The sequence below is a fragment of the Sapajus apella genome, unplaced genomic scaffold (genome assembly GCF_009761245.1).
Source record: "Sapajus apella isolate SASKATOON/1434 unplaced genomic scaffold, GSC_monkey_1.0 scaffold39, whole genome shotgun sequence".
In the NCBI taxonomy this organism is placed as follows: Eukaryota; Metazoa; Chordata; class Mammalia; order Primates; family Cebidae; genus Sapajus; species Sapajus apella.
This window is the reverse complement of record NW_022436979.1, coordinates 20,366,903-20,438,991: the sequence shown is the minus strand read 5'-3', so window position 1 is coordinate 20,438,991 and position 72,089 is coordinate 20,366,903.

Below are 72,089 nucleotides of genomic sequence, written 5' to 3'. Positions count from 1 at the left end.
TATATATTGTAGATCTATACTCTATATGAATATTCATATTTATATTGCTATTCCTGTCCATCTGTTTGCTACATCATTTAAAGTTACTTACAGATGTCATGACACTTTCTCCTGAATTCTTCAATATGAAAAGAAGCGCTATCCCATGTGATGACCATGGCTTTATCATACCTACCCCACAAAATCACCAGGAATTCCCTAACATCGGATACGCAGGGCAAACTCAAATTTCCTCAAATGCTTGTTTTAACTCTTTTTTTCTAATCAGGACTTAGTCAAAAGCATTTAACACATTTTTTTTGTTATATCACTTGTCTTTCTAAGTCAAGTAGAGTTTCTACCTCCTTTTTTCTCCCCAAGCTATTAATTTTTAAAGACATCAGCCAGATATTGTGCGATGTCCTATTTCCTGTATTTATCTGGTTGTATTTTCATAATGTAATAGTTCATGGAGAAAACTGGTGTTTCTGGCTGCATTTCATTAACAGAATGTCTAAGTAGTCCCACTATTCAGTGGTAATACTGGGTTAATTTTACAGCCAGACTATTCCACTACAAATACATGTTTCCTCCTCTGAAAATACGAAGTGATCTGTGGAGAGATAGTAAAAATTGTGTGAATAGTTTGCTTCCCTACATTTTGTGAAAGATGTTACCATCACTAAGTTTCTTCCTTTGCTTATTTCATTATGATTAGCAAAATGATTTCTAATTCTGTTCCTGTTACATTTTTTAACTGGTATTCTACAAATAAAAGCTTTCTCTTTCAATTAGGATCACCTTTTTTTTTTAACCTTGAAACTAACATTCTTATTTAAAAAGCAGAATAAATATTTTGTTCTCATCTTTTAATTACCAGTTATCAAAGAATAGATCAAGAAAGCATACAAAGGATTGGCGTATTATTTATCTGTTTGATAACATTATTTTTAGCACTACCATTGACCAATGATATGTATGTATGTCACGGATTTCAATGAGTTATAGTTATTTTGTTATTGATGCTGGAATGATCCTCAATTGAACTACAGGGAGACCTGTCAGGCTGCCACTGTGTCCTTTTTACATAATCTCGTTAAGTCCTAGCCTTTCCTTTCTCATGGCATTGAAGGCACTCATGATGCAGAAGACTCAGTTGGCCCTACCCCCACCTCTGTCTCCCTACTTTTCCGTCAAGAATCACCTAGCTCCTACGGGGCCCTGGTTCCTTCAGCGTGGAATGATATTTTTAAAAACAAAATACAAGGCTGGGCACAGTGGCTCACGACTTTAATTTCAGTGCTTTGGAAGGATCACTTAAACCAGGAGTTTGAGACCAGCCTGGGCAACACAGTGAGACCCAGTCTCCACAAAATTTTATTAAAAATTAGCCAGGTGCAATATCGCGGCACCTGTAGTCCCAACCATTTTGGAGGCTGAGGTGGGTAGGTTGCTTGAGCCCAGGAGTTCCAGGCTGCAGTGAGCCATGATCATGTCACTTCACCTCACAATGTGGGACAGAGAGAGACCCTGTGTTTAAAAGAAACAACAACAAAACCCCAAACAAACAAAATGTTGGTGTGATAACGGCTGATTCCTACAAGACGCATTATTATTGATTCTGGGCTTTTTCAACACGGAGGGCTAGAACGTTTTCTTTGAAAATTATAATTTGGAATTGCATTTGAGAGATCAAAACAGACAACTATCCACTAAGACAGGCCCTAAGTTTAAGGACATAAAACTTACCTATGGGTCGAGGGTTCAGGGCTTGCCTGGCCTGGTAACTTCCTAAATTCCTACAGCTATAAACCACACTCTTACTCTCCTCCCCAACAAGAGGAGACATCAGGCACATTCCTAGCTCTGATTTATAACCCAGACCACCACAACACTGATTAGACAGAGGTCTGGCCTTACAACGTTCTTTTCTGAAAAACAACTGCAGATCTGAAGGCAGTTTCAGCCTCCGTCCTACAGTGCATCTTTCTAACATAAGAACCAAAGTCTATCTTATTTTAATGCGGAAACCCATCCCCAAAGTGAACGTGGGCTGTACGTCACAGATGCTTACCCGGCGTGCCTGGCTCCCCAGCTCCCTCATCGACATGCGTAGCTTATCCCCAAACCCACCGAATATCTCTGCCTCTATTGTGTGGCACAAACCCTGTGAGGCGTAAAACCCACCCTGCCCTTTCCCTCTTCAGACGGAGCACCCTGGGTCCATGCTGCAGACTGTCCCTTTTGAGCCAGTTTGAAGCTGGCTTCACCGATAAAACTCTCCTTTCCATTGCTTCAGCATCCTGATGGTCTTTTGGATGACAGTACTTTCAACTTCAATTAACATTACAGGATGTTAAGTTTTTTATTTTATACTTATATGTCTTTTTAAAAATTTCGCTGCAACTTTTAGCTCTTAAAACAATGATTACTATTAAAACAACTGAGATAATTTGAAAATTCTTCTGCCTTTTTAAACCTTGAATATATATTTCTAAGAATAAACAGAGTACTATGTTCTAGAGGCACTCCGATGCAAATATCTCTACTTTCACAGGCTTGTGAGTCCCACACATACTGAGCTCCTTCTCGGTAGGAGCAATGTCACATCCATTGTTTTTAATTACTCCCGTTGCCCTCACCTGCCTCCTGGCACACAGATGCTTTCCAATTATTTGTTGCATAAATACAAAGTTGGAAAATCCAAAAATGCTGAACCATCCTTGACTGTCAGTGATACCATCTCCCAGGCTTCTCGGTTTCTAGGTAAGGAGAAGAAAAATACCTCCATCTCCAGCTCCTGTAGGTTTTTCCTTTCTAAAGGTCTCTGAGATTCATCCCCTCCTCTGCATTTACACAGCTGTTGCCACAGCCTGAGCACCAAGCATTCCCTGCCTGCATCAGAGCAGTACTGTCAGTCTGTTCGTTCTTCCCACCATATCACCCTTTCCAATTCGTCTCGTAAAAATCATCAAAATGTAAAAAATAAAATAAAATAAAAAAATCATCTCCTTAATTCCTGTTCATTGTTTTAGTATAGATCTTCCAGTAGCTTCCAATTACCTGTAGTATGAAATCTAATTGAATTTGACTGTTTCAACCTTTTATTTGACTTGGTTACTTTTGTAATCTGTCACTAATTTTAAACCAAGACTTCCCGATCCAAAGAAAGAAAAGTTTCATTTGCCGACGCTCCATTCTCAGCGTCTGTTCTCTTGATTCCTTCCTGACTCTTCGGAACTAATCCAAAGACTTCCTGCAATGTTAACATGAGCTTCTCTGGCAGTGCCAGCAATTTTCTATTTTGAAAGATGCTTGATCATATTGTTATGCTGTTTGATGTATTTATCATGAATAGAGAAGGAGTCATTTTAAACCAATCACAACGTGACACTGAGATACGCAGAAAAAGTTTAGGTAGGTAGGTATTGGAAATAATTCATGGTTAATCTACAGATGGGAAAGCCTTGAGCTGAAAACATGATTCTGACAATTCAGAGGGAGAAAGGAACTTAAAGAATAGTACTATTGTGGAGGAAGTGAAGAGTTTGGCTGGAATTATGTAAATTGACGTCTATTTTGATCAAATCCTCAAAATAATTGCTGGGCTTTCTATGTCTTTCTACCTGACTCCGTGGACTTTCTTTTTTTTCCAATCTTTAGAGAGTTGTGAAAAATAATTTTAAAATACATTCCTGCCCATTATAAGATGTGTCATATTTTTCACCATGATTTCCAGTGTTTTCACTACAAAATAATTTTGACTTTTTCTCCAATATTTGACATTTACTTAATAGCTGATAGATTTCTCAGACAAGTAATTTGTGGAAATTTTTTTGAAGCAGAAACCTTGGGGTGCTTCAAATGAAATTCTGCCATTCTTTCCATAGACTTTACATATAGTCTTTCTTCATCCCTGTGACAAGTCTGAATTCAATTCTACCTAGTTTAAAGATTGTAACAAGAGAAAAATAATGTTGAAAATGATTTTTATTTACTTGAGAATGTCATCAAAGTATACTGGAAAACCAAAAGTCACATTTTCACAAAACGAAAACAGAATTGATTACATATATGAGAAATAATATTTAATGAAATTTGTATTTGTGTAGATCTTTCTGGACCTTGAAGAACATATTATAAAGTGTTAATTATTATACCCTAATTCATATTTGACTATATTCTGTTAAAACAGTTCAAAATATACACTTAAAAATATACACTTTAAATAGCAATGGCTCTCCGATGAAATAAGTAGTATCAACTCAGGGGAAAGTGAATTATAATAAAGGAAATATAAGCATGCAGAATTAAGTGCACAGAAAGTCTTAAATCCTACAAGTTTTCCAATGGATACCATTGTGTTTTGTCCTAGGAAATATTTCATTTTCTATGCACATTTGAAGGACATCTAATTTTAAAGAAAACAAAGAACATAAAGATGAACTGGCAGAAATATTTATTGTTTAATATTTTGAAGCCCAAATAATGACCTTAAAGAATTTATTGCTATTAATAATATTGAACGTGATGAGAATTCATTTGTGGGTACCTATTAGGAATACTGAAATATAGTGAATAAATTATGAAGCTCAAATTCATCCCTTAAAATCAGAAATTCATTTTATAAATAAACATTAACAGTAGAAAGGGGAACAACATAGAAGAGGCTGAAGATCATCTATTTTTGTGTGTTTGAGAAATCTGGACATTAAAAATACCCTGACACAAATAGGAGAAATGAATTAAATTCACGAAATATTATGATAATGTTCTTTAGCCACTGAAGAACATAAGCAATAATATTTCCAGCCATAGACATCCCAAATAAGAGCCTTTGGATCTGTGACAGCTGTGGCAGTCAGATAAGAAATGCTTCGTGAAACCGGAGAGGAGTAATTTTCCCTAACATATTTATAGTTGCCCGGGCTGTTAAGGTGGGGGCATGGCTGTGGGTGGTGTGAAAAATCAATCCCAGCTTTCAGGGGTAAAAACACAATACTTATTTTGTAAACACGACACATGGAAACAGTGATGCTGTTACCCTACTTCATTTCCCACACTTTTTAGATATAAATCAGCCCAGTGACTAAATCTCATTGGTGCCAAGAAGCATTTTTTGGGAGATGTCAAATGTTGTAAGACAGCTGTAAAGCTGCTAAGAGTCATTCAATTCTAGCAGATTCTAAGGACATTTGTGTTGACAGAATAATTTTCACAGTCTGCAGCCAGACCTGGTCAGCATCTCGTGGAGATCTGATAACCTTCTGGCCTAATGCGAATGCCTATTTTATCTCCCTAAAGAAGCCAAGGAGAGTTATTTGAAACAAGGACTGAGACCCACTGTCTCCTCTTCCTGAAATTTCCATTGGGCAGTGAGCCAAGGTATGGGTTCAGTTACAGAGCAGTGCCCACTTAGAATGGAAAAAATACACACACACACACACACACACACACACGTAACTATTGATTAGCAAATCATTGGTGCATCTTTAATTTCTTTCCCCTCCACAAGAACTCTAAGTCCAATTACAAGAGCAGGAAGAGGCGGAAAGAAGAGAAACATTTTTTTTTTTTTTTTTGAGATGGAGTCTCACTCGGTCACCAAGCTGAGTGCGGTGGCGTGATCTCGGCTCACTGCAGCCTCCACCTTCCAGGTTCAAGTGATTCTCCTGCTTCAGCCTCCCAAGCAGCTGGGACCACAGGTGCACTCCACCACACCCAGCTAATACTTGTGTTTTTAGTAGAGATGAGGTTTCACCATGTTGGCCAGGATGGTCTCGATCTCCTGACCTCGTGATCCGCCCGCCTCGGCCTCCCACAGTGCTGGGATTACAGACGTGCGCCACCGCGCTGGCCAAGAAACATCTTTTTATTTCTTTCTATAGGGAGAGGCTACAAAATCGTAGGGGGAAAAATGTTATGAAAACATACAGATATAATCTCCTAAAAGTACCCTGGATACCCCTTTAATCTGAATACTTCAACTGTGAAAATAATATCCTTTAAAAGCTGTAAAACGCATCTTTGAAGATTTATACTTTGAAAGTAGGTTAGTTATAACACAGGTTATTATCCCCACGGCAGCCCCAAGGGGATTAGCTTCCTTTCTCACAGAAGAAAATTCTGTGTAGTACAACTCGCAGAAAGAACTGAGCCTCCTCTTGAAATAGCCACATCGTGTTCCAAAAATGAGAAGTTTCTGACTACGGGGACCCCGGGGTCAAAACTCCAGCCAGCAGGGATCATAGTCACATGGCACCTTCTCCTTTGAGAGACGCTGGTGACTCTGATGCTGCTTCAAGCATAAGCAATAATATGGTTTTGTCCGAAGAGGTGACCCAGAGACCCTGCGGGTGGGGCACAACAAGGAGTTGTGTGAGTGGGTCGGCAGGAATGGAAAGAAGACAAAAGACAGTGAAGTGAAAGCCCATGGATTCTGGATCTCACAGGACCAAATACTCTCCAGAAAGATGGGAAAACCTAGTTTCCCTATAGCTATCACTGTGAAGCCAAAATATTTTCTTTTCACTAATTCCTTTTATTTTTTTGAGACAGGATCTCCCTCTGTCATTCAGGCTGGAGCACAGTAGCGATCATGGCTCCTTGCAACCTTGACCCCCTGGGCTCAGGCACTCCTCCCACCTCAGCCTCCTGTGTAGCTGGGATCACGTGTGCACGCCACCATGCTCAGCCAAATTTTTGTAGAGATGGAGTTTCACCATGATCACCGTGTTGCCCAGGCTGGTCTTGAACTCCTGGACCCATGCAATCCACCTGCCTCGGCCTCCCAAAGTTTGGAGATTACAGGCATGAGGGACTGTTAAAACCCTAAATTCCTAAAGACTTAGAAGTCTTCCTTTATCATTTATGTTTTCCCCGCTGTATATAGACAGAAAGCTTGGGATGTAAGTTAAGTAAAAATAAACTCAGTAAGGCTCAGCCTCCCTTGCCTGAGGCGTATGCAGTCTTTGCTCTGCTCACATGGCAGCTGTCACAGGCTGTTCTATGCTGATTTACAGATTTACTTGTGTCTCTCTTATCTCCCTTAAGAGAGCACATCACTCTTGAGCAGAAGAACTTTGATTTAACTTGTCTCCTTCCAAGTACAACAGATCCTTAAGGAGGACCAGATTTGGCGAGAGAAGCTGGGTCCACAAAAGCACAGCCAGCATAAACCAAAACTTTGTCACAGAGAAAAGCCCTTCATCTTCTCCTTTTCAGAAATTAGCGGCAAAATTAGTTTATAGAGAACCTTTAATGACTATTACAGAGAAAACATGAATACCGTGACAGAAGATCGAATGGAAGTAGCAAAAATAATGGATTCCACGATTAGAAAGACGCACATTTTACATTTTAATATAATTTTACTCTTTTGTCCCAAAATAGTGTATTTAACCTATGGGTAGCCGGATATCAACTTAACTACAATTATGCATATTTGCAAATAAAATGTTGTTTCTTTATATTCTGTACCAGGTCCTAATCTTCGCCTCATCCGACTAGGCAGTATAAGAAAAGCCTACTTTTCCTGGTACATTGTGATGGTTAATTTTAAGAGTCAACGTGATGGGGTTATGGGATGTCCAGATAACTGGAAAAACACTATTTCTGGATGTGTTTTTGAGGGTGTTTCTGGAAGAGATGAGCGTTCCATCTGAGAGACTGAGCAAAGAAGGCCCGCCTTCGTCAACATGGGTGGGCATCAGCCATTCATCGAGGGCCCGGATAGAATGAAAAAGGAAGAGCAAATTCTCTCTCCTCTGGAGCTGGGACAACTGACCCTCCTGCCCTGAGCCATGGCTGCTCCCGGCTTTCTTAGTCTAGCCTTTAGACTCAGACTAAATTACACTTTCCTGATTTCCAGGTCGGAGACAGCATGTTGGATTTCTCAGCCTCCGTAATTGCATGAGGTAATTCCCATAATAAATCCCCTCATACACCTCTCTCTGTATCCTACTGGTTCTCTTTCCCTGGAGAACTCTGACTACCATCTTCTAGTGTCTATTTATTTATTTATTGAGACGAAGTCTCCCTCTTTCACCAGGCTGGAGTGCAATGGCACAATATCGGCTCACTGCAACCTCCACCTCCTGGGTTCAAGTGATTCTCCTGCCTCAGCCTCCCGAGTGGCTGGAATGACAGGCGCCCACCACCATGTCTGGCTAATTTTTGTATTTTTAGTAGAGACTTGGTTTCACCATGTTGGCCAGGCTGGTCTCAAACTCTTGACCTCAGGTGATTCACCTGCCTCGGCCTCCCAAAGTGCTGGGATTACAGGTGTGAGCCACTGTGCCTGGCCTATTTTAACCTGTTTTTATCTGTGTTGTTTCATCAAGAATATTGTACATCCCCAGAGCATATAACCACATGATACTTTTGTGGCAATTATTATAATCTGATCAGATTCTGCTACGTAGATCTAAGGGATAAGATACAACTAGCATTCTGCAGCATGAAAAAACGAAGGAAAAAAAAGGTTCAAAGTCATTGCACTTTAATATAGAACCACCTTAAACAACAAGGTCTCGCTTTTCTCTGATGTTCTTTCCTACTCTTGAAGAATCAAGATTCAAAGAGCATCACTTTTGTAGTGTTCTAGCAACACATTTCTCCCTGTCCATGTGCAGAAATGATTACTCTCACATTTGTGCTGCCTCTGGGCCGGAATATACTTCACTTCTAAATATGTACTGCACAATTTTTAGTAGAGAATTGTTTAAGAATTTCTCCAAATGGAGTATAAATAACTTCAGGGTAGCAGTTCACCAATACTTAATATGATGTCTGGTATCTTTTCATATTGTTTATTTTCCTTGTAAAGATGAATGAAGTAGCTTATGTGTGTGTCTATATATATATATATACACATGCAGCATATATGTGTGTATTTATACATATATACATCAAGAAACATAAATAAAAGAAATATGGCTAAAAAAGAGAGAAGAAAAATATATGTAATGGTAAATTAACACATGAATTTGAAGGCCATAAAGAGAGGACCACTTCAGGAAGAAAGAAAAGAATGTGCCAAGTTCAAGTCCCTACAAGTAGCACAGATTTCAATGTGACACTAATATGAGGAGAAGGAGGGCGGGCGGGACAGGAAAGGACCGCAGCAGGGAGATGAATCCCGCAACTTCGCTTCACCTTACAGGTGACACAGCTTTACCTGTTTACACATTTTCTAACCTAAATTGCTCTAGAAACTAATTCTGGCAACTTAATTTCCTATCCTAAAAGGATTCAGCAGCGATTTCAGTAGGTCTGTTGGATGCACCCCCAGCAGTACCAGTACATGCAAATTTCATAGTGGAGAAGGTGAATCTAGACACCGAAAGGCAACCAAAGATGCTAGATGTGACTTTACCAGAACCAATATGGAAAAATACATGATAAGACACAAAACGCAAAAAAAAAAAAAAAAAAAGTGAATCTAGACACCAGAAGGCAACCAAAGATACTAGCTGTGACTTTACCAGAACCAATATTGAAAAATACATGAAAAGACACAAAACACAAAAATTTAAAAATAGTCTACTTTTAATTAGAGAATCCTGGGCAGACATGGGCACTGGAAGGGAAAGCGATGGCACATATGTTCTTCTTACCTTGGTAAAACCAGGCCAGACGCTACAGGAAAAGCTGCAGATGGCAACTGGGCGTGGGTCCGAGGAGTCTCCATCATCCAGGAAGACTTTTCCAGCTCCGATTGATCAAATTTTGCGAATATTGACAGATTTGTTTAAGGAAACACAACGATACAGGAAAGATGCTGGCGAACTTGCCAGTCAACAAAGCATGTCAATTTCTACGCCAAGTTATCTGGCCAATGCTATTAAAAATGAGGCCCATATTATTATTAAGTGATAATTAAAAGAAAAACAGATGCTCAATGCTGGCTTGATTTACTGGGGTATGGTAAATTTTGAAAGCTTTGCACGTCATAAATGTGTATTTTCTATTAGATAGTGAACTGACCCAGACTAATGTACATGATTCAATTGACTAAGAATGCTAACATATGCCTGATCAATTTCCAATTTTTCTTGCCATAAATTTAATCATGATTCATCACGAGTTATATAATAAAAACATTAAAACCTTTTAAAATTTGATCAGTATAAATTTGTGTTCTGAAAGAAAACTAAGTTGAGCTATGTCCTAACAGAGGAAGAAAAAGAATATATCTAGCCTTAAGAATGGTCTCTCTGAAAAGTTTAAACCTGACTGAAATAATTGTACAGAATTTTTTGAAATATAAAACTAATACCAATCTGCATAACAAATCTTCTCATAAACAAACATGGCTTGTGTATTTATGATAAACCCAGAGAATAATGTGAAAGCCATCAAATCAGGCCATCCTCTTGGGAAATATGTGACGCCTACGGTACTCATCATCAACCTATGCGCCATTTTGCTATATGTTGCCTTCCAACAGATGCTCAATACCATGATGCCTCTGTTCCTTAAGTTATTTGAACTCCGTGTCAAAGCCAAGCTTGCTGTAGCCATGAGGCCAGCTCTCACGATGGGATAAAAAGAACAGAGAGCTCAAATTTCTTTCCTTTAATTCCCAAAGCATGGTAGTAACTCCACAGCCAACATCACAGAGTGAAATGAAATGTTACTTTTTGTTCTGGTGGGCACTTGAACACAATCACAGAAAATCTCTGCTGTGTGGGGAAAAGTTGGAAGGCTGTGACCTGGTTTGTCCTAAAAAATTTCCCATTTCTAACATTTACACTGTGCTTTACAAATGAAAGCTTATTTTATGAAAAACAGTGCAGCTCTACTTGGGCTCGTGAAAGGGCTGCACATTTCACAGTGGCCAAAGAAATGTTGATGCAGAAATCAGAGCCCTGGGGTTGTTTGCCTGAACGGATCTGGAGAAACACAGAATGCTTTTATGGAAGTCTTTCTGAAGATCAGACTGCTGTGACTAGGATGTGAAAATTGAGGGGTTTGCTTTCTAACATTTCCCTTTGCACACTCCCTTCTGGGTTTTGACAATTAATTGGCCTGCTTGGGGCTGAATGCAGCCAGCTCCACAATAATTGCTAGAAACCTATCTTGGAGTCAAAATAACTCCTAGGGAATTTCACTTTTCAGTCAATGAGAGACTCCGGGACAAGCACTTAGTCTCTGTGTGCCATATTCTTCCTTGTGACCTTCACAAAATGACTAAAGGATCCACAAGTAGGAAGTGCTTTCTCAAAGCTCATGTGTGAAAATTTGTTGGCAGTCTGAAAGGTACATTATTAAATATTAGATGGGCAGAATCTTTTTAGAGCTGCAGTATTGAGTATTACCGACTTCCATCTTGTTTATCCAGGACTAAAATGATCTGTGTGGATTAAGGCAATAATTCAATCTGAATGTTTGCTTTGTATTTGAAAAACAAATGAAATGTTGAACAGTTGTCAGGTGTTAGCTTGATCTTTGCTGTAACTCTTTGCTAAGATTACAAGGATTATATTGAGCACTTGAGTAAGATTTTGGTAGTGACAAATACCAGGTTACCATGATCTGGTTTCAGCATCAATCAAGGAGGTATTAAATAATCAGATAATGTCTCCAGGTTCTCAAAAAATAAATCCCTTTATGCTAATCCGCACATGCTACTAATCATTTGGCAATCACAGGAACTACACACACACAAAAAACCAGTGTATGTGGTTCCATTCACAGATTCTGCACCCAACATAAATGAAGAATTAAGGTACTCTGTTCTGATTTAATCACATGCCACATAGCTTTAGGCAACAAACAGTGTCTGGGGGTTACAGTGCCTCTTCTGGCTTGGGAGGTTCAATGCTGATCTCCATGCTTGCTTATGCTGATTCCTTCAAAGCTTTTCCCTATCTTTGGACCAACTTTCAAAAATGGAAATGCATTATTTTAGAATCATGGCATTTTAGATCTCAATTAGACCTTCAAAGTGGTTTAATCTGATCCATTCTTATATCCAATCTATAGATAAGGAACTCGAGGCTATAGGAAATCATTCCTTTGTAGTAGAACTCAGAATTTCTGATTCACAGCTAAATTCTATTTTTATTATGCCAAGTTTATCTTTATCTTGTCTTCCTGCTCTCTAAATTATTATTGTTTATGATGAGAAAAGCACTTAGGATTTTTTCACCTACTCCTAGAACACTGCCTTCTAACTTCATGTGATGTAAAAAGTGCCTTTACAAACACGTCCCTTGAGCAGCCAGATTCTAAGTCTACCAGAAAGTCTACCTGTTCATTTCAGTGTGTGCCTGTTGTGACAACGATTGATTGACTCTGCCTCCCCTGCCTTCTGCCATCCCATCTCTCTCCTACACATGGAGACAACACTTCTTTGAACAGATGGTTTCTTCCTACTCACCATCCACTTTCCTCTGCAATTTGGTTTCCATCTTCCCCAAATTGACTGAAACCTGTGATCTTTTCTAGATCAAAGACAACAACACTTCTCCTGCCATCTGTACACTGTCCTAGACTGAATTTAATGACCCTCTTCCCTCCTGAAAGTTAGTCTTACTCTTTGCGATTCCTCCTTTAACTTCCTCTGTGTCTGTAGGTGTTTCCTAAGATTAGATCCTTGATTTCAAGTTTGTTGGTAAAAATTGAGGAACTTGACAACAATTTGAAGCACTGAGAGGTCTCACTATAATCTATAATAGATTCAAAGGGAATGACTTTACACTTCCGAGGGAAAAAATCGGTCAAATGACCATGTGGCTTTCCTTGCGGCTCCTGCACATTTTATAGCCACTCTTTCTGAAGCCATCAAAGCTGCATGATAGAAGTCTCTTTTCTCCTCTCCAACATTCTCCTATTCTATTCAATAAGCCCTTTGATACTGGATTGTTTGTCAATCTCCCACCTTAAAAATTCTGTTCACACCAAATCCTGGTCTCGCCACTGCCTCATCTCTCTGCTTCCTTTTAGAAGAAAATGGGTCAAAATGGTCTCTTCTTAGCCCATTCCAGTCAGCTTCTGCCCTCTCTGCACCATCAAAAGGACTCATGCCGTCGTCACCAATGACTTCCATGTTGCTGAATCCAATGCTCTTTTCTCTGTCCTGTTTCCAACTGCCCTCCAGTATTCAATGCAGCATGTTCTGCTTTTCTTTTGGAAATATCTTCTCCTCTTGCATTTTCTAACATAATCCTCTCCCAGGGCAAATGCTGTCTCAGGCCCTCTTTTTTGTCTTCTGTTCCTAAGCCTAACTAAGCCTAACTATCCCACCCATAACTAGGACTTTTAATGCCCAGATGTTTCCTTAGCCTGTGATTCCTTAGCCTTACCCTCTCTACTGATATTCCAGTGACACCTCTGTTTGGTCTCAATTCAAACTTGACCTGACCACCCATCTGCCACAGCCAACTTCCCCCGGACTTTTCACATCTCGGTAAATGGCACCCCTATCCACCTGGAAGCCCAGACCCAAATTCTAGAAGCATCATTGGTTATTTTCCTTTTCTCTCCACCTACTCCCAATCCATCGGCAAGCCCTTTGCGTTCTGCATCTGAAATACATCCAGAATCGACACTCCTCCCCCCTTTACTACTGCGTGCTGCGTCCAGGCCACTGCTCTCTTGTGTGTATGAATGCATCAGCCTCACAGTGGTCTCCGGGCTTCCATCTCAGCTTCACCTCCTTCAGGGCTTTCTCTACACAGCAACTAATGCAAAGCAGATTGTCATGGACAGATTAATAGTGTTTAATACTGTTCCCATACAAGTAAATGAGAATCCATGTTCTCTGCCAGCACGGCATGCCCCATATGATCCAGGCGTTGCCCCTTTTCCGACCACATCTTTCATTGTCTGGCTAATTTCCTACTTTTCAGGCACAACGGGCTCCTTTCTGTTCTTCACGAATGACTAAGCACTGCTATCCCAGCAACTGCGCTTTCCTCTTTCTTTCTTTTTTTTGAGACGGAGTCTCTCTCTGTCACCCAGGCTGGAGTGCGGTGGTGTAATCTCGGCTCAGTGCAACTCTGCCTCCTGGATTCAAGTGATTCTCCTGCCTCAGCCTCCGGAGTAGCTGGGATTACAGGCACGCACCACCACGCCTGGCTGATTTTTGTATTTTTAGTAGAGATGAGGTTTCGTCATATTGCCCAGGTTGGTCTTGAACTCATGACCTCGTGATCCACCCGACTCAGCCTCCCAAAGTGCTGGGATTACAGGCGTGAGCCGCCGTGCCCGGCTGCATCTGTGCTTCTCACTGCTGCTAACCTTTGCTTAACTTGCTCCTCCTGTCATTTGTGGTACAGCCCAAATGTGATGTAAAGTCTTATTCATTTGTTTTGCATATTTTCAAAATCCTTCACAAGAATGTAAGCCCATGAAAGCGGGTAGCTGCTTGTCAGGTGTTTTGTTTTTGTTTTTCATTGTTGTTTCTCCAGTGCCTGAAAGAACGTCTAGCACGCAGCAAATGATGGATAAGTGTGAGTTTTGTAAGTCACAGGTGAATCTCATGTGCAGCAGGTCCTCGAGTAACATTTCATTCCATGTTGTGTTATAAAATTGAGGAGAAAAAAATGAATTACCATTGGAGACCCTGTCTCTGTGGGTGTGCATGTTCTCATGTCTGCGTGGGTTTTCTCCATGCACTCCAGGGTCCTCCGGCATCCCAAAACTGTACCTGTGAGGTGACCTGGAGATTCTCCATGACCCCAGTGTGAGGAGGCAGGTACAGACAAGTGTGGGTGAGTGTGAGTGTGGGTGTGAGTGGGTGATGGTGAGGTGGGTGTAGACGGGTGAGTGGGAGTGCAGATGAGTGTGGGTGTGTGTGAGTGTGAATGGGTGAGTGAGGTGGGTGGAGGCAAGTGTGGGTGAGTGTGTCAGTGAGTGTGGATGAGTGTGGATGAGTGTGAGTGTGGTTGAGTGGGTGAGCAAGTGTGTGTGGATGTGAGTGTGGGTGGGCATGTGAGTTTGAGAGTGTGTGTGTGTGTGTGTGTGTTTGAGTGTGGGTGTGAGTGTGTGTGGGTGTGAGTGTGGGTGTACTTGAGTGTGCATGTGAATCACCCTGCAGCGGGAGGGTGTCCTGGCCAGGCTGGCACCTGCAGGGCACACTGAGCTACAGGGATGGACTCTGGCCACTCTAGACCCTGGACTAGAATTTTAAATTCTTTGCAAACACTTCTTTCTTGATTTTACCCACCACCACTAAGGCTGCCATCACTCACTGATTCACTAAAAGTTGGGGAAATAATTCTCTCTCTCTTTTTTTTAACTCTATCTTAATTGTACATCTAGCTCATATGTGTTTCAATGTTTAATATTAAAATTGCTTTAGTTTTATTCAGAAGCTTGGTGATGTTTTATGCCTAGAGGATATGCCGTAGGCATGCAGGGAAGGGAACACACTGGGCCTGTGGGGGTACGGGGGAGGGAGCGCACCAGGACAAATAGCTAACACATGCAGGGCTTAACACCTAGGTGATGGGTTGATGGGCGCAGCAAACCACCATGGCACGTGTTTACCTACGCAACAAACCTGCACGTTCTGCACATGTATCCCAGAGCTTAAAATTAAATTCAATTTTTTTAAAAATGAAAAAGAAATATGCCCTAGGAATTTAACTCTTCTTTATATAAGACTAAGAAAACCAACTATAACAATTGGTTTTCTTACAGTCGTTTCGGTTCATGTCACGATTTCCAGGAACCTATGGCTGAGATGAAGTGAGGACCTGGTATCCAGAGGATTTGAACATGTGGTTACTGAGAGCTGCTGTGTACGAGGCACTGGGTGAGATTCCATGGGGAGGGCAAAAATGGAACCAGAAAGAACTCTGTCCTCCAGGTATTTATGATGTAATATGGAAAATAAGACATACATAAATTAAGTACAAAGTCGTTTTTGTTTATTGTAGTAGAAGTAGTATAAATAAAACATTAACAGAAGGAATTTGAGAAAGCTTTTACCACAGTGTAAGACAAAAATTCCGTGTCACAAAATAACGTGAAAGGAGGTGGGATGGTGGAAATGAGTGTGGAACATTTTAAAAAACTGTGAATAATCAAATTTTAGAAGCATATAAGTAGGAAGAGGGAGAAAAAAACTGAAAAACAAGTTGGATGTAGATTTGAGAAGATAATAAGTTAGTTTAAAGAATTCAGATTTTATTTAGGAGAAATCAGAGTTTGTAGAAGTGATCTGGGCAGGCGATTATGCAATTGTGGAAATGCTATGAAATTTTTCATGTGCTCATACACGTTTCTAGACAAGAGTCAGATTGTTGCATTTCATCAGTGCTTAGTGGGCATTTTATCCTTTGGATTTCTAAGTGATTTCATAATTATCTGTCAATTTAGACTCTTGGCTTTACAGCTCCTATTCAATAAGTCATTCTAAATAGTTAAAACACATCATACATTTTTTTTTACTGTTTTCCAGTAATACATACACAATAAACAAATATGACTTTTTACTTAATTTGTTATGCCTCCTTCTCTCTATTACATTAAAAATAGCCAGAGGACAGAATTCTTTCCTTATTATTTTTGCCTTTCCTGTCAAATCTCATCCAGTTCTTTGTTTAGAGTAACTCTTGGTAACCACACATTCAAGTATGTCCTCTGCCCATACAGTAAGTCCTCACTTAACGTAGTAGGTAGGCTCTGACGCACACGTCAAAAAAGCATGCTAGTACAGAAGGACATACAGTTTTTAAAAACTATCCCATGATCTCAGTTCCCCAATTTCTTCTTCAGAGGCACTTCCCAATGCCAGATCCTCAGGTATATGTGTGTGTGCTTCAGTATGTTTTTATTCCAATGAGATACTACTATCTTCATTGCTCTGCACTGGTGTGTGTGTGTGTGTGTGTGTGTCTGTGTTGTTTTTGTTTCATTCATTATATTTTCATTTATATATATATACATATATGAGACCTCTCTATGTCCACATTTATAGTTTTATCACCTTTTAAGCAGTTGCATGTTTTTATCTGTAGGAATAGACTCTTCCATTTAAATAACAATTCCATAAATACCTTTATATATATGTCTATTATAGAATCAATTTCTACAAGTGGAATTGCTGAGTCAAAGAGTATGAGTCCTTCAAAATTCTCCTGAAAGATTCTAGGGCAATATTGTCACTCACCAATAGAGTATGAATACCTGATTAACCACGTTTTCTTACCTAGTAGTGTATACAACTTTTTTGACAATCTGATCAATAAAAATGATGTCTCTGTCTTGTTTTATGAAAGTAGATATAATTTTAAAGCATTTTCAGTAGTCATTTATCAATGAACTGCCTGTCCATATTCTTTACCATTTATATAATTGGTTTATATTGATTTCTATCAGGTTTTACATATTTAAAATGTGCTCACATGTCAAGAAATCCATAGCCTCAGAAGAAATCTGTAATTTCCTTATACATTACTGAAAATGACTTATAAAGAAATAGAAATCTTAATAGGTCAAGAATCATGAAAGATAATGATTTAATCAAATAAATAAATAATCAAATCTACCTAAAAATTACTGAATCTATATAATTTTATGGAAAGATTTATATTATTTCTAAAGTAACAACCAATTTTTTTTTTTTTTTTTTTTCTGAGACGGAGTTTCACTCTTGTTACCCAGGCTGGAGTGCAATGGCGCGATCTCGGCTCACCACAACCTCCGCCTCCTGGGTTCAGGCAATTCTCCTGCCTCAGCCTCCCGAGTAGCTGGGATTACAGTAACAACCAATTTTTACATTTTAAAAATGATTTCAGAAAATGGAAGAGGAGAAAGTACACTCCAGCTGTATTCAGGCTTGTACAGGCTTGTTATCCAAGCAGGGAATTTCAAATTCTAGGCATGACTCAGTACCTAGTGCTATATTTGTCACTCCACTACAAACAATTGTAATGCTGGGGGAAAAATGAAGCAACTCTTCCAAGCATTGGACAACAGGTAGTGTAGGATTTATGCTGAGAAAGGGAAACACAAGAGCCCAGTGCTTCCCCAAGCTTTTAGCGAGTAGTCACCTTCTCCACCGCAATGTGGGGAGCGCACACAGGGCGCGGTGGTTTTGCTGAGCAGAGTAAGCACAAACTGGAGTTCAGAGACACAGGAACGACTGTAGTCTATCAGGACTCAGAGAGGAGGCAGCTGCACACAGTGGAGTCTTAGATGTCTGAGAGGGGTTTCACATGGGTTCTTGTCTGATAACTAGGCTGTTAATCTCAGGTAAATCTCTATGAGGCCAGCAAAGAGTACTGCATGGAGCCAAGATTTGAATGAGGACACCACAGTGCTAGGAGATAAGACGTCCTATCCAGTCAGAGGGGAGAAACCTCATTGAGACCCTTGGCCATTCAGTTGAGACCTCAGAAACGCCACAGTTTAAGAGAAAGAGCTGCGTACAGCCCAGAGTAAGGCTGTAAGCTTATGCTATGATTTAGGACAAAAGAGGACCAGCTTTAAGAAATTATTAAGCTAAGCCCAACAGTATTAAGAGGATCTACCAGTACTTAACTGCCTAAGAGAGAAATTTTAATGCTCTTTAAAGAAGACAACGTTAGCCAGACTCTTTGCAATGTCATCTAAAATGTCTAATGTACAGACTCAAAAATAATTAGATAATTGAAAAAGGGAACAATATGCCTATTTTCTTGGTCCATTTTGCATCACTCTAAAGGAACACTTGGGGCTGGCTAATTTATAACGAAAAGGGATTCGTTTGGCTCAAAGTTCTGCAGGATATACGAGAAGTAAGGCACCAGCATTTGCTTTCAGTGAGGATCTCAGGAAGCTTCCAACGAAGGAGGAAGGTGAATAGGGAACAGACACATCACAAGGCAGGACAGGGAGCAAGAGAGAGATGGGAGGGGCCATCAGGCTCCTTTAAACAGCCAGCTCTAGGGTGAAGTAACACAGCAATAACTCACTCACGACTGCGGGGGCGGCACAGAGCCATGCAGGGTCCACCTCCACCACCCAACGCCTCCCCCTAGGTCCCGCCTCCCCATAGGTCCCACCTCCAACGTTGGGAATCACATTTCAACATGATATTTGGAGAGGACAAGCCTCCGAACCATATCACCCATTATCAGAAGAAAAAAATAAGTAGTAAAAACAGATTTTTACCTAGATATTAGCATTAGCAGCCAGTGATTTTAAAATCGCTATAAGAACATTCAAGAATGTAAAAAGAAAAGGCGACATAACAACTGAATAGATGAGAAATCTCAGCACAGTAATTAAACCTATTGTAAGATATCGAAAGAATGTCTAGAACTTGATGAAGACCATTCTTTCCATTGGGCATTCTTATGCCTCATTCTTTCCACTGTACCTTCTTTTTCTATCGGTATGTTTCATTTATTGCATATCATAAGTCGGAGCCATTTCTGACTTTTATGTTTTCTTGCTATTCTTCAGCTCCTACCCTTAGAAATGGACTAGAGCTTATTTGCAGAACGACACACACCTAAGTTTAATATTGCTCCCAATTTACCACCTTACTTTCAATTTTGGTTTGCATTAGTATCAACTGTCTTCTGATGGTTTTCTAACACTTTATACTTAGGCTAGATTCTAAAATGACAAACATCTGTAGAAATTGATAGAGAATGAATATGAATGTAAATATCTATATAAACATTATAGTCACAATGTGCTGCTGCTACATACCTATGCATCAGAAGGCCTAAAGGAAAAGACTGAGAATATCAAGTGTTAGCAAGGACATGGAGCATATATAACTGTCACATATTCCTGGTGAGTGTACAGATTGATAGAGGAGAGTGTAAATTGATATAAACTCTTTAGGGAAGAATTTGGTAGTATATATTAAAGCCAAACACAGTTGTTTGTTTGTTTTTTAAGTACACTCTCTAAAATAAACATCCATCAGAGCATTATAGCAGAATGGAGATTATATAAGAAAGGACAATGAAATTAAAGATATAATATTAGAAATTTCCCAATCCAAAGAAGAGAATCTGATACCTCCCCAAAAAACAAAAAACAAAAAAGTGCAGTCACCTGAAGGACATCAAGACATCTAACATACATAACATTTGCTGTGCCAGCACCAATGATCAGAAAGCTAATTGTAAAAGATGATCTCATTATCAACCCAGATCCAAAAATTGCAGCAAACCCAGGGCAAGATAAATGTAAAGATAGCCATATCTAGGCACAGCATAATCAAATTTCTGAAATTCAAAGGTAAGCAAAATAGCTTAAAAGCAGCCAGAAGTCAAGATACATTATAGACAGGGGAACAATGGTTTCAATGAGTACTGACTTCTAATGAAAAACAACGAAGTCCGGAAGACAATGAAATGGAATTACTAAGGTGTTTAAGAAAAGAACTACAAGCCAGAATTTCTATCTTCTATACGAATAGTATTATTTTTTAAGCAAAAATATTCTTTGAAATGTGAATAAAATAATAAGTTTCAGATAAACACAATCTGGGAGAATCCATTGCCAGTATACTAGCACTAAGAGAAATATAAAAAGAATTCTTTAGAGTGAAGGAAAATGATATCAAACAAAAATTTGGAAGTAATGACAAATACCTGCAATGATAAACGATATGGCTAGCCTTTTTGTCCCCACCCAAATCTCGTCTGGAATTGAAATCGCCATAATTCCCGTGTGTCAAGGAGAGACCAGACAGAGGTAATTGAATCATGGGGCAGTTTCCCCCATGATGTTCTCATGACAGTAAATGAATTCACATGAGATCTGACGGTTTTATAACAAGCTTTTCCACCTTCGCTAGGCACTTCTTCCTCCTGGTGCCCTGTGAAGAGATGCCTTCCTTCATGATTGTAAGTTCCCTGAGGCCTCCCCAGTCTTGTAGAGCTGTGAGTCAATTAAACCTGTTTTTTAAAAATACATTTCCAGTCTTGGATATTTCTTTATAGCAGTGTGAGAACGGACTAATAAAATAAATAAGTGGGTAAAACAAAAGATGTAAGGAATATTTGTATGCATATTTGGGGGCTCACTTCTGAGGTTTCCTCTATTTTTGTTCCTCAGTTTTCAATAACCTTTGCTACCTACCTTTGCTTCCATAGCTTGGAAAAACTCTTGATGTCTACTGGGGCTATTTCTCCATGCAGGGAATTGAGAAATGCTTTGAGGAAATAAACCGAGGTTACTCCGTGGTACTCTCTGTGGTGGTTGCTGCCCATCATATTCAAATGGTTATTTTCTTACTATTTTGTCAATATTTTGCTACAATTGTCAGCAAGAGGTAGGGTGTTTTAAAAGCTACTCCATCATGGCTGAAACAGTAAGTCAGCCAAGCATTCTTTAAGGAGAAAATTCAAAGCTGAGGAACTTAACTCTGGATTTCAAGACTTATTATAAAGTTATAGCAATGAAGACCATCTGGCTTGGTGTAAGGAAGAAAAATGCACAAATAGAATAGAAGAGAGTCAAGAATAGACACATGTAGATGGCTATATTTAAAGATGGTACTGCAAATCAAAGGAAAAAGGACACTCCTTTCAAAAACTGGCACAGAGGCTATTGGAAATATATATTTTGAAAAAAATCTCTACACCTACCTCATATGATACACAAAAAGTCAATTTCAGATGAATCATAGATCTAAATGTAAATTATAGAATGATAAAGCTTCTAGAAGTTAACATAAGAAAATATCTTAATGATCTTAGTCTAGGCAAAGACTGCTTAAGCAGAACATAAAAAAGCACCAAAGGAAAAAAAAATATTTTAAAATTAAACTTCATTAAAATTACAGACCTCTATTTAGCAAGCAAAGGCCAGCAAGAGAGTGAAAAGGCAAGCTACAGAGTGCAAATTATCTGTGTGTGTAGGGGGAGTGGTGTTCCTTTTTGTTTTTTGGGGGGGAGTTGCACACAGTAAGGATAGAATGGCATTAAATATCTGTCAGAATGGTAAAAGTTAAAAAGAACCACAATACCAATTGTTGGCAAGTTATGTAGTAACTGGAACTCTCATACATTTTTCAGTAAGAGGGTAAGTTGGTAACACAACTTTGAGGTACAGTGTAGGAGAATTTTTTAAAATTGACATTAGCAAAACATCAAAAATTCATCAATTCCACTTCTCATATATCCCTAACAAAAGTTTATTTATGTTTATTAAAGGATATATGCAAGAATGTTTACATTAGCATTATTTGTCATAGCCAACAATGTAAACAATACAAATGTACTTAAATAGCATAATAGATACATAAATTGACAGTCATGAAAAGGAATACCATACAACAGTGAAAATGAACAAAATAAAGCTATGCACTATAACACGGATGGGTCTCAGAAACATAACATCGAGCAAAAAGTGACAAATACAATAAAGTAGATATAGCATTTGTTCATGTTAAATGTTTGTAAAGATTTTAAAAGGCAAACATAATCAGTGATGTTGGAAGTCAGGCTAGTGATCATTTTGGGAGAAGATCAGAGACTGGGAAGGAGCATGATGGAAACTCCTAAGGTTATATGATTCTTTACTCAAATGAAGATTACATGGGAGTGTTTAACTTGTGAAAATCCTTCTAGCCCTACTTCAAGGTTTGTATATTTTCATACATGCATACTGTAATTTGATACAAGAAAAAGCTCGTTAAACAATGTAGTTTAGAGGAACACAGGGCTTTGGAAGAATGGTGATGGACAAGAGGGGGCAGTAACGGCCAGCTCAGAAAGAGATTTACTATTCAAGTAAATGAGTATGTGGAAGCCAAATATCTAAAGCACTTAGCATTCCTTCCGAAGTAGGGGCAGAATCGTACACACACGTATTTATGTACGCCCCTTAGGACACCTCTTCTTTCTGTCTCTTAATCTGCAGACATAAAGAACATCTGAGGTCTTTTCAAGGAGTCCTTAGGTCCCCAGGAAATAGCCATGCAAATCAACTAGATGACCTTTGTCCAGTCGTTCCATTATAATGTTATCTGAGTTTAGAGAGAGAAGCCTTGATCTCTATTCTCCGATTAGGAAACTGAGGCCCAGAGAGTAAATTGCCTAAAGCCACAGAAGGGCCAAGTGACAGAGCCAATTTTCTAATGGAGGCAACTCATCTCTAGGGTTATGCACTGAATCACTACACTACACGGCTTCTTCCTGATCACTGGGAGGGGTCCGCTTTAGGAGATACTGAGCCATCTCACGGAAGTGCAGTTCGGGGGGGGCTTGGTATTCGTAAACATAAAATATACATTCCATGTGGAGACTGAAGGCAGTGAGATGGATATGTGCCTCATCAAAATATATATTATTTGTGTGTTTAAAAATTTACTTAAAGTGCTTTATGTTTATTTTATATCAATGGAATTTTCTTTTAGTCATTCAACATAATACTTTTGAAATTTGTCAGTGTTGAAACATGGCTCTCAGTGAGTCACTTTAACCACTGCACAGAATTCCTCTCTGTGATAGAATATTCCACAGTCCTGTTATCTACTCCCTTATTAATGAGAATTTAAAACTGTTCTCACTTTTTTTTTTTTGCTATGACACAGTGCTCTAATAAACAGCCTTATGCATTTCACCTTGGACATGTGATACATCAAGAGTCACCCAACTGTTTTTCTAAAGGTCCAGACTGTAACTATTTTTGCCTTGGTGGGCTATAGGGTCTCTATAAGCAACTACTCAATCTGCCATCATATCTGAAAAGCAGCCATAGATGATGCATAAATGAATGAGGATGGCTGTGCTCCAGTGAAATTTTACTTATAGGCCAGGTGTGGTGGCTCATGCCTGTAATCCCAGCACTTCAGGAAGCCGTGGCAGGAGGGTCGCGTGAGCCCAGGAGTTTGAGACCAGCCTGGGCATTGACAAAAACAAATGATGGATAGCATCACATTTATTGTACAAAATCTGAATGCTTTCTCCATGAGTTTGGAAATAAGACTAAGATGTCCACTAACACCACAGCCATTCAGCATTGTAGCAGAAGTTACATTACAGTTTCTTAAGCAACAAAAATGAATGAAAGTAACAAAGTTTGAAAAGGAGGTAAATTTCAGTTATGACAGGATTGTGAGTGTAGAGAATCCAGAAGAATTACAAAGGATCCGTTCCAGTTATTAAGTTAACAATAAATTCTAGGATACAAAGTTAACATTAAAAAATCAATTATATTTCTAGATACCAGCAATTGATAAAAAGAAAATAATGTACTATCATTTGCAATAACTTAAAAAACAATAAAAATATTGAGAATAATTTAATGAAAAGTATTAATACCTCTAGAAATCTGCAGCATAAGGAGGACCTCAATAAAAGGAAGAGTCAATATTGATAAAATGTCAGTGTTCTATATATTCAGTGCAATGCTAATTAAAATCTCAGCAGGCTTTTTAAAAAGAAACATACAAGATGATTCTGATATGTATGTGGAAATACAACATCCAATGCAATACTGAAACAAAATTGGAGCGCACACACGTTAGGACATGTTAAAACTTACTAAAAAGCACTGTAAGTTTAAAATGGCGTGGTAGTGATACAAGGAAAGACAAATACACTATTGGAAAGTGTCTAAAAACATATCCTCACAAAAGTAATCTGATTTACAAGAAATGTTTGAGGGAAATACAGGTGGGGAAGCGCAGACAATTCTTTTTAATACACACTCGCATTAATATCGTACTAGAAAAAAAAGAACCTTGATCTCTACCTCTCACCATACACAAAAATTAATTTGACATGAATCATAGACCTGAATATGCAAGATAATTCATAAAGTTTCTGGAAGAAAATATAGGAGAATATTTTTATAAACTTAGGATTGTGCAGGACATAAAATGTCCTAACCATAAGAATAAGACTGATGAAATAAACCTCATTAAAATTTAGAACTCCTGGGCCGGGTGCAGTAGCTCACGCCTATAATCCCATGACTTTGTGAGGCTGAGGCAGGTAGATCACTTGAGGTCAGTTCAAGTCCAGCCTGGCCAACATGGTGAAACGCCATCTCTACTAAAAATATAAAAATTAGCCTAGCATGGTGGCAGACACCTGTAATCCCAGCTACTCAGGAGTCCGAGGCAGAAGAATTGCTTGAGCCCAGGAGGCTGCAGTGAGCAGAGATCATGCAACTGCACTGCAGCCTGGGTGACAGACACAGACCCTGTCTAAAATAAATAAATAAACAAAATAAAGTAAAATTTAGAACCACTGTTTATCAAAGCAACACTAGTAAGAAAGTTACAAAGATAAGCCATATGCTGGGAGAAGCTACTTGCAACATTAAATCTGACAAAGTACTTTTCCTTAGAATAGAAAAGAACTTCTTCAAATCAATGAAATTTTTTTTTTTTAATGAGCAGAAGACTTGAACAGAACCTTTACAAAAGAGTATATCCAATGGTCAATAAGCACATGCAAAAGTGCCCAAAATCATTAGTTATTGGAGAAAAGCAAGTTCACATCATAATGATATGCTACTGTACACCCATTGTATGGCTACAATTATAAAGACCAATTAACAAGTACTGGCAAGCATCTGGAGTGAATCTTACATATTTCTAGTGGGAGAGTAGACTGGTATAACCATTTCAAAAGCTGACAAATTCTGAAAAACGGTAACTTATACTTACTCTATTCTACTCCTAGGTATATACTAGAGACAATCTCAATGTTTATTAACAGTACAGCATGCATGTTAAATGTAATAAACTCACACAATGGAATACCACCCAACAACATAAATCAATGTAACTGCTATAGGCAACAACATATACTGCTATACACAATACAACAACAGTACAACTATGTACAACACATGAATAAAAACACCATGTTGAGACACTAAAGAGTATATTCTATATGATTCCGTTCATATGAAGTCCAAGGGCAAATGAAGGCATGCTATGGTCATAGCCATTGAAAGAGTAGGTACGTTTTGGAGTGTGTACCGGGAGGTGGGTGGTAGTGCACGGAAGGGGTGTTTTAAAACTAACATTATCGGGGCCGGGCGCGGTGGCTCACACCTGTAATCCCAGCACTTTGGGAGGCCTAGGCGGGTGGATCACGAGGTCAAGAGATCAAGACCATCCTGGTCAACACGGTGAAACCCCGTCTCTACTAAAAATACAAAAATTAGCTGGGCATGGTGGCACGTGCCTGTAATCCCAGCTACTCAGGAGGCTGAGGCAGGAGAATTGCTGAACCCAGGAGGCGGAGGTTGCGGTGAGCCGAGATGGCACCATTGCACTCCAGCCTGGGTAACAAGAGCGAAGCTCCATCTCAAAAAAAAAAAAAAAAAAAAAAACTAACATTATCTTGGTTATGTATAGTCTTTTGTACTTCCATGTAAATGTTGGAATCATTTTTTCAATTTCTACAAATTCTGCTATGATTTTGATGGAGATTACATTCAGTGAATACAATCAATTTCATCAGAATTGCCATCTTTATAATCTTCAATCTAAGAACTTTATGTTCAGAATCATTTTTAAATTTTTCAATGTTATATAATATTTAGCATACAGACTCTTCATATCTCTGATTCAATTTACTACTAGGTATTTGGTGTGTTTGACAGCGTTGCTTTTAAATGTTTATCTTTGTTTTCAAATACTCTTGCATACAAATTTTCTTTAAAAAAATTGGTTTTTAATTTTTGAAATTTTTTATAGAGACAGGGTTTTCCTATGTTGCCCAGGCTGGACTCAAACTCCTGGCCTCAGGTGTTCTCCTGTCTCAGCCTCCCAAAGTGCTGGGTATACAGGTGTGAGCCACTGTGTCTGGCCATACATACATATGTTCTCAAAACTACTTATTTTATGGCAGGTGAGGTTGCTTTTACTATTAATACTACAGCAAGATTCATGAAAGCTGATTTATGTTCACACAGTAGCTTAAGAACAATGTCAAGTATAGATTCTAATAAGGTGGTACCCAATCAAGTGTGGAAATTATCAGTGATCACAAAGAATGTGACGGAATAAATGGGAGACAGAGAAAGTGACGTAAGTCATCATCAACAACGCTAGGCTAAAATGCAAGCTTTTACCTCTATCTAGATTCCAGTCACAGGAAATATCTGCATTCCCTGGCTTCATCTTCCTACATATTCATATTTGGGATAAATCGAATCTGTTTTAGAATTCTTAACTATGGCTCATTACAAAAATATCCATATGAAGACAGAATAGGTTAGCTCTACAAACTCACTGACATCTGTTTATAATCATATTTATTGATGTTTGTTATATGCAAGGCACTATTTTAGGCACATTATTTTATATTAATTCATCATCACTATCATTCATGTTTTATTATTTCCATTTTACACAAGAAGAAATTAGGACTTAGAAGAATTAACTAAATTTCTCAATACAACAAAGCCGTAAGGGATGAGGAGATGCTTCAAAGGAAGGGCTGTCAAATTCCCCGGCCTATCATTTGACTCAGAAACCTATAATGTCTCTATTTTTAATCAAAGAACATAGCATTGGTTCATTGCAAATATTTTTTGAGAGAGATACACACATTGATTGAGAGCAAGATACAAAGGTCTAAGTGTAGGTGAGTTCTGAAGCAAAATTGGAAATACATATAACATTTCAATGTCCGAAATTATTACAATTTCAAATCTCTTTGTCAGATTTTTATACAGACTGTCTCTTTGAATGAATAAATTTCTTGGCATACAAACAATGCTACTACATAACTACTACCCAGTCAACATCTACCAAAATTAGTTTACCTGTGCTACTAATGAGTATTTAAGTTATCAAATGCTAAGTACACACTCAAGTACTTAGAGTTGACTTAGGTGGTTTCTTTCTGAAGCTTGGCTTTTCTCTTTTAGTCCTACTCTGGTTCTTATTCTCACATGATCAAGTAATAGAAATTAGGTGTGCATGTGTGCTTCCGGGAGCAATGGTTGTGGATGTGTGTGTGCATGCAGGGACATGTCCACGTGTCCTGCGTGTGAGCTGACCATGCCCCCAGGCTCCACCAGCCAGGACATTTCCAGGGCAGGGGAGTTGGAGCTTTAGCAGCTGGTAGCCCCTGGGAAAACCACCTTAGATACAGGAATTGATCCAGCGTGTTTTTTGGCTAAAGTCCAACTCCTTGGGAGGTCACGTTTGAAAAACGTGAGTTTTTAGTTTTATGTGTTTACTTATTTTTTTAGTTATATATGTTTACTTAAGTCACCACTGGGGATTGTGGGGACTTAAGCATTTACGATTTCTTAAATGTATTCTACTAGGGATATGTAGATATTCTCTTCCATGTACAACTTCAAATTCGATTCAGAAACCCCAGGCAAGGGTATTCTGTGTGTCCTAACCCTTGAAGTTAATGACTCCTAATAAACTCGGCAAGAAGCTAACGACTTGTAAGCACTTGCCAATTGATTCCGAGTTTTTACCTTGTAAGATGAGTCTGAGTGAACTGGGAAGGCTTTAGCAGAGAGAAGGCACAGGAGGGTCAGGTACTGAGAACTCACTCAAGATGAGTTCCGGGAGATATTTAGGGCACTGGAAAGCGTAGTTGCTGCCTTTTTACCATTCATTTTTAAACCTATGAATGGTTTTATAAATAAAGCTGCATGTTTCAGAGATTGTAAAACCAAAACACTGTGAAAACCGTTACCTAATAACTCTTCAGTGACCTTAGCGCTTATCACTTGCATCAATTCACCTACTAAAAGAGGAATAAGCACAGAAAATTATATACCAGATAATTGATCTGAGTAGATACTTCACTCACCGAGGTACACTTACTTTGCTTGATTAAAGTCGTGCCCTTAGAAGAGAGGAGAGCATACATGATTATGAATCAAACATTCATTGAGAGTCTGCGCTGGGACCAGCCTCGGGGCTATGCCGTGGGCATAGAAAGACTGTCTCAGCCCCGCTCCTGGAGTTGACAGCTTTTGGCTGAGTTTACACTGTCCCAGATTAACGAAGAGTCACTAGAGGAAGGAACTCTATGACAAAGAAACACTCAATCAGGACAGTACATTTGAAAATGCTTGGCCACTAGCCTGGCTGACATGGTGAAACCTTGTTTCTACCAAAACCACAACAAAATGAGCCAGTCCTGGTGGTGGGCGCCTGTGGTCCCAGCTACTTGGGAGGCTGAGGCAGGAGAATCGCTTGAACCCGGGAGGCGGAGGTTGCGGTGAGCCAAGATTGTGCCATTGCATTCCAGCTTGGGCAACAAGAGCAAAACTCCATCTCAAAAAATAACCATAATAAGTAAAAATTAAAATAAGAAAATGCTTGCATAGTCCTCTGGTGCCTTCCTACAAAGCACACAGACACTTCTTTACGCCTTAAAATTTGCCAGTTACACTGAAGTCCAGGAGGCTGACAAGGTACTCTCACTCTGAGGAAGATTGGGTGAACTACAGTGGTGGCTAAATTCACTTGAACCATAAGAAACGGTGAAGAGAATATTCAAAACAGTCTACAGTCTTCAACTATGGAATAAGATACTTAGTTTAAGACTAACATTATTCAAATTCTTACGCATTAAAAAGAATAACTGATGATTAACTATTATGGGTTATAGCAGAGTGATAAGCAACTGGAAAAACTGTCACTTTTAGTTACTGCACTTGAAGGTAAGAGGACTTAAAACAACTTACACACCCATGTTTCAATGTGCTATTACAAGAAGAATTTTGAAAAATATATTAAACAAAGCAAAAAAACCCTTTAATGCCTTAAACACTATCCCTTTTTTCTCCTTAGAAAATTGTTAAGGAGCAATCAGCCCTATAATTTTTTTCCAACAGAGAAACAAGAAGATGAGAGTTATCGGCAACACTGGGCGCTCAGTAAGCCATGGCCCTCTCTGCCTTTGAACGTCATCAGTAACTTCTTTCTCCTTGGCCTTGCAGCAGAATCACCCTCGGACCCTTTCATCGTGCCCGGCACTCCTCTTTTTCAGTGCCTGCCAAAGTATCCTACTTAACTGCCACGGCAAGAAAAAGTAATCAGATTAGGAGAGTAAAATAATAAGGCCCTTGTGTGTGCAGGGACCGTCCGCGTTGGTCTGTGATTTTCCCCAGGAGGAAGCACTGGACTGAATTGGCAGCCCAGAGTCGTGGCTGTGTCTCAGAAGAACTGCTGCCCTTCTGTGTGACTTTCGGAAAGCCTCTTCTCACCAATTTTCTCACTTCAGCCTGTTGTGCACGGGGTGCTTGTGCTGGAGTGTATGTGTAAGCCTCTGGGCATGGCTTATCAGACACATCATAGCCTCAAGTTTACTGAGGGACTATCACCTTAGTTTCGTTTGGTGGTATTAGTTGATTTCAGTAATTCTGATGAAAAATATATATGTATATAACATAAAATATATATGTATATGAATGTTTCCATAAAGAGATATATATATAATAGATTTATATGGCTATAAGATATATTCTAATAAGCCTTATAAAGCAATGGACAATTACATATAGGCAGCACATTGTTGTACACACAATATTATTGTATTGTACACACTATTGTGTCATCCAATATTGTGTTGTAAACACAATAGTTAATCATGTTACTCTTTTTAACGCATAATTATACACACAAGTCAACTAGAGAAGCACATTGCTGTACACACAATATTATTGTATTGTACACACAATAAAAATCATGTTACTCTGTTTAATGCATAACTGTTGTACACACAAGTCAATCTGAGAACCACTGGGATGGTAATCAGGAGGATTGTCTTTTCAGAATCCACCCATCTGATTGCCTCTAAAAACAGAAATTACGATGACAGCTCAGCATGGTAACACTGACATGTCAGAAAATAAGATAAATGCACTGATTTTCCTTACAAAACAAAACTGAGATATAACAGGTTTTTGTTCCTGCTTTAGACCAGAGGCCAGCATTTCTCCTGTTTTCTCTTATCCACAAGAGCCACTTTTTGCTCTTTTGCTCTCTGTATGATGGCTGTCCGTGCCACTAATCCCAAGGGGGCATCTAGTTTTGAAAATACAAGAAAGTCCAACCCGAACTCCTTACAGCAGTAAAACAACACGTTATCCTTACAGTAGAGAGAAGGGTCACCAATTGACTTTGCCTCCAGACTACACATTCCTCTGAGTAAAATTAACCAGAACAGGCACTATTATGCCCTATTGGTGTGGGTAAATGTTTATGGAAAGAACCCCTAGCAAAGCAGGAAATGCAAAATGGTAGCAAATCCCAGGAACAGATTCTTTGCCTTGCTGCTTCCTCTTCCTCTGTCTGGAGGTAATTTTCCAGGGTTTTAGCATAGTTTCTTGTTTCTCATTGTTGAGGGTTCAGCTCAAATGTCACCTACTGAGAGTGGCCACTCTTAACTATCCCGTCTGATGAAGTGCCCAGACTCCCTTTCCACATTCCCTTGTTCAGTTTCACAGCACTTTGATCTTTCTTTATTGTTCTCTTGTTAATTGGCTGTCTCTCCCATTAGCCTGTAAGCTTCCTGAGAGCTGAGAGCTTGCCTGCTTGATTCACCACAGTTATTTTCGGTGCTGGAATCATGCTTGGCTTACAGTAGGTTCTCATGAATATCTGATCAGTGAATGAATGAATAAATGATATGCTCATTTTCTCATTGCAAAGAAAAGGATTGCGTGGAAGGAAAAGGGTGACCAATTACAAGCCAAGCCCAAGACCAATTTCACATGGAAGGACTTATAGTTCACCAGACAATGCTTATTGCACACTTGGATTTTCAGACCTTAGCATATTACTCTCCGGAGATTATGAGCATAATGGCCATCTTAGATAAGCACAGAGAATATGCAAAAATAATGCATAAATAGCAATGGAAAATGGAAAGTATTGCAGCGAAGTAAAATCAACAAATCCAGGCTTCTTTAAATGCAAACCGACTTAAAGTTGAATTCCTACGTAATTGAATTAGAATCAAGTTACCCTTCCTTTATGAATTTGTGCATTGAGATATACTGACTCTATCAGCATTATAAACTCATGAAACATAGCAATTATGAATTAATCAAAGTAGATCATAGCAATAAAAATTCATAATCCAGTTCCTGCGTAGGTCTCTTATGGACCACCAACCAAATAATACAAACAAAACAATGGGACTTGTTTATTCCAGTATATGTTCTAACTGTGTTAAACGACACTCCTACACTATTCGATTTTGAATTTTCATGAAAAGAAACACCTTAAGTAACAAATGGCATTTGTTACTTAAAAGAAAGTAAAACTATGAGTTTTATGACTCTTGTATGTCATACATGTTATATGAATTTAAAAATTTGGAGACAACAGATGCTGGAGAGGATGTGGAGAAATAGGAACACTTTTACGCTGTTGGTGAGAGTGCAAATTAGCTCAACCATTGTGGAAGACAGTGTGGCGATTCCTCAAGGACCTAGAAATAGAAATTCCATTTGACCCAGCAATCCTGTTACTGGGTATATATCCAAAGGATTATAAATCGTTCTACTATAAGGAAACGTGCACACGAATGTTCATTGCAGCACTGTTTACAATAGCAAAGACCTGGAAGCAACCCAAATGCCCATCGATGATAGACTGGACAGGGAAAATGTGGCACATAGACACCATGGAATATTATGCAGCCATCAAAAACGATGAGTTTGTGTCCTTTGTAGGGACATGGATGAACCTGGAAACCATCATTCTCAGCAAACTGACACAAGAACAGAAAATCAAACACCACATGTTCTCACTCATAGATGGGTGTTGAACAATGGGAACACATGGACACAGGGAGGGGAGCATCACACACTGGGGTCTGTTGGGGGGAAATAGGGGAGGGACAGCAGGGGGTGGGGAGTTAGGGAGAGATAGCATGGGGAGAAATGCCAGGTATACGTAATGGGGAGGAAGGCAGAAAATCACACTGCCATGTGTGTACCTATGCAACAATCTTGCATGTTCTTCACATGTACCCCACAACCTAAAATGCAATAAAAAATAATAATAATATCATCAAAGGAAATGAGTGAAATTATTTTGATCAAATCATGTTTCAAGAATACTTGTCCAAAACATTTTCTTTTTCCCCTATTTTAATTGTGTAATATTTTGTAAAGTGGAATTATAGGAGTAGCTTTAAATGAGAAAAATTCAGTTGCAGACTTACAGTAGGCATTCTTGCTATATTTAGGGAAGAGCAAAACCCTCTGAATTTATAGAGATGTAGAATAAAAGTAATGTTTAAATTTTATACCTTTCCTTGGTTTTGCCATTTGGGAACATTTTTATTTCATGCTAAACTCCAGTGAATAAGATATGTGTAATTAATTCCATTTTCTGTACCCCCAAAATGAAAATTAGATAAAAATATAATAAGGAAATTTCAGAATCAGGATTTGTTTTACTGTGGAGCATAGATGTATATGGGAAAATGTAGATTGGTTAAACTCAATTATCTTTGTTCCTTAAGGGTAATCCAGGGTCTCTTTTCTTAATGTAATATTTTTTAAGACAGATCTCCAAGAAAAAGTGATTCTGAAAATGAAACATACCTGTGCTGGAATTCCATGCAATTACACTGAAGATTTACCATCAGAGCATGTCTTTTCATAGCTGAAGCTTTGGGGAAATATTAAACTTGATCAGAGAATAGATGTCAATCCATTAAAATCAATGACAAATTGTGAACTCATAGAAAGACTCATCATAAAACATGGAGACTGGATGTATACCCAGTACAAGTGGACTGAGGCACCTCATGAGTATTCAGTAATCACCATGCACAGGTAATTCTAAAATATTTGTAAATCATCAGTTAGAATAATCTCTGAGCCTCTTCCTTGCTGCCTTGAAAACATGTTTGCTCGTTAACCCAGAGATACTTGCAAACCACTAATATCCCGGAAGATGACCAATAAATGCTGACAGTTGATTTGCTGACATTTGAGATGTGTCAGGTAAATACCTCAGGCCTGAACAGAAGAGCTTCTAAGTCACAGGTGCCTTCTTGCCAGGTGAAGATTAGAACATGGAAATGTTCGCCCTCTTGCCATGCTCTGGATTTTTGCGTAATTAATACAATCTGTATCAGTTCTGAGAAACATGCAGAAAACAGACAAGGTTGCAGCCAAATTCGATACATAATGTGCAGGAGAATATTATTCAGTGGTTTTTTAACTGAAAGTCTCATTAATTGTGTAGTTTTATTTTTACATTAAGTGTTTTTGGGTTTTAAGTTCAGGGGCACAAGTGCAGGTTCGTTACACAGGTAAACTGTGTCATGGGATTTGTTGTACAGATTATTTCTTCACCTAGGTATTAAGCCTAGTACCCATTAGTAATTTTTCATGATTATTTCCCTTCTTCCACCCTTTACCCTCTACCCTCTGAAAGGCCCAGTGTGTGTTGTTCCCCTGTATGTGTTCATGAGTTCTCATCATTTAGCTTCCATTTATAAGTCAGAACATGCACTATTTGGTTTTCTGTTTCTGTATTAGTTTACTAAGGACAATGTTTTCCTGCTCTACCCAGGTCCCTACAGAGGACATGATCTTGTTCTTTTCATGGCTGCATAGTATTCCATGGTGTATATGTACCACATTTTCTTTATCCAAGTGATGGGCATTTGTGTTGATTCCATGTCTTTGCTATTGTGAATAGTGCTGCAATAAACATACATGTGCATATGTCTTTATAATAGAATGATTTATATTTCTTTGGGTATATATCCAGTAATGGGATTGCTGGGTCGAATAGTACTTCTGTCTTCAGGTCTCTGAGGAATCACCACACTGTCTTCCACAATGGCTGAACTGACTTACACTATTTATATTTCCTGAGTTCTCCTGGTTTTCTTTCCCACGATCATTGTTGAATATAACTTTGCTATTCTTTTCATGGAATCACTGTTAAGGACATTGTCATTTGAACATGATTTGCTTCTTTAAAATTAAGTCCGGAGATTATATTGTAATATCACCTTCTCATGGCATCCTGGTCATAATCCTGAGGAAATATTGACAAAGTTGTTATTTTTAGATTTAAGTACTAGTAATAATATGTGTGAAAATCAGGCTAAATAGCATATTAAACCCTGTCCCATTGAGAAGGTCAGGAAAAATTAGTTCAAGAAAAACAATGTTAACATCTTAGATTAATTTTGTAAATTTCCTATCTGTCAAGTTATATCCAGGCTCAATCTTCCCTCCCTCTTCTATTTTTTTAATGTATTTTTAGAGATTCTGATGACATAAAAATGAATGAATAATAGCTCAAAATAGAGTTCAATCTTCAGTTTACTGGGGGAGAGAGACATGGAAGTAATAACTCAAATATGAGCTAGGCTGTAGAAATTACAATCTTCACGCATTGCTAGTAGAAACGTAAAACAGTGCAGCCAGTTTGGAAAAGAATTTGGTAGTTCCTCCAAATGTTGAGCATAGAATTATTACATCTTCCAACAATTTCACCCCAGGTATTAACCCAAGAGAAATAAGAACATATGTCCACGCAAAAACTCACACAGGAATGTTCGTAGTGATTTTATTTAGAAATGCTAAAGCTGGAAACTACCCAAGTACATCTACTCATAAGTAGATAAACCAAATGAGGTCTGTCCATACAATGGAACTCCACTCAGCGATAAAGAGGAATGAAGTGCTGATACATACTACAACATGGATAAAGCCCGAAAACATTCTAAGTGAAAGAAACCAGTCACAAAAGACCGTGTATTACATTTATCCATTTGTATGGAATGTGCAGAATAGGCAGAAATAGAGAAAGAAGATAGATTAGCGGTTCCCTAGAGTTGAGGACAGAGAGGTCGGTAAAGATGAGGAGAAGGCATGGGGAGCCGCTGGTAAGAAGTACTGTAGTTCTGAAGCGACAAAATGGTCTGAAATTAGATGATATGGTTGTACAACTTTGTGGATATACTAAAAATGATTGAGTTATACCTTTCAATAGGTTAGCCTTATGGCTTATAGATTGTATATCAATAGAGCCATTAATATACAAAGTAGTATGTGGCAATATAAAAATAAAAAGCAGCCAGATGCGGTGGCTTACGCATGTAAGCCCAACATTTTGGGAGGCGAAGGGGGGTGGATCACCAGGTCAGGAGTTCAAGACCAGCCTGGCCAATATGGTGAAACCTGGTCTCTACTAAAACTACAAAAAATTAGCCTGGCATGGTGGCATACACCTATAGTCCCAGCTACTCAGGAGGTTGAGGCAGAAGAATCGCTTGAGTCTGGGAGGTTGCGGTGAGCTGAGATCACGCCACTGCACTCCAGCCTGAACGACAGAGCGAGACTCTGTCTCAAAAATAAATAAATAAATAAAATTAAATAAAAGTAAAAAAGAAAATGCTCCTGAAGAATAGAAAATAGAGTAGATAATTCTTTGTGTGGTAGGGTGAGGGAGGGGGTGGACTGTTAAATGTTTCCTAGAAAAGAAAACTTGTAAGCTGGACCTTGAAGAAGAAGTAGACGTTCTCTAAATTGAGAATGTAAGTTAAGCAGGGGGGCAAAATCATGAAGACAGGAAGGACTGACGGACTAGTGAAGGACAGACTTTACAGCAGGAATGGTAGCGGGGCAGCGTAGAGGATGCCAATAAGACAAAAGACAGGTAGAAAATAAAACCTGGAAAACAACGCAGGCCACACCAAGGAATTATACATTACCTGGCAGATGACAGAAAACCACTTAAAACTGTAAAAAATAAAATTGGCACAATTTTTGTTTTTATAAATAAACTCCAGTAAAATTAATAGCTCCCATCTAAATTGTCTGCAGAACCTCAGAATTAATGAGGCACCTGTTGGTTCTGACTACCCACAATCCTTTCCTCTTTCTTTTTTCTTTCGGTTGATAAACAGGACTGCGCCGTTTTCTGGGAAATACTGCTCTATAACGCTGTGCTTCCAGAAGCAGCTGGTATAGTCTTAGAACATGCCTCCCTGGCCACAGGGATAGCCTGGGGTCGAGTCAGGCTAAGTGTGGAGCACTCAACATTGTTCAAAGTCACTGACCCTTTGTCATCATTCATTTTTGTAAATGGGCCTAAGAAATGGGACCCCCTTTCTGCTTGCCAGTGAAATAAAAAATAGGAGATAACTCCAAAGCTGCTAGTACCTTTGAAGCCCGCCTCATTAAGCAAAGAATCAAAAACTGTAGTGAGAAACAGAGGATATCCAGATGGTATTCCAGCCCATGATTCTAACAGCCAGGCCACACGCCTGCACCTCTAGCCACGTGTCACATGAGTCGTTAATTTCTTCTTCTGCTTAAAGATGGTCAAAGTAAGATTTCTGGTTGAAGTCACTGATAGGAAAATCTTTCTAACAGTAAGTAGTAGAGCTGGCCGGTTTAACCGGGCGCTAGCTGCGTATTGCTGGCTTATTTGATACACCTGAGTTGATCACCTGCTAACCATGACCTCTGGTTTAGCTGGAACCCAGATACTCAGCTCAGAAGCAAGAATACACTGTAGGTGCTGCTGAAGGGAGAACTAGGAAGAGAAGAAATGAGAACGTGCCATTCAGTTTTGACATCAGCGCCTGTCTACCAGATGATGTGATATTGTAAATGGACGCATTTACTTTTAGTAAGCCATCTGCAGCTAATAATGCGGGAACCAAATATCTAGCGTATGTGCACAACTCTACGTCCATGCTTCTGGCAGCCATGGTGCACTGACACAGAACGCTTTCAATGAACCTGGATATGCCCTGGAATTCTTGAGCAGCCCTCTAGGAAACCACTGACAATGAAGTGCAGTTTGCACGCAAGATAAAAATCTGCTTGCCAGCACTGGGTATGGGTCATGAGAATTATCTTAAATAATAAAATCATTCTGACCCCTTTTTCTCTCTTTTATATAAAGTCCTACCACCACCAGTTTAAGACTGAAACCCAGCTCTCAGGACGTCTATCATTCATGATGCCACAGGTCCAGCTTAAGCAAGCATACCTTTCCCAGTGTATGTGCCTTGTAATCCTTGACTGTAAACATTGGATGAGAGCATTTCCTTTTGGTGATAAAGAATTCCAGGCATCTGAGAGCAAATGGAAGAGTTTATTTCAGGAAGACTTTTTCCCAGAACCCCCGTGAAAGCCCACAATGTCTTTGGGGCTAATCCACCTTTTACAGGAGTCACGCCACCTGTATTTCACTCAAAGACCTGCTCTAGACAAAGAGAATTTGAGAGAAAGTCTGATCTGATCCATTAAAGTATGATACATAAAGGCAAAGACTGCGCACAGTTCATTTTATGGATCACTTCAGAAGTCTATCAAATCTTAACTATCCCTCAATATTCTGTGAGCCTAAAGTTAAAAATGATATATATATATTATCACCTAGTAGATTGTTTCATTTCTCCATTTTGATGGAGAAAAATCAATCAGCTGTTTCCACAATCTAAGCTCCTGAATCCTTTTAGCGACTGTCAGAAGCCTCTTCTCTTATAAACGCACTCACACATGCTTAGGAGATTATGACAATCTAAGGAAATCATACTAACTTCATTTAATGCTCATACACACTTTTATGCAAGGGCAGAAATTCACAGTGTCTGAAGGGAAAACCTGTCTCCTTCTCTTTCCCCTCCTCTTAAGGGGCCCCATTGTTCTTTGTTTCATACCATGATAATGTCAAGAACAATGAAGAGTCTGAGATTTTTATCCTACTTGGAAGCTAGTAAGTTAGCCTGGCACAGTCTCATGGATTCTGTCAAAAGTCATGGGACTCATAGGTCAGAGGCAAAAGACTTTATTACTCAAGAACCGTCAGTAGCCAGAGTATCAGCATTTTCTTGTTTCATTTCTGCCCGTAATTCCTAAAGGGCAACTTAAAGAGAATTAGATGACCTCTGTACCTGCAGCGGCAATAAGTTGTACTAAAGGAAAGGAACTCTGCCTTTAGGTTCCCCAAATATTTTATAATGAGCAGTCAGCCTACCTGCCCATTTCTTCTAGAGGAAGATGCTCTTATTATTATTTACGCAAACCTACACTTTCCCTGGAGAGAGACACCTATTTTTATCTTCCAAGCATCTGCTATTATAAACATCCTTGAAAACAATAGCACAAAAGAGCAGCAGTTAGCATGTCTGCTCCCAAGACATGCCAAAATGCAAAAGACACAGAGAGGATTGTCTCCCAACAGAGATCTACAATGAATTCTTATTTGCTAGTAAATACAGTTTAGTTCCTACTAAGAGCAACATAAGCCCAATTAAACTAATAGTGATCGATAGTTTTCCAGATAATGTTTATGAATTGATTGATAGTATTTTCCTCACAATTACACGACAGTAATTTAATCAATCAATTACTGTCATGTAACTGTGGGGAAAAATGCTGTCAACATATAAATTCAGAAAATATCATATTTCAGAAGGAAATTGTTGCCATTTATCCTTTTCTTACTCCAAAAGGGGTAAATACATTGAAAACAGTCAAGGGAAAGTTTTATAATCAGAGAATTAGCTTCACCCATATAAAATCAATCATTTAAACATAAGACAGCACACACTAGTCACTGATTTGTTTGTGAAAATTTGTAAAAAATACCTAAATTAATTTTGTGTGACCCAGAAAATCAGTTTTTTAAAAGATAAACGATGTAATTGACTACAATAAACCTGATATATTTATGCTATAAAATGACAACTCACTTCAGATTTTATAATCAAAATCTATAATCAAGTAATAGTTTCAAAGGATAGTATTGCTAACTAGAAATACAATTTGACATATAATACTCCGTGATAGTTAACAAAGTGACTGAAGTAACACCAGTATTTTGGCTGTAAATTTGACAGATTTGTAAACTGCCATCACCCATTCACGCGGCTGACGCAGAAGGTTTGCTCACTGTTCAGCACAAGCTGCAATTTCACTTCCAAGCTTATTTCTGCTGATGAAGAATGCTCATCTCTTACTTTGGGCAGGTGAGCCCTGCTGCACTCAGGGTTGACACCTCACAGAGAAGACACCAAAGAAGTAGGACATTTTCAGGAGTTGCCCCAGAATGAATATAAATCTTTTGACTTGTATATCCATCATCATTCCAGCACCAGCTTGATCCAAGACCGCACCTAGTGAGTTCCAGACTGAATTGAATACCTCGGGCCACCCGAGCTCCATGCTGTTGTTTGTGAAAGTATCCATGGTTTGAAGCCTTTAAATACATCACATTCTAATAGTTTCCTTTGGCTCTTGTGCTTTCAAATTGTCAATTTCTTTCTAAACATTAAGCTTAAGGGACCATCTATCAAGTTATCATAATTCAATCGAAGACCTTTGAAGAGGCAATGTTTGCCCCTTTGGAGTTAGCCTACATATGCAGATATCCAAATATTTTCTCCACATGCCCCTTGTTCGTATATTGCACTCAATTTCAGCTCACATTAATGGCTCGCTTGGCATTGGGCTGATTTGTGTCTTGAGCTGGCACGCCCCTCATTATTCCATCACCCTGTCCACCTTAGCCATTTCAAGTAATTGTCTCCAGGTGCGGCTTACTGATCACAAGTTGCTGCCTCTGCCCTAGCGTGGGAGAAAACCAGTGTCCCTTCCAGCCTTTAGTGACAGTTGGCTCCATGGGATTTTTAACCTTTTGAGCACACAGCTACATCATGCAGAATAATGACGACTTCTGCTTTTTCTCTACTTTGTGCCTGTCTGAGAAGCAGAGGTGTAAGGCTAAATGAACCCAGTGAACAAGGCTCAGATTTGTCTTCTGTGCCATAATTAGTCTGTTTTTTCTTATAAAATGTAAACTGATCAAGATGGATTCAAGTGACTGCTTCAAGTAATTGTGTAAGTAAGACGTGTGCACACTGCTGAGTCCACAATTTTCAGTACATTCTCTTCAACGATGACTACTAGGTAGTAAACAATGTTTTAACGTTTAAAATTTCAATGAGCATTTGTATTTTTTCTTTATCATGCTTAGGCTTTATTAACGTATTGGCATACAAATTTTTCTGTTTATATTTAAAGTTTTAGTTGGCATAGAAATACTCTAGAAAGGTTTATGACTAAGTCTAAAATCTGAATTACCTAAAGAGCACTTGTTAAAAATTGCTTCAGTGCACTTACTAAAACTAATAGTCAACAGCTTGGATTTTATGTACTTCCTCCGCCTAAGAGCTTGCTATGAATTACGTCTGCATGGCCTCACAATAACATTATTCGAACATTCAAAATTAATTACATTGCTATGAATATTCTTCAGGAAACTACATAAATCAAAGCGAAATTCTAAAGGAAACAAGAGACCTATTTGCTTCATAATATACCTAATTTCTAAAAATTATAGCTTTGAGATTTTTGAAATTAGCTATCATTCCATCCAAGTTTGCCTTACACTGCTACCTAGCTATAATCAATCAGGGATGAATAGAGAATGTGTTCATTCAACATTCATAATTTCCATTTAATAATTTATAGCTAATGAACCAGAACATATTTTAACCGGTATTATAATTATTTGTGTACGTGTTTATATTACCTCTGGTCTCTTACTGTCTTCAGCCAAAGCGCCTAGTGCAGCACCTTGAACACATGTACACACATTTGCGGGAGAAGGAGGGAAAAGAGAGAGAGAGAATAAGCTGGTGGAGTACTTGATTAATTATTTTGACATTTGAAGAAGTTAAATATACACTTAATTGTAATTAGGCAAGGTTACCATGAAAAGATTCCAATCAACACAACACTTAAATTTTTGTAGACAGATTATTAACGCCATTTTTAAACTTCTGAGTAAAATTTGCTTTTAGAATGAGTTGGAACTATGAAGAAAAATGTGTTAACCTCTGGGATAAGTTAAGTTCATAGATCTGTTTTCTGGTTTTAGTTTTCTAATATTTTACAAGGGCATTTGATGTATTCTAAATTAAGTATATTTAAATATATTTTACAAACAATATTTTCCCCCAATGTGAAATCCTTCCATATTTATTTTCAAATGATTTATTTAACTATGACTTTTAAAAAGTGGTATTTTTACTAAAGGTAATCAAGTTACTTAATAATTATAAATTTTCACAAGAAGAGATTTTTTTTTTTTTTGCTTTTGTCTCGTAAGATTTTGGATTATTGAAATAAGAAACATTTTCTTTCTTTCTCTTAATTTTGAGGCTTCTCATTTTTCTCTTATAACTCCAACATCATACAGTGTCAAAGTCAGCATTTTTCCAGTAGCCTCAACCTGAATTACCTTTATGTTGACCATTCCTAAATGTTAATATCAAACACTGTGGTCCACCCTCTAAATATCTCCAATTGCCTAATCACCATGACGATTCATAAGTAGTGTTATTTTTACCTAACGTTAAACTCAAACCCTGTCATACTTTTTCTTCCTCACTTTCCTTTTTGCACCAGTGCAACTATATCCCCAGTGACACACACCTAAAATAATTCTTCATACTGCTGTCCTTCCCAAGGTGACAACCATCTTGTTCTCTGAATTATGCTAGCAATTGACTTTGGTTGGGAAAGGGCTGGAATCACAGACTGGCAGGCTTGTGATGCTTGAAGTTGTGGAAGTGTTCACCAGAGTCCTGCTTTATGGTTGTTAGATGCACTTTCAGCAAGAAGCAGCTTTTTACTTAAAAACACAGCTCAAGAGAGAACAGCATCAGCAAGATAGTCGATAGGAGTTTTCTGCCTTCATCCCTCCCCAGAAACATCCATTTGAACAATTATCCACAAATAAAAATACCTTCCCAAGAGCCAAGAGCTCCAGATGAGAGGTTACAGCACTTGGGTAAAGCACAGAAACAAGAAAAGACACAATGAAGAGGGTAGGAGAGTTCCATATTACTCTTGACACTGCTCCCCCAAGCCCGCTGCCTCCTGGGCAGTGCGCTGTACTGATAGGTGCCTTCCACAAAGGTGAAAGAGAGGAAAAGGAGAAGCTGACTTTGCCACAGACCCCACCACCAGGCCCACCCTACTGAACCCGGGCGTCGGGCCAGCCTCTGTAGACACAGGCTCCAGGTCAAAGGCAGCAAACTTGAACAACGGTAAAGACCATGTGGACCTAACGGGTATGTATATGACACTCCATCCAACAGCAGCAGAATGCACATTCTTTTCAGGTACACAGGGAACATTGTCCAGGATAGATCATATGTCAGGTCACAAAACAAGCCTTAACAAATTGAAGAAGATTAAAATCATATCAAGTATCTTTTCTAACCACAATACTATAAAAGTAGAAATCAATGACAGGAGAAATTTTGGAAAATTCCCAAATATGTAGAAATTAAATGTGCTCCTGAACAACCATTGTGTCAAAGAAGGAATTTAAAAGAAAATTTAAAAACATTTGAGACCTAAAAATGAACAGGCAATATGCCAAAACATATGCGATACAACAAAAACATTTCTAATAGATTTACAGCAATAAGCACCCATATCACAAAAGGAAGAAATCTCAAACAACTTAATGTTACACCTCCAAGAATTAAATAAGAACAAAGTAAGCCCAAAGATAGTAGAAGAAAGGAAATAATAAATACAAGAACAAAAATAAATAATATAGAGACCAGAACAACAATAAAAATATTAACCAAATCGAGTTGATTTTTAAAAAGATAAACAAAATTGAGAAACCTTTAGCGAGGCTAAGAAAAAAATAAGATACAAAATAAAATCATAAATTAAAGAGATGACCTTACAACTGATACCACAGAAGTGCTAAAGGTATGCCAACAATCTGGATAATCTAGAAGAAATAGATACATTCGGCATACAACTTACCAAGTTGCACTTCCACTCGGCATATAAGAAAGGAAATAATGTGGTTTAAGGTTTAAGTTCATAAATTGTTTAAACATACATTGTATTTTCTAAAACCTCAGAGGTTTGTAAATCTATTAAAGAACAAACTATAGAACAAGTTTTACTCTAGCATTTAAAAGATGGATTCTATTTGGCGGGACAGGGGGAGAGCCTGTCTTAGTAATTAAGTGAAAGCCTAAATGTTTTGGTTTTATGCATATTCAGCCACGGCTGTGTAGAGCTGACCTCATTTGATCACTGGTAAAATTTAGTCTCAACTGGCATTCCATCTGTCACATGGCATCTTTAAGCAGAAATTGCCTAAGACCTTTAATTTGACTTTCAAGCAACAGTGTAGAAAATCCTACAATGGCAAAAAATGTTGGCACAGAGAATGGAAAAGTGAGCTTTGTCAAAATGAATGGGCATACTTCTGAAAACAGTTAGACACTCTTCAAAAACTTTTCTCAAAATTAAAGCATGTACTAGCTGCATAGAAACTCCACACCAACCATTTCTATTAGAAGGTTAAAATTACACCAATTCAATGCCAGAGCTTTTAGTGCAGTACTGATACTGAAGTGTGATTTTGAATTCAATGGGATAGAATTCTCCAGTATACTTCAACCCAAAGCTATGGTTAATGTAAAATCTGAAAAGGACACTTGGAGATCTAAGTGTTGTGACTCAGAGCATATTTTTGTACATTTCAAGGTTTTGAGATGTTCAGAAATAAACTGATAACTAATTTGCTCACTAAAAACAAAACCACCACCAACAACAAAAAAAGGCAGACAGGGAAGAAGGGAGGAAGGAAGGGAAGGAGGAAGAAGGAATAGAGGGAAGAAATAAAGGAGAAAGAAGACTGCCAACAGCAAGAAGATTAGGAGAAACCTCTAACGTCTGTCGATAACTTTTGTTTTTCTTTGTCATCTATAATCAAGAGCTTGAAAACGTGCTCATTCAGCGACTTACCAGAAACAATTACATGAAAATAAAAAGTCAACCGCATGTGTCTAGCCTAGACCAGAAATCCAAGGAATTTTTAGTTGTCTAACACCAAATCATCCATTCAGAAACAACTTCTAGGAAAAAATCAAAATGAGTCAGACTCTAATGCCAGCAGGTCCAACCCCTGAGTCTCATGAAGCTGTAAGACAGCCCTTGCCAGCTGAGTGCATGGTAACCATGGCCAGCATCTAGCCCACCAAGGCTATTGGGCAAGTGAAGACGGTCTAGAAAACCACAGGTCTGCATGGTGGTTTTCTACCTATGCTTTCTACTTATGCTTCTGGGGATGTCAGGTATTATTTGACCACCACTGTGAAATTCAAATGCACATGTCCTTTCCTCTATCTTCACGTTACCCATTTATGTATACCCATGCTGTGCACATAGTCTGTTACCGTTCATGCAGTACCTATAGTCAGTCTGGTTATGAACACTTTTACTAATTGTTTAATAATAGTTATTATTAATCTACTTCATAATACAACAGAAACTAAAATCCTTGTTTTTTAGGTGAAAAAAAATGGAAGCTTAGCTTGTTCCGTTAAATTGCTCAAGGCCATTTACACAGCTAGTAAGTGTCAAAATTAGAAATTGAACATATGTCTTACTTAATTCAGGGCCCATGCTCAAAATCCCATTGCTCTTCATCTTTTCCCCCACGAGCTGACCTCTCATTCTCGATGCTTCCCTAGCCCAGCCTGTCAGAAGAAAAGTGCTCTCATAAATCAGTACTTACTAGGATAGTTGCCTGAACATTTTGGTCAACTTCCACTGCTCATCTAATGGGTCGCATTTTTAAAGAGGCTACCTAAGTATCTACAAGAGCAATGCTTGATTCTATCAGATGGCTTTCTATCTGGATGAATGGAGGGTGTAGGGGCAGGTGAAATAATGAGAACTAAATTTCATCTCTTATCATCTTTTTTTTTTTTGAGACGGAGTTTCACTCTTGTTACCCAGGCTGGAGTGCAATGGCGTGATCTTGGCTCACCACAACCTCCACCTCCTGGGTTCAAGCAATTCTCCTGCCTCAGCCTCCCGAGTAGCTGGGATTACAGGCACGCGCCACCATGCCCAGCTAGTTTTTGTATTTTTAGTAGAGACGGGGTTTCACCATGTTGACCAGGATGGTCTTGATCTCTTGACCTCGCGATCCACCCGCCTCAGCCTCCCAAATTGCTGGGGTTATAGGCGTGAGCCACCGCGCCCGGCCTCATCTCTTACCATCTTATGCAAACAACTCCTAACTCGTCAAAGTGGAAGCAAAGGCCTTGTGGGTTCCTTCCCGGCTTTGGACTGCAACTTGCACAAAAATATATACCCTTGGAAGAGTATGATGACAATGACAGCAAGGCTGAATATAAAACTGTTTCTGCATAATTTTCGAAGTTATTTTTTATTTAAAATTCCTACTAGAATGTAAAATACAACTGAATTCTTTAAGAATATAAAATAGCATATATGCCTTAGGCCTGATAATCTCTTCTATTAATAAATTTGATTTCCAGGAATCAAGCCATCTTACTTAGAACATCAACAAAAATCCAGTGGTCCTGCCCCAGCCGATTCATGAGCTTTTGTGCACACATGAACTGGCATCCTTAAAATTTTTATAAATGTTTTCTACAATATGTGTTTTAGTCAAGTCATTTTTTTCTTACGACCTCAAATAACCTAAGGGCCCGACGGTCTTTCTTTATACAACACTGACGGCTCTTCTGTCCAGATCAGTCCTTTTCCCTGTGATTTTTTTGTGTAGCTTTCCTCTGATGACCAAAATCCCCAGGCTCCAGGAACATGAGTGAGACTTCTACCTCAAGTTGCCATTTCTAATAACGCACACTTTCGACTTATCTGTTATTTAATTTTCCACCTTTCAGTAACCTACCACCTGCCATTCATCTGGTATCCACGAGGTTGCCGCATTGTAGATGCCATCTTAAAAGACTCCATATTCTGAGCCTCCCCTGTGGACTAACTCTCCTCTTTGAGAAACGCTGTGGCCTCCTGGTGCTGGCTCTGCATGTCACTTGCAGCTGACACTCACCACAGTCGAAGGAGTCGAGTCGAGGCTGACAGAGAAGGTGATTTCATTCAGGGTGGGACAGCATCACAGCAGTAATGTGTGGTGTTGATGATTGTACACAACACTTATTGAGCACTTGTTGCATGCCAGTGTGCTCAGCTCTGTTCTCCCCTACGGTAACCCAATGGGGATGTATTATTACTACTCTTAGATAAATTTCAGAAGCAAGGAAAGAAAGCACAGAGAATCTAAGTTATCTGCCCAACTTTCCACACAGCAAGCGGGGGGTGGATATTTAACCTAGGCAGTGTGGTTCAAGAGCCCGCTCTGCTAGTAATCTTGCAGAGTGCCCATGACGGTGGGTGGTGGACGTACTGATGTGGCAAAGTGGTGGGCAGCCAGGCAAATGAGGATGGATGAGGCACGAGGAATGAACAGAGTTCTGGGAATCCCAGATCCTACAGCTGTTTGATAGGGATAAAAGTCAGTGTGAAGGGGCCATCAAGGATGAGCACTTTCAAAATTATAAACTTATTTTACTCAGTCTTGGTGCAGAAATATACAGATGGCTGCATAATTTATGCTGGTCTATGTACATGACCAGCAAAATAGCTGGAGCCCTGCGCCTTTGGGAAAATTGCCAATGTGATTCCAGATGCTTAGATGTGCTCTGTAGACTAAGCCAGGCAGAGGCCCTCAGGTGAATTAGTACCGTTTTCTGAATCATGTCTCAAACATGTAGGCTATATCCTGTGTTCTTATTTATTAAGCAACCATGAAAGACAAAGCTGCAGAGAATTCCCAAAGCACCGAAGAACAATGGAAGAACGCCCAACTGTTTCGTTCACGTTTCAGTTTTCCCACATACCCCTCTTCTCAAAATGCAAAATTGCTCTTCGTCCCCATGTTGACTTCAGCGGAATGAAGCAATCTGCAGAGATCATTGTCTTCTAGGAGCAAATAGTAATGAAGCTTGCTATTTAAATATTTTTTCCGTGGATACACTTGAGTATTTAAATTGCGCAGTTAAAAGTAATGAGCACTTAGCACAGTTTCCGTCTGCATCTAACTGCTCTCTCTCATTATCTAAAAGAAAGCATTGAATTCCGAGCTCCTCAAATGAAATAAGAGAATTTTTACCTGCTTTCTTTTTGATTCTCATAATTCCTTGGTTCTCCCAAGCCTTGGCCCAACTGTTTTTTGTTGCTTCCATGCTTTTTAAAAATGACAAACAGCTCCTCTAAGCTGCCTCAGCAAGAATGCCTTCTGCCTGCTTTTAAGAGCTGTCACAATTAGTAAACTCACAACATATGTGTTTCCCCTACATACTTCCTCCAAATCAGTGATACTAATTTTTTCTGCTGTGAAATTCTTTACAAAACAGTCAAGCTACGATTAGTGTATTTCACTTGTCGCTCAATGTGTGACTTGCCATTCTGCCAAGTCAATGATTTCCAGTCGGAGGTGTCATTGTAAAAAAACATGATGATTTAAAAATAAACTTGCTGACGCTCAGTGACCCAGGCTTTGCAGAGCAGGCTGCATGTAACTATGAGCTCTCCTTTTTAACAAGGATTCACCCTTGGAAATCTCAATGTAGACACCACGCCTGTTTCTCAATTAGATGGTCCTTTTTTCCCCCTTCTTGGGCTGGAGCGAGTGAAACACAAAGCAGTCAAATGGCCTGTTCAAACGGTGCCCTGAGTCAACAGTAAGTGTCTACTGAACAGTGTCCATCTGGCTGACGGTCTGCTTGCCATTCTGCTCTGCTCCTGGGTCTCCCTAAGCTGGTTCTCCTCACTGCTGCCAGGAGCAACGAGCAGCAGCACAGGTCACAGACTTCCTCTGTGCAGAACAAGGATCTCCCCAAGGACCCAGATCTGCGGCACCCGAGGAAGGCCAGCCACCCCCTCACCACCCACCCCCACCTGTTCTAATGACTCTATGTTAAATTATGATTTTTTCTTAATTAGAAGATTTTTTAAAAGGAAAATCAAGTGTATATGCTAGAGTAAATCACTGTTTTTTTAAACTAAACAGGTTTATAAAAATTAAAATAAGACATCACAGAAAATAGAAGGCTTTTTTTTTTAACAACAAGCAATTAAGGAAGCATGAAACACTGTTGAAAACCATTTTTAAATAGTTAAACCAAAACTGCATGAATCTACATTTGACATCTTAAATATAGATGAGATGATACTTTTAGACACAGAGAGGAGAAACTCTCCTAGCTCTCTTTTTACAAATTGCCCAAAAAGGAATTCACATTCTTCATTAATTTTTTCATCAAATTATTTCATATTGTTGTTTTAAAATATATGTCAAATACATATAACAGATAATATGTAAGAGTGAAAAAAAGACTACAACCCATTTAGCCACCATTATATATTATCAATACCTTTGCTATTTTATTACGCTGAATTTACCAATATTTACATGAAAATATTAATATTCCTAAACAATATTTTATTTAGTTTTGCCTAATTTTAACTTTTATAATAATAAATCCTACCAAAGATATATGTGTATTTGTGGGGATGTGATTTTCTCTTACTGTTCAGTATTAAGTTTTTGAGATGCATACATGTTTAAATGTGTAACTTTCATTTATTTATTCTGGTTTTAGAAAACACCAAATTGTTTCCAAGTTTTGCTTTTGTGAAAATGCAGCAACAAACATTACTGTATATATCTCTCGGTGCATATAGGCAGGAGCTTCTTTAGATTATATGTCAGGGAATGGAATGTCTGTGTTTATAGGTAATGTATGTGTTTATCGTTACTAGTTAAAGCCCCAAAGACCACTGATTAATGGGAGTCCAAATATTCTGAACATTTATGAGTTAAATTTATTTTCCCAGTCTGTTGGTGTCAAATAGCAACTAATTGTGATTTTTACCTTCATCCCCATGATTTCTAGTGGGATTTGACAACAGGTTTTTTTCATAGATGTATTAGTCATTTGTGATTCCACTTTTGTAAGCTACCTGTTCATATTTTCGCACGTTTTTCTGTCGAGCTGTTTGTTTCTATATATTTTCAACTTTACATGTTCTGTACACTGACTTTGATCAGTAATACGTGCTGTTGGTATTGTGTCATAGTTGGCTTGTTTTCTCACTCTTTTTATGATGTTTTATGATGAACATAAAGTCTTAATTTTAAAATGATAAAATTTGGCCATATTTCCTTATATGGCTAGTGTATTTTGTTCTTACTTGACAATCATTTTGCCACCAAGTAATAAATATATTATCATATATGGTCTTTAAAATTTCTTAGTGTTTCTTAGCATATAATTTTTAGATCAATCTGGAATGGATTTTTAGCTAACTGCTCCAAAACCAATCCACTGATCTACAATTTCATTTCTGTCATGCATCTGTATTTTTATATACATATGTCTTTGCTTCTAGATTCTTTATTTATCGCATTCAATTATTTGGCCTTTATTTAATTAATATCCACTATCTAACAACCGCAGCTTTTTAGCAAGAATTGTCTTTAGTAGGGGAAGTCTTCTTGACCTAATCTTCTTCTTTAGGTGTGACTAGACATGCATGCCCTTTGCTTTTCTATATATATTTTTTAATCTGCTTATTTTGATGAAAATCTTTTTTGAAATTTTTCTTGAAAATATCAATAATCTCTGGATCAATATTGAGAAAACTGACAAATGTATGATACTGAGTTCTCCCTGCCAATGAAATGGTATAACTTTCTACTTATGTAAATCTTCTCTGATATCTTTCAGCTAATGTTTTATAATATTCTGAAATAGAAACTGCATACATAGCATACTATTTACAATGGCAGCAAAAATATGTGGCATCGCTTTTAGATTTATTCCTATGCCACATATTTTTGCTGCCATTGTAAACAGTATATTTTGTGTGCAATTTCTAAGCATTATCCAGCAAACTTGTTAAACCACCTTGTCAATCCCTGTATTAGTCTGTTTTCACACAGCTGACATTCCCAAGACTGGGAAGGAAAACAGGTTTAATTGGACTTACAGTTCCACATGGCTGGGGAAGCCTCAGAATCATGACGGGAGGTGAGAGGTACTTCTTATATGGCAGCAGCAAGAGACAATGAGCAAGAAGCAAAAGTGGAAACCCCTGATAAATTCATCAGGTCTTGTGAGACTTACTCACTATCATGATAATAGCATGGGAAAGACCAGCCCCCATGATTCAATGACCTACCCCTGGTCCCCCATCCCAACAACATGAGGGAATTCTGGGAGATACAATTCAACTTGAGATTTGGGTGGGGACACAGCCAAACCATATCAATCCCAATGCTGTGTAGATGGTTTTGGGTTTTGCCATTGCTTTAAGGTAAAGAGAGTGTAGAAGTGTTTTAGAAAAGGCTGGAGGAAGTGCCCAAGCACTTTAGAGCTGAGACACACATGATAAGCTGTTTAACACAGATACAGAGAAGAACGAGAGCAGTGCAAAAGCCACTGAGGTACCTTTGCATGTAGAAGATGTCTGGGTGAATTTCTTCCAAATTGTCCATTTATTGCTTGAGTTTAAACCAAACTATCGTTTTCCTAATTTCTGCTTTCTTCTGATTCAAAAATTAACTTGCTGATAATTTATTAATAACAATTTTTAGCTTTTAAAAGAGTAAATATCATACAGCATTAAACTAAAACCAAAATATTATGAAGTATGCAAAACAACAGAGTTTTAAAAGAATGTGTAGTGTTTTGAAAGTATCCTTACATTTAAATTCAATTTTTTATGGCAAATATTCATTGAGAGCCTTGTATATGCAAGGCACTAACCCCATAGGAAGAGTGTTTGGTCACTTATGCGCTAGCGAAATTAAGAAGACAGCAAGTTTAACAAATTTAAGCAATCAGTCTTAGACACAGAAACAGCCCTCACCCCATCTTTGCTTTGTAATAGGTTTTTCACCCTGATTTATTGTGTATAATTGCTTAATCCATCTTGCATATGTAGACAAGCCTTTGTCAACCTGAAATACTTAAATACCTTTGAAATAAAACTCCAACTAGCTAATCATTATGTTGTAATGTATTACCTTTGGTCATCACTTAACACTTCACAGAAAAAAGTTATCTGAAGAAAATACAAAAATTATTTTTTTATTAAAATTTCTATTTTTTTTTAACTTGCATTGGAACACTATTATATTTATCCAGACCTGACCCAAATAGTTTTAGAGATACAGAGATACAATTCCTGGCTCTACTCTTACAAAAAGCAAATCTTTACAAGTATAAGTAACTCCTGAACATGTAGATCTTCAATAATTTTTATCTTCTCACTTGCCCTCTTATTTCCTCCATGTGGAGGAAAAAATATCTTTCTGAGAAGGGAACACTTGAAGACTCATTTAAATGTTAGCTACTTAAAAATTTAAATTTTAGTTGCTATTCCATTTAGTTCTTTATTTACTTTGAGTTACTCAAGCTTTTTCTATTTGCCACACCTGCTGGTAACATGGGAATATATTGTTATGTAACAAATGCACACCATACTGAGGTATTTTGGGTGAAAGTATGAATCGCCCACTGTCGTCACCTATTCTCATTTCATTCTTAGGAATGAAAACAATGTGCTTTGTTAGTTTTAGAACATTTCTCTATGCATTTACGTAGATACATAATTGAATAAAAAGGTAGAACATACACATTGTTTTAATATAAATGGGATAATGAGATATAAAAATTTTTGCAAAATTATCTTCTCATAATAATATCATAAAAATATTTCCATGTTTTTATATTCAGATCTTTTCATTCAATTGCCATACAGTGGTTCTTTCCATTGCTTGGGATATCATCTAACTATTTGATTATTAATGACAATGTGTAATATTTATACCAATGTGTGTTATATTTTGAACATCCTAGAGTGAATACTCATACATGACACTTTTTACATGAGTGGACAAGCATCCGTGAAGATACTTGGAGATTCTGTTTTCCCAAAGGAAAATTTAAATCCACCAAGACTTCTCCACCTACACATTCCTGCATTAGCAGAATCAGAGACTCAGTGTCCCAGAAGTCACTCACCTTCTCCCTCACCCTATAGCACGCATTCAGAAGACTCCTTTAAATTCATTTATGTGTTTCTCAATGTGCACCCCATTACATTTTCATCTCTAAATATTTCACATTTTTCATATTCAATCACCTCTATCAGATTCTGCAAGATTCGTTCTTCAGGTTAGCTATCATTTCTGCGATTCAAGATACATGGTAGAAAAATTATTGCTTAAATTTTACTGAACATAGGTCAGCTGAAAACTGCTATTCAACCCAAAAATTTGCTCAAAATTAATATGTATTAAGAATTGTGTTAAAAATGAATGTCAGTAGGAACTGATTTTTCAAGTATTCTTTTGTTGTATATTTCGCAACCCCACATTAACTTTTTAAATATTTATACAGACTCATTTCTAAAATGCAAAGTGTGCATATTATACATTATATAAATAATTGTGTCTTATTTATGAGAAAATAGATCATGACATAATTTTGTAATCTATCGTTATTTAAACTATTTTGTTGCATATTGTAGAAAACTTGAATATTTCCACCCATTAGAATTTTTTAGATAGACTGTCAAATTTTTTTTTTTTTTTTTGAGACAGGATCTTGCTCTGTAACACAGGCTGGAAGGTAGCGGCCTGTTATGGGCTCACTGCAACCTCCGCCTCCCAGGTTCAAGCGCTTCTCCTGCCTCAACCTCCTGAGTAGCCAGGATTACAGGCGTGTGCCACCACATCCAGCTAATTTTTGCATTTCTTAGTAGAGATGGGTTTTTGCCATGTTGGCCAGGCTGGTCTCAAACTCCTGACCTCAGGTAATCCGCCCACCTCAGCCTCCCGAAGTGCTAGGATTACAGGCATGGGCCACTGCGCCTGGTCAGATTGTCTAATTTTTAATGCCAGTTATCAGCTGATTATTCCCATATTACCTGTTTATTTCTCTATATTTTACCAGTATTTCTAATTCATTTTTATCTAATTATGGCTACTCTTTCACATTTGTAATGGGGAAGCATTAGAATGACCCAAAACTCTAACAAAGTTGAGTAAGTGTTTTCTTAAAAGCTGCTTTATTTTGTCCCCTTGTACAAAGTTGGAAACACAGCCAAATAAATAGAATAGGTATGATTTTTTAATTAATGTTCTTAAAGTACAAAACTCCCATTCTTCAAAATTTTGTCTCTTAAATTAATAATCCAATTTATGATTTATTTCTCTTTCTATTTTTCCATATGAAAAGTCAAATGTATGTTTTTTAATAGAAAAATAAAATTAGAAAAAATGAGAGTATAAAAAATAATGGGATTTGCCAGGCATGCGTGCAATCCTAACACTGTAGGAGGACAAAGTGGGAGGCGTGCCTAAAGCTAGGAGTACAAGATCAGCCTGGGAAACAGCGTGTCTACAATAAATAAAAATAAAAATTAGCCAAGCTTAGTGTGTGCACCTGTAGTCCTAGCTACTCAGGAAGCTGAGCTGGGAGGCTCACTTCAGTCCATGAGTTTGAGGCTGCATTGAGCTATGATTGTGCCAGTACACTTCAGCCTTGGTGACAGAGTGCGACCCCATCTCTAGAATAAATAAATAAATAATAAAATCTTGCTCATCCAAATCATCCATTAACCTTTTAATTATCTATAGAAATCTATTTCTAAAATATAAAGTTATTATTTATTTTACAAATATTTATGTCAGCCAAAATAGGATCATATTTTGTAACCTACCACAATTTATTTAGGCAATTTCCCAAATGTTTTATTCCATAATCCTCTTATGTTAAGCAGAGTAGCACGGAAATAATTTTAATCTGAATTATAAATGTAAAAACAAAAAGGTAGCAAAATAATGAGAAATTATTGGTCAAACGCAATAAAGTATGTCTGAAACATATTAATATTAAAAGGAAAAAAGTAGAAAAATACCGTAAAATTGAGGAAAAAATAGATAATCATGTATGAAGTTTTGCTGTGTCCCCAAGGTGCACCAAATATAGTAGGATAGGAAGCTAGTGTCTAGGTATTTTCATTTAGAATCCATCATCACTTCTGCCAAAGTAACCTGCTGACCAACTTGCTTTTAACTAAATTGCTTTCAACAAAATTATGCTCTGTAAAGTTTCATTTCTCCGAATAGTTTTTTCTACATTTTTTCTTAATGATCACATTATATACCACTATTAAGAGCTGAACTAGGGCTCCAGAAGCCATTTGAACTTCATCTGGAGTTATTGTCTCATTCTCTCTGTCTGACTGTCTTTATTTTATATTTCATCAGGGATAAATCTCTATCCCAGTTCTGTGAGATTCTTTCTGTGAATTCAGATACCCTTTCACAGATGGCCTCCTTTATACCATAACTTCAGAAATAATCTGGAGTGATAATTTATTGGGGTATATAATATCTAACTCTAACACTCTGTTTATCTCCTAGTTTCCGGATGTTACCTTCAGTAACTTCCAAACTAAAATTCATGTATCATTATTTTATCTCTTCTTATCAGAAGAACACTAAACATTTAAAGTGAACTTTTAAATAAAACTCCTGAAACTATATAACTAATGAACAAACCAACTAAGGTATTCCATTGCTCATTGCAAAATTTTATAATAATACATTCCTTATCTCCCAAGAAAACTCTCCTCTTTATGGCTTCATCCTCTAATTCTCAAAACTATCTACATAATTGTTATCTTTACAATAACAATGTAATAGGAAAAACAAATTATACAAACATTCAAAGTTTTCCTCCCCTGAGTCCCAGAGATTCTTCTTTGAAAAGTCATCTATAGGCCTCTCAGCTGCAGCACCAGATCCAAGTAGCAGGCTGCCCGTGAGACCACACCTGTGTAATAGCTGCTCCAGGGCACAGGGGTGGCTCAGCAAGATAAGCTAGAGGGCTCCGGTGAGTTGCATGGGACGGACACTGTGCATGAGAGTGTGTTTAGTGAGGGTGGAGGCAGAAGTAGAAGCAGGTAAAATAAAGGAGCAGAATGACATCAACAAACAGAAACATTTTTATTTATTTTGCATAGGAGTGGCCTCCACGAATGCATAATTACAGGAAGAAGAAACTGCATCTAAATAGCATGTGTGGTAAATTTCTTGTATGAGGAGCAGAGAAAAACGCCCAGGCTGGACTTGGTAAAAGCAAAGGGAATACCTCAGAGCTTCTGCAGTAGTGGTTGTATTTCTTATCAATGTGACTTGCAAAGGCTGAGTTATGTGGAGATACAGCTTATGTGTATATGATCTCTCAGTCAAGGGCTGAATAATTTGTGCTGACCACTTTCTCACAGGTAAAATTAATTTCTTTTTTTTTTTTTTTTTTTTTTGAGGCCGAGTTTGGCTCTTGTTGCCCAAGCTTGAGTGCAATGGCACGATCTCGGCTCACTGCAACCTCCGCCTTCTGGGTTCAAGGGATTCTTCTGCCTCAGCCTCCTGAGTAGCTGGGATTACAGGCACATGCCACCATGCCCAGCTAATTTTTTGTATTTTTAGTAGAAACTAGGTTTCATCATGTTAGCTAGGCTGGTCTCAAACCCTTGACCTCAGATGATCTACCCGCCTCAGCCTCCGATGCTCTGGGATTACAGGCATAAGCCACTGCGCCCAGCCTCACAGGTAAAATTAGAATAAAAGCCATCTTCCACTTGATGAGAGAATTGCAGGGAATGCTCCAATACCAAAGGACAAGCCTGGCTTCCATCCATAATTACTGCTTCATCTACCTAGCAGAAATGGGCACAGCAGTTATCAGCAATCCAACTACATTCCATCTCAAATTTCTCTCAGCTTTACAATTAACTCATCTCTTATTTTGCATTAATCTCTTTCAGCCTAACCATGTTACACTCAGCATCTCACTTGAGACAAATCTGTCATCTGAGCAATACTGGAGTCTTGCCGTGACATGACTGGGGAAGTACCTGTGAAATTGCATGGTTCCAAAGAGACATCCTGAGGAACGGGGATCTAGCAATAAATTCCCGCAAACTTGATGGAATTCTCTCACCACCGCTGTTGCAAGAGGACCAGATCTCCCTGTGGCAATAGATGTGGTGGGGGGGGGGAGGTAACACTGGAAATATATCACAGGCTAGGTTCAGATACCGCAACAGTAGCCTCAAGATTTTGCACGTAACTTCAGAAGAAACCCCCGCAGAATAGAAGACTCCTCTCAAGCATTTATCTGGATTTACTGTGCAATTTCCCTGTGTCCCTCACTTTTCCTGCCACTTTTGCTGTTACCCCTCACAAGTGTACCCTCCTGTTTGCTTTTATTTGATTGCAATTCTCTGTCTTATAAAGATTGTCCTGGTTCTTAACTTAGTGTTTCAAAAAAAATCTACCTATTGTGTCTATTGTGACATTCCTAGCACCTGGGACAGTATTTGCCACAGAGAAGATGCGTCTATTTGAACTTGCCTTACTTACAGCCTGTTCTCTTCAGTTTTGTCTTGGGTCCCACGGTTGAAACTATGCATTCCAAGTGGAATCTGCTTGGAATAAAAGGATCTGCACCAGCTTTAATCACCAAAGGAAAAATATTCGGTTTATAATAGTGAAGCGAAAATGGGGAAGACTTCAATTCTTTTGGGTAATTACCCAGAAGTGGGATTGCTGGATCATATGGTAGTTGTATTTTTAATTGAGAAACCTCCATGCTGTTTTCCACAGCATTACACTATATGGCCTTTCCATCAACAGTGTGCAAAGATTCTAATTTCTCCACAGCTTCATTAACGCTTGTATTTTTTTTTTAATCACAGTGGTTTTGATTTGTAGTTCTTTGATGACAAGGGACATTGGGCATTTTTTCATATGCCCAGTGGTCATTTGTATGTCTTCATTGGAAAAACGTCTGTTCAAGTCCTTAACCCAGTTTTTAAGCCGGTCAGTAGTTCTTTGCTTTTTCTGTTGCCTTATAGGAGAGCCTTATAAATATTGGAAATGATCTCTTATCAGATACACGTGTTTCAAATATTTTCTCCCATTCAGTTGGTTGTCTTTTCACTCTGTCGATTATTTCCTTTGCTATGCATAAGCCTTTTAGTTTGATATAGTATCATTTGTTTATTTTGTTTTTGCTGCCAGAATTGAAATCAGGATCCAAAGAGATATTGACACTCTCATGTATGTTGCAGCACTATTCATACTAAGCAAGATGAGGAAACACCTAAAGGTCCATCCACAAACGAATACAGAAAAAACATGTACAGTGGAATGCTGGTCAGCCTTTAAAAAGGAGTAAATGCTGCAAAACGTCAGGACATGAATGAACTTTGAGGACTTTATGTTAAATGGAATAAGCCAGTCACAGAAAGATGAATACTGCAGGATTCCATTTCAATGGGGTGTCTCAAACAGTCAGATTCATAGAAGCAAACAGTGGAATGCTGGTTGTCAAGGGCTGGGGAAAGGGAAAATAGAGTTACCAATCAGGTAAGCACAATGAGTGAGCTTCAGAGATCCCCTATACATCAGTCTTTATCATCAACAACAATGTATTTTACACTTAAAATTTGTTAACAGGATAGAACTTATTTATGTTAAGTGTTCTTACCACAAGAAAATAAAACTATTTTAAAAATAAGAAAAATCACACTTTGGGAAACTGAAGAAAAGTCTTTTATTAAGAAAAAATGACTAGGGGGTAAATGATGTTTGCAATTGCATACAATGTTCTCGGAGCTGAAGTTTGTGATGAAACCAATTTTTTAAAACAAATATTTAATTATTCATTCAATAACTCTAATTATGTACCTTGCCATGTTTTAAGTATTAGATGCGGGAATAAAATGACAGATTAAGTATCTTCCTTGCGGCATGTATTTAAAAGGCAGGAGACAGAAAATAGAGCTGTAAACCAATAAATATGGCCATTTCTCATGTTAGTGATTGCTATGATGTGATTACAGCTGGATAGCTGAATGGAGAGTTTCTAGGAGAGGCAGTTAGTTACCTTTGCCAGGATGGTCAGGAAAGGCTTCTCTGAGGACCGAATGAAGGGCAAAGAGTCATGTGCAAACCAGGCACAGAAATGAGTAAGTACAAAGGCACGGAGGCGCAGTGAGCTCAGCAGGTCCTCAGGACAGGAGCCAGGACGAAGTGATGGGGGCAGACGGGCACGAAGAAGGCAAAGGCCTGGCAGATGGCATAGGTATGTTTGCATTCTAACTTCACAAAGAAGCCCTTAGAAGGTTTTTTAAGTGGAGTGCGAAGCTCTAACCTATGCTTTTAAAGATCGGGGAAGTTGCTGTTGAGATTTAGTAGGCTCTGTTAGTAACACAAAGTCTAGGCCTGATGCCGAGACTCCATAACAGAGAGCCGGTCGTATGAGAGTTCTGACTGCCGGGCGCGGTGGCTCACGCCTGTAACCCCAACACTTTGGGTGGCCGAGGCGGGTGGATCACGAGGTCGAGAGATCGAGACCATTCTAGTCAACATGGTGAAACCCCATCTCTACTAAAAATACAAAAAAAATTAGCTGGGCATTGTGGTGCACTCCTGTAGTTCCAGCTACTCAGGAGGCTGAGGCAGGAGGATTGCTTGAACCCAGGAGGCGGAGGTTGCGGTGAGCTGAGATCGCGCCATTGTACTCCAGCCTGGGAGACAAGAGCAAAACTCTGTCTCAAAAAAAAAAAAGAGAGTTTTGACGAATAAGAGAGAAACTTATGTATGTTACATTTTTAAAATTCACACCAAAATAAAAGTCAGACAACTTAGAAAACATGGATAGTAGACTTAACAGGTATTCCACATAATGAATATTTAAATAACCAATGAATATATTAAAATATGCTACTAACATAAATATAAATATGCTGACTAACATCATTAGTCAACAAGGGAATGCCAATTAAAAATCACAATCAACTCCACTTCATTCCTACCAGAACTGCTAAAAGCAAACTAACCCACAGCAGTAAAAATCCTCTTTAACTAAAAGTGTCACACGCTGCTGGTGGGGCTGAAGCTTCTCAGGAAATCTGCTTGGTAGTATCTTCGAAACGGGCGCTGAGCCGGCTATCCAGCTTGTGAGAGCCACCGCCGGTAGCTCGAAATTGGCAAAGATGAAAAAATTTAAACCTCAGAAATTAGCAGGTGCTGTAAATCAGAGTGCTTTTCCTTCTTTTTCTCAGACAGCAGGTTGCTAAGCACTATCAGCACCCAGCATCCTCATCCTCTAGCTGGGTCATCTGTGATTCAGGCATTTCTATCTTTGGTAAGGTATAAAATATTCATAAAATGGAATATCATACAGCAATGAGGATAAAGTAATAACAGGCTCGGTCTCAGGAACATAATGCTGGGGGACAAGAGGCTAGTAAATGAAGAGCTTATAAGTGCATGAAGTTCAAAGTTCGTGCAGTTTAGACCAACCACAGATGTGTAGTATCGTAAATCAGAATGGGGAAATGCTCCCTGGGGAGATGGTAGACGGGCAGGAGGGATGGGTTCTGACAGTGTTCTCTTCCTGGATATGTGTGCTGGTTGCATGGATGTGCTCAATTAGTAAGAAACACTGTCTCTACTAAAAATACAAAAAAAATTAGCCGGTGTGGTGCTGTATGCTTCTAATCCCAGCTGCTTGAGAGGCTGAAGCAGGAGACTTGCTTGAACCCAGGAGGTGGAGCTTGCAATGAGCCGAGAACGCACCACTGCACTCCACCCTTGGCAACAAGAGCAAAACTCCACCTCAAAAGAAAAAAAAAAAAAAAAAGAAGTTATAAGACTGTACTCTTAGGCTTTGGACAGTTTTTCTATGTGTGTATGTTACACTTTAATAAAACAGTAAATATTTTCCAATCAATAGGTAGTAAATTTTATTCATTCAGGAGACAGTAATTTAAAGAAATTCAAGTAATGCATGTCTAGAAAATGGTCCCTTGTACATTTTTCCAGCTGAGGGAACTAATTTTCTTTATTTAAAATCTCTTGGAGAGATATTTAACAATTTCCAGATGATTGATGTGGAAAAATAATTTATACTTCATCCTTAAATATTGTTTGTTTTTTAAATGTTCTCTAATTTGGGTAATAAAACTTACATGATATTTGACCACACTTGGATTAAACTAGAAAAGGAAAGCTCCCAGAGCTCTAGCTTTCCCATGTAGCGTCTGTAAGAATCAACTGGAGAATTTGCTATAAATCCAGATACCTGCAGCTTCACCACAGAAACAAATCCAATGGATTGGTCGTAACCTAGGAATCAATTCTGAAATAATCACCTCACATGACCTGAAGCAAGTGAATACATGGGGAATAACTGTGAGAAAAATGATCCAGGTGCTAAAAATTTACCCCCGGACTAGGACAGTTAGATGATCAGATAGATAAATTGGTAGATCGACAGATCTACAGATCAATAGATAGGTCTGGTGAGTAGTTTCCAGTGGAACATGGTCCCAGTTAAAGCAGTGTAGAGTCACTGTATAGATTTAGCTCATACTTAGAATCTTAAATATTAAGATAATAATGAAAAAGATAAATTCTCAGACTTTAAAAAATATACATTTAAATGTATACACAATTGAAATAATCCCCTTATAAAAAGAATTACAAAAATAATATATTGCCATATAAATTTAGAAAGATGTGTTATAATGGAAACAAAAATAAAACAATTACCAGTATATTAGTAGACACAGATGGAGATGTGTACCTTGTTAGGGATATACATTTTGCGTTAAATAACTCATTTTCAGCTTGCAAAATATTCCCTCAAAAATGGCAAATCACAGCTAGAGATATGAAGTGTTTCTGCAGCTATGGTGGGGCAATCTGTTATTTCAGTTTACTTTTGCTGTATGGCTGCTTTCTTAAGGCACTATGGAGGTGTAGGCAATTCCGTTTAAATAAAGACCGTTGGTAGGGGAACAAGTGCAATACTAAGAACATGCATCATCAAAGGAAAAATGGCCAATGAATATTTATATGTATTAAATAATTTTTATAAATGGTAGTGATGACACACATACATGACAAGATATATAACAATATAACTGATGAAAGCTTGATCTCAAACACACACACACACACACACACACACACACACACACAAATATACAAAGTTACAGACCTTCTCCTGCTGAGCAAATGATCATTACAAATTAAAAACTCACCTGTAAGGAAATAGAAATCACAAGTCATATGATGAAAAATATGTACAGAAACAGAAATGAAAACAATGTTGTTTTTGTTACATTTCACGATTAAGACTTCAAAAATAAATGTCAGTAACACAAAATGCTGCCTAAACTTATAGCACTATGAACTGGCTTAACGTCAGGGAAACCTGCTGAAGTGCAACATCGTTGTTCAGAATCAGACTCCATGGGTAATATTATAATAACATAATATTTACAATAGAATCCTATATGCAATTGTCAATTCTGTTACTACATGGAAGCATAAATATTAACATGAATTGCGAAAGTCAAAATAAAAATGTATGTTTCAACACAAAAGCATGCAACGTTCAAACATGAATACTATCGAAAATTAAAATAGAAATTTATAGGAGGCAAATACCTATTCTTTTCATGTGCACACACATTCTGTTTTCCTACAAAGTTTCATAAGTATCTAATGTAATAGATCATTAAAATTCCCTGACACACTCTTCATCAATAGAAAGGACTTACGTTACGCTGGGCAGGGTTATTTCCACTTGCTGGTGTTGACGAGCCCAGAATAAGCTCCCCACCACCTTCGTCTAACCATTTCCCTGTGGATGGCGATTGCTTGGAGCCATATTGACCTCTCGTCTTCCTGGCACCCCAATCTAAAATCTAGGGGAATAAGATCATAAGGCACATGTCAGCATGTCCCCCATGAGGGATTTTTCATTAATCATGACAATTGTTATTAAAACAACTGATGACACTTAATATGGAAAACTGTCCAATATGGCCCAAATTTGGGGTCACACCCTGCTAACTTTTCTGACAAGTACAAGAAGCCCACCAAACATTAGTTGTTCTGATTATTATTCTTCATCATGAAAGCAGAGCTTCAGTTAGTAATATTTTACAATGGTCCCTTGCCTCAGCTGTACCTAACTCACCTCCCACTTAGCTGTTGGTTATTGTTAAGTTCCAAAGGGTGGGATGTAGGCTCTACTCTGACCAAAAAACTGCTTGCTCCTGGCTGGACTTCGGCCCCTAAATCCTATCTGGTCACCGAATGTTGGTTAAACTTGTTGACCGCGAAAGCCTCAGGCATTGTGCTTGTCCTTTCTGTTAAGGCCTGAACCAGAGCTGAAGCGCCCAGGCCCTTGCATCATAGTACCTGAATCCCAACCTGACTTGTCTAAATTCTCTGTAAGAAAAGGGGCCTCCAAAGCAAAGGAAAGGGGAAAAGAATCATTTCAGACAGCCTTCTGAATAATTTCATTGCCTGAATACCCGCCGCTGTCTGGAGGCGGGGCTGAAATGGAGCACTGTGCAGTAAACTTACAGGCTCTGTCCTCCCCAGCCCGGGACTCTCCCTGCTGGTGGCAAAATATAGTCCACATTTGTCAGTCTGAAAATTACTCTCCAATAATTGTACAATAGTATCTATTTGTTGAGTAGTCTGGCGACATCTCTATGCTTTTTTTCTAAGTATCTTACCTTCACCGCTCCCCCCGCCTTCCACCTGTTTTGTTTTTGTTTTTTTTCTGTGACAGAGTCTCACTCTGTCACCCAGGCCGGAGTGCCGTGGTGTGACCTTGGCTCACTGTAACCTCTGCCTTCCAGGTTCAAGCAATTCTTCTGCCTCAGTCTCCCGAGTAGCTGGGATTACAGATGCCCACCACCATGCCTGGCTAATTTTTTGTGTTTTTAGTAGAAACTGGGTTTCACCATGTCCACCAGACTCCTGACCTCGAGTCATCTGCCTGCCTCGGTCTCCCAAAGTGCTGGGATTACAGACGTGAGCCACCACGCCCGGCCCGCCTTTTTTGTGGACACAATTTTAAAGAGACTTCCACAGTGTCTTAATGTACTTGAATTTATTAAGACATTTTTATACTTAAATAAGAGAGGAAGGTAAAATCAGTTTGTGGAATATCTGGCTGGGGACAGCACAGAGAGGAACACTTTAAAATTCTTGTGCAAATAACATTTGCATAAAATTTTAAAAAATATTGTCACTTTTTTCAGACCATTGTATTGCTCAGTGGCATAATTTTTGTTGGAACATAAGAATTAGACAAAGCAGAGAGAAAGCTTAGAACTTTGAATATAAGTTATGACTTTGTACTGATAGTTTCTGGAGAAATTAATTATGCCTCTCTTAAGAGAGGGATGATAAGTCTACAGAAGACAGAGAGAAAGGGCTGTAAAATTTTTGATACTTGAATAAGGTATTTTAACTCCCAAATGAGGAGCCAGTGACAAGTCCCATAAAATCATGGATGACCCAATAATGATTTGGGGCAAGCTGGCTTTACTCAAGAATGAGAAAATCAGCACTAGTAATAATTGAAGATTGGGGGAAATGTATTTAATCACACTTTTAAAAAAAACTTCTGATCTAAATTAGATATTATTCATTTAAATGTGCATTACTTAAATGTACTATATAGTAATTCTAGTAGACACTAAATATAGTTCTTGTAAGTATTCTTTGCTTCTTAAAAGAGTAGAAAAAGGACATTGGTTTAAATCCCTCAGCTAATCATGCTTTTAGGAGGTCTGGAAGTCAGTATGGGAACACAGCCCAGCTATATCCTTACACTTGGTAGAAAAATATGGAAATTTAAACTAAAATTCCCAAAAGATTAAACAAAGTCCTTGAGATGTAGCCTGTGAAGCACATAAAGATATTTTTTTAATGTCAGTGTAAATATATCGAAACTGTCTCTTTAGATTTCCAGCAAGATCCGTTTACATTTTCAGTTTAAATAATAATGTCCTTTCCAAAAAGCTGTTATAACTTCTGAAGTTTGTAAATACATTTCAAAGTTGCACTGAACTGCTCACAAAGGACTAATTAATTACCAGAACATGGTCTTTACGGCCAAGCTCCTCTGCATTCAACTCCCTGAGAGGCCACTTGCCAGCTGGTAACTCCAGACAAGCTCGGGAAGCCCACCAAACACGAGTTGTTCTGACTGTCATCCTTTATCTGGAAAGCAGAGCTTCAGTTGTAATATTTTACACTGTATGTCAGGCTGGACTGAGGAAGTTGATTGCATTCTTGAGATTTTCCTTCTTCATTGTTTTCTTCACTGTGACCAGAGATAAGTCACAAATATGTTCCCCGTGATTTTGAGTTTACATTTTTAAAACTCTGTTTACTGGCCAGGCACAGTGGCTCACGCCTGTAATCCCAGCACTTTGGGAGGCCGAGGTGGGCGGATCACTTGAGATCAGGAGTTTGAGACCAGCCTGACCAACATGGAGAAATTCTTTCTCTACCAAAAATACAAAAAGCTTAGCTCGGCGTCCTGGCACACGCCTGTCACCCCAGCTGCTCTGGAGGCTGAGGCTTGAGAATCGCTTGAACCTGGGAGGCAGAGGTTGCAGTGAGCTGAGATCGGACCACTGCACTCCAGCCTGGGTGACGGAGGGAGACTTCGCCTCAAAAAAAGAGAAAAGATTCTGTTTACCGGCAAAGAGGAATTGGTCTCACCATCTGCTCCCGAGCGCGGCCATTGCTACGTCCTCCTCCTCAGCAGTCTCACCTGTTGTGTGCTCTACATTTCTGTCAACACAGGTTGATGCCATGAGCTCCACCTGGAGTTCTTTTGTCAGTATAGGACGCTTTTTTTTTTTTTTTTTTCAGAGAGCAGATAACCAGCAATAACTTAATTTGCCTAATGATGTTCCATTTTCTTAAAGGAGAATGTGTTTTCCCTCAGCAAGCATATCGCATGTGTCCAACATTAAACGTGAGCTAACTTTAAAGGAAAGGATCTCCTACATAGGTAATCAGTACATATATTCCCACGTCGTATTTCTGTTCCTGTTTTTCTCTTAAGTATTATCATGTCAACTGCTAACTGTCTGGTTTATAAAACTGCAATTTCTGCCAAGAAAATACCAAAGTCATTCCTTGTGAACTTTTAGAGGTTGGGACTCTCCTCATAGATAAATGATGAAAATATTATTTTCAGGTTTATATTGAAATTTAAGTTTTGTAGAATCTTAGTAATCAAAATTATTTACTGTCATAGCCTGCACAGAGAATTTAGTACTTATTTTTTTTTTAATTTAGATCTACTTACTTTGTTTGACAAAAAGAATGCGTTTATTAGCTTCATCATAACAGTAATTGGGTATATTTGGAATCTTTCATCTAGGTGTTTTTTTTGCAATATTTTATTCTATCTCTAAAACCAGACACTTTTCATCTAATTTCATTTATTCTACTTAATAACAATCAAGTCTTAAGCATATTTCTTAACTTCTCTCACTATTTTCTTAATCTGCATAGGAAATAAAATAATACAAAATGTCGTAGAGCTGCTATGATGATTCAATGAAAGCCTATGCTCAGTAAACGCTAGTTTCTTTAAATCTAATATTTTAAACTATTTTCTATAATTACAATCTTTTTGAAAAAATTATAGATTCACGTGGAATTGTATGAAATGATACAGAAATTTTGTTATACCCTTAAACCAATTTTCCTCAATAGTAACATCTTGCAAAACAATAATACAATATTGTAGCTAGGATATAAAATTCTTACAACCCACAGATTTTTTTCAGATTTTCCATTTTTTTGTACTTCTTTATATATGCATTCTCATTTTAATTTTAAACTAATTTTAAACTTACAAAATTTAAAATAATAGCAAATTCAACATGGGTACCAGGTAGTGAAATAGCTGTCAAAACGCCTGACATTTGTTGTAATTTATTATAAATATAAATCCATTAGAAAACAGTTGAGATCAGTGCCCTGCAATACATTAATGGAAAATTCTTAGAGTACCTTTGTTCTGGTTTCTTCATTTTAAAAAGATATTGGCAAAAAGCCTTAAGTCTATAGAAGATCTTTCTGTCCTTGTGTCTGTTTGCTGAGAATGATGGTCTCCAGCTTCATCCATGTCTCTGCAAATGACGTAACCTCATCCTTTTTTATGGCTTTGTAGTATTCCATGGTGTATATGTGCCACATTTTCTTTATCCAGTTTATCATTGGTGGGCATTGGGATTGGTTCCAGGTCTTTGCTATTGTAAACAGTGCTGCAATAAACATACGTGTGCATGTGTCTTTATAATAGAATGATTTTATAATCCTTTGGATATATACCCAGTAATGGCATTGCTGGGTCAAATGGAATTTCTATTTCTAGGTCCTTGAGGAATCGCCACACTGTCTTCCACAATGGTTGAACTAATTTACACTCCCACCAACAGTGTAAAAGTGTTCCTATTTCTCCACATCCTCTCCAGCATATGTTGTCTCCAGATTTTTAAATGATTGCCATTCTAACTGGCATGAGATGGTATCTCAATGTGTTTTTGATTTGCATTTCTCTAATGACTAGTGATAATTAGCTTTTTTTCATATATTTGTTGGCTACATAAATGTCTTCTTCTGAAAAATGTCTGTTCATATCCTTCATCCATTTATTGATGGGGTTGTTTGCTTTTTCTTTAAAATTTTTTCGTTTGTTTTTTTCTTGTAAATTGTTTAAGTTCTTTGTAGATTCTGGTTATTAGTCCTTTGTCAGATGGGTAGATTGAAAAAATTTTTTCCCATTCTGTTGGTTGCTGGTTCACTTCAATTTAGATTTATGTGATTTTTCTTCATGTCTAGATGCAAGTTGAGTATTTTGAGCAGAAATATCAGAGCAGTGATTCCATGTTATCCTCATTACATCCCATCAGGTTGCAAACAAATTCACTTAATCCTGTTACTGGTGATAGTAAACATAAGCACTTGATTAGAGTAACATCTTCCTGGTTTCCTCATGGTAAACATATTCCCACCTACCTTTGGAATTGAAGCATTTTGTGCAGAGTTACCTTGAGACTATCCAAGTATTTTGTACCTCATCTAACTTTCTCCCACGTGCTTTACATGCCTTGATGTTTTTTGCTGAATTGCTTAAATCAGAGATAAAAGGAAAATATTTTACATCTCTCATTCATTCATTCATATCTGCACAGACTCATGGATTCCCATTTTATTCAATTTGTTATAATTTGTTACTGTCATTACTTATTTGACCATCAAATGATCCCAGATTTGACCAGTGCAAGTCCCTTAAAACTAGATTGTGTGTCTTCTCAACATAGTTTCATAATTTTTAGACCATTTTCTTATCTTCCCATGCAAAAAGGTGTTTCTGGCCCATCTATACCTTCTATTCCCCAGCTCAGGGTTCAGCAAGCTCTCGAAGGAGCCAAGAGTCCTCTCAGTGGAGAATAGCATTTACAGATCATGTAAAAGATGTGCTCACTGCTCTTGGGGTATCACTGCTCTCAGACTCTCAGAGGACAGAACTAGGAAATAGATGAATTATGTTGTATGTAAGTATAGTATCTGTTTATCTCTCTCTTGAAATCCACACTGATATTTCCACTTCTAATCCAACATTAGTGGGTTTGTCCCAGTTTCCTCCTTTTCCATGTTGGTGATTCTCTGCACCAGAGTACCAATAATGGTACTCACAGTCTGTCGAAGCCATCATCTCTCCCAGCACCCTTCATGGGGCATCACCCCTGTCATGCCCTTTGTGGATGCCTTCTTTCCTCTCCCAGTCACCCGCAGCCCACGCTGCAGGCTACCCTGCCAGCCCTACCCTGCCAGGCATCGTTCCCAGGGTCCGCAACAGTGTGCCTCCACCACGCACCTCACACAGACTCTGCTTCCCACTGCGCAGATGACACACTGACCTGAGGCTGCTCACCTAAAATAGTAATAGGAAAGGAGAAGGAAGGAGAGGGGAGAAAAGGGAAATGAAGGATCAGGAAGAAAGAAACGATCTTGTTTTAAATTAAGGAATTGACCTTTCTCCATAGAGATATGATAGGGAATTTTTCTCTTTTGAAGGGAATGCGCTTGTGTCATGGAGAATGTGTAGGAAAGGAAAAAGTTAATTAGGAATATTGAAAATGCGCCGAGAGTCATCCCGTGAAAGCGCACAGAGCCGTGAGAATTTGACTTCAGTGCCCACAGCTGCCTGCTCTGTGTGTTCTGTATTCTCACACGTTGTGGCACCCAGCACCCCCACAGCCTCTCCCACCTTGCCTCTGACTGTCAGGAAAAGCTTTGAAATACGCTTACATATCGTGAATAAGTGAAAGCCAGGTCCCTTTTAGATCAGTCGATACCTGGAAACTAGGTGCGTGGTACTTTTATTTACTTCTGATCTTTCTCTAAACAAATGCTTCCCCAGGGACCCACAGCATTCAACCTTGCCTTACTTCCAATCAAGCTTAAAGCCTCAACTGTGAGCTCAGTTCTTGACCTGTTAATCGCCTGTCTACGCGCTCTTTGTCTCCACCACTCTGTGGCCTTCCTCTAGACGGATGCACTACTAGTTCTTGTCTTATTAGAAACAAAAATATTGGCCAGGTGCAGTGGCTCATGCCTGTGATCCTAGCATTCTGGGAGGCCAAGGCAGACAGACCATTTGAGGTCATGAGTTCGAAACCAGCGTGGCCAAGATGGTGAAACCCCATCTCTACTAAAAATACAAAGTAATTAGCCAGGTGTGGTGGTAGGCACCTTTAATCCCAGCCACTTGGGAGGCTGAGGCAGGAGAATTGCTTGAACCCTAGAGGTGGAGGTTGCCGTCAGCTGAGACTGCGCCATTGCACTCCAGCCTGGGAGACAGAGTGAGACTCCATCTCAAAAAAACGAAACAAAAATACCGAAAGCAATCATTTCTCATTTGCCCACTAAAAAATGTGCTTGATGGTAGACCGATGGCTGAAGACTGGAAAACGGAATCGAAGCTGGGATCCTTTGTGTTCTTTCTCTTGCCATAAGGAGGTGGGCACACTCTGGAAGGCACACACAAGCAGGACAGTTTGTCTGACAATGGATTACAGGTGCAAAAACGCAGGAGAGCTTATGCCCCGAGACCAGAGGAGACTGCAGAAAAGCGGGATTACCGGCCTGACCCACACTCCAGCGGGTCGTCCTGGCCACTCTGGTGATGAGACACTCAGAACTTCAGTCCGACTCTCTTTACATTTCCTTCCCTTATAATTTCTCCGTGGTGAGGTGTTTTATGAAATGTCTGGAGTAGCAGCATAGGAAAGAGCCATAAAAATGGAGGAAATTAAATGAAGCAGGCCCAGTAGAGCCGAGCGTGAGCACATAGTTCTTGTTCAGTGCTGTTCTTTCCAGATGTGTAGAATTTCCTTGAAATGGAAGGAAAAAAAAGAACAGTCAGTGGTGTCTAAAAATATATAATTGGATTCAATGATTATTGTGCTAGAAAGGTGTTTTTCAGAGGCACTTCCTGCAAAGAAAATTTGCGGGAAAAAGTTCTATTTCGGCCTGCCTGGCACCATCAGTTTCCACCGTGAGGACCGTGACTGTTTGCTCCGCCTGTCATCCTTTCTGCTCGACAGCCTGAGCCCTCTGAACACACATTCAGAACAAGTGCCAGGAGCTATACAATGTCCCTGCGTCAGCTGTGAGTTGGCTGACGGCTGCTGCATATGAAAAAAAGTAAGATAGATTGTTATGAAGTGCGGGGAATATTTTCCTTATGAATAGAGCCTAAAGGGAAATGTGGAAAAGAATCACTAATGTTTTAAAAAAGCTTCTTCTTTGTGTTTAAGTTGTTTGAAATCTTCCCTTTCTCGCACCCCGTGCTGTGGACTGAGGTTTACCAGCTGCTGCTGAGGGGCTTACCCTTGCGAAGGAAAGCCGCTGTCTCCATTTCTCTGTATTTGCAAGCCTCCCAGGATGAGCGATTCGACGTGGCTTGCTGGGTTTTCTCTTTCTAACCCCACTCACACACCATTTTCCTTGTCTAAAAAGGGTAAAAATTATAACTCGCTCCTTGAAACAGTGATGGATCCTGGCGTTACATATGGCCCCAGCAAACTTGCCAGCTCTGTGCTTCTCATGTTGTTTGCATCCTCTCACTTTCCAGCCCAATGCCTGAAATAAAAGACCACATAGGTTGGATCTAAGGAAAAAGGGAGCAGCATCCTGCAGGGGGAAGGGGGCTTTGCCATTGCTCCTCGTTTAAAATGTTCCACTCATTCACCCAGCCACCTAATACCTAGCTACTGAGATTTACTAGCCATAAGGTAGAGGATTTGCCATCTTAGGGATATAAAAGTCTAAAAAAGACACAATGTCCTCAAAAGTTTAGATTCTAGTATGTAAGGAAAGATATTTTTAGAGTAAAGGTACCAAGTACCAAAATAAGCTAAGGGCTATCAGAGAAGCACCTACTGAGTGCTAAACAGGATAGATCAAAAGACATATGGAAAGCATGAATCCGAGAATTATTATAGTCATTGTATTTTATGAATCAGGGAATTATTTTATGGGGAAAGTTCTATTTAATTTGGAACCGGAAAACGGGGTGAATTCCAGTGGATACAGAGAGTGTGGGAAGAAAGGAATTCAAACCAGGAGGAACGGTATCAACAGTATCACGGAAAATAACTGATGAGTATTCTGCTCTGCCTGTGGCACCTGACTTTAAGTGGCGGGAATGTGGTAGACTGCAAAGCATCCCATCCTTGTCATGTTTCCATAACGTTCACGCACGATTGTGCATTCCTCACTTCTCATACTGTTCATTCCAGTCCTGCCCCTGACTCCTTGACACTGTCCTACAGAGCCAAGGAAAACAGGACAACTGCCCTTTGCCCGCCTCCAAAGTAGTCCGCCTACGTCTAAACCATTGCCTCCTGAGGACTGGGAATTGCACGTGAGTGGTGAGGGTGTACGCAGCTGCAGCCCCCAGGTAAATTTTCAAACACACAGCTTCAGCATTGGGAGGGTATCTGAGGACCTGGGTGCTCTGACTGCCGTATATACATGCACTTTGTTTTGAAAGAGTCTTGCTCTGTTGCCCATGCTGGAGTTCAGGAGCACGATCACAGCTCATTGCAACCTTGAACTCTTGGGCTCAAGAGATCCTCTCACCTCAGCCTCCTGAGTAGCTGAGACTACAGGTACACACCACCACACCCACCTAATTTTGTAATTTTTTGTAGAGACAGGGTGTCACTAAGTTGCCCAGGCTGGTCTCAAACTCCTGGCCTCAAGCAACCCTCCCACTGAGCCACGGCTCCTGGCTCTCCTCAATGCTCCTAAAATGTTTCCACAATTACCCAGCCCCTACTTAAATACCGCCAGTCACACGGAACTCACTATG